Genomic DNA, 63,430 nt, shown 5'->3' with positions numbered 1-63,430 from the left:
ACTGAGTCAACATGTGTCATCTGAACACTTTGTGTGTCTGTCAGCAGGACAACTCAGAGACACGGGACAGATTCAATGATAAAACAACCTCTCTGGTGTTTTATGAAGGGACACATTAGAAGATGGCCACAGACACGAGGGACGTCAGCCTCGTGGACGTGTGAGCTCTCACAGCGCCCTCTAGTTTCTCCTTTTGCCGTTTTGGTACATTTGTCCAAAATAGATAAATTGAGGGTTTGATTGACGTGACATCTTTTATCTTCGGGTGAGAGATGAACACAACACTTTTCATCTCCGTCCTAAGTTCAACACATTGGCTGTAAACGCTGTGGACGAACACGATCATGTGACACGTCTGCTTGTCAGTGTTAATTCTTAGTATTTCTCTGAGTAGCTGCGGCGCCGCCCTGGAGCTGAGGAGACTCGTGGCTGAGACGCAGCAACACGTGTTCCTGCATCAGCACCAAACTAACCGGGAGTCGGGGCTTTCTGCTGGATGCTGCTGGTGTAGAATCGGGGAGATAATCTTGGGTAAGCCTCCTCCAGCAGTTTGTGGCCATCGGTGGTCTGAGGGCGATTATCAGGACGTGTGATCTCAGATGACTGGTCCCACTGGTCCCACTGGTAAACTCCACTCAACAATGAGCGCCTCTCAGCAGCACCAAAGAATAACACTCTTTCACTGCAGAAACACACAATTATCCTTTTCTCTCCTCGCTCCCTCAGACTCTCTCACTCCTTCCTTCCTTTCTTTCCTCGGTCAAGATGTTAATTCACTTAAAGTGCAACTTGACTCGCAGAAGAAATCCCCTCGTCCTCCTCATCAAAGCTCCTCTCCTGTATTTATAGACACTGATGGGAACTGAACAAATGGGACCTTTCTGCTGTTTGGGCCTTAAAGTCTGTTTTTATGATTCTTTGCACAAAGACACAAAACCTTGAACACAATATTCCACCAAATTGATTTAGAGCTGTTGAATTATTTTAACTTAAACACAGAATTCTTTATAAATTCTGATCAACAAACACTTGATCTTTGTCACCAGAGTAAAGACGTTTGTTTTTGAAACTGAGAAGAAACTCAATGCTAATGTTAGACGTTACTATTTGGTTTAAAGACACTATATGTTGCCACGTTAACGAACTCGTTTACACGTGGACGACCTAGTGGCAGCTCTTAGCTGACGTGAGGACGCAGATTTAAAACGAGGCCTTCAAAGATCCACCGAGTCCACCATGTTTGTCAGTTTTTACATTTTATGCTCAAATATAAAACAGGAAATGCAAAAAGAAACAAGTCACAGGCCAAATATATTTTGTCTCTTTTAGATTTTGGATTCTCAAAGAACAAATGATCCACTGAAGCTCGATTTGATAATAAAACACAAACAGGGAACTGGTGCGAGTTCTGGTCACGATAAGATATGATTAAAACTGAGGGGACTTTCCCAGCAACACACAGACACACACACACACACACACACACACACACACACACACACACACACACACACACACACACACACACACACACACACACACACACACACACAGACACACTCATAGATGGGAGAGCTGGGGGAGTTGGATATCAGCTGATCGTGTGTGAGTGTGTGTCGAGGAGAGTCTGAGATGGACGAGCAGGTCTTTCCCACACCCACTTTCTCTCTTTAGAATGTGTCACAAATGTCAACACACACACACACACACACACACACACACACACACACACACACACACACACACACACACACACACACACACACACAGACCCACACAGTGGAACGTGTGGGGTCAGGAGGTCACTGAAGAGGACGATGTCAACAGGCTCAACTGATCTGACTTTTCATCACAAGTTAAATCCTAGTTCCACGTTTCTGCTGCTGCTGAACGTCGTGAGCAAACCATGTCCTCGACCCCCGCTCGGTGGGAAGCTGGGACTGGTTCTCGTCAGACACGCCCACTGTGTACGTGTTTTCTCTGCTAGCCGACCCATCTTCATCCTCGTCTTCGTCTCTGGTTCGTCTTAAATTACGGATCATGTTCTTCATCGCCTTTGCCACCTGACGTCGAAGAAAACCGCCGCCTATCTTCATGTCAGCATGTGTGAGAGCTCTGCCAGACTTCCTGTCCAGCGTTAGTCTCACCTCAGGACGCTTCAACACTTAGATCACACACACAGACACACACACACACACGACACACAGACACACACACACACACACACACACACACACACAGCCAGTGTGAGAGATGGGAATGTTGAAATCCAGATTGTGGGACATACCTGTCATTGACTAAACCACCGACCATCACACCTTGAAATATAGAGCTCACACACAACACACACACACACACACACACACACACACACACACACACACACACACACACACACACACACACACACACACACACACACACTACAGACTCCTTAGGGTTCTCGTACATTGTTGAGTGTGTTGACGTGTTTGGAGATTAGAGGTTCAGGCCTCTTCATCACGTCACTGCTGGAAACAACTTCTTCTTCTTCTTCTTCTTCTTCTTCTTCTTCTTCTTCTGGAAATGCTGGTGCAAGTTGACTTTCAAACGTGAAAGAGACGTTCAGCATCTCGTCCTATGATCTAAACTCTATTCAACATCCTGCGGTTTGGAAACGTTACTTTGAGGAGGTTGGAGAGAAGAAGCAAAGAGACGTCCTGTCTTTATATTTTATATTTTAGATCTTGATTTAATAGTTAAAACACTAAAAAGAAGGAGATGTGTTATTCACTGTCATTTATTTCTAATTTAGAAAAATAAATCAGCTGCATCAGTCGTAACACACACACACACACACACACACACACACACACACACACACACACACACACACACACACACACACACACACACACACACACACGCTCCACCAACATCATGTCCAGCTGGGAAACGCAGGTCAGGTGACAGGAAGGAAGTGGAGTAGTGCGGCACCTGCAGGTTGGTAGTACGACGCTCCCGGAGGACGTGTCCGGAGGTTTCCTTCATCACAACAATGGACTCAAACAACGGGCATTCATACAGTCTGTGGGAGTGCATTAAACACGGTGATACGTTTCTGTTCACTCACACACACACAGTTGTTTAACAGGTGCAACCACACGCTCTTATTTTGAAATGTACTGATTCTTTGCAAGTGGACTTTTTAAACTAATTTCGGAGTCGGACAGTGAACAGAAGAGGAAGTGATCAGATTCATTTAGCTCGGCCGAGTCACAAGTCGATCTCCTAACATCAGCCCCATCTCCTCCAGCACACGTGTTGGACTCAGATTCTCTGTGTGTGTGTGTGTGTGTGTGTGTGTGTGTGTGTGTGTGTTGTGTGTGTGTGTGTGTGTGTCTGTGTGTGTCTGTGTGTGTGTGGGAACAAGGGGTTGGGCAGTGTGAGGTCTGAGGCGTCGTAGCGACAGACGGGTGGCGAGCTCCGTCCAACTGAGAATAATACACCACTTCCTCCCATTCTCTCTCTGCACACTCACACACACACTCACAAACACACACAGACACACACACACTCACAAACACACACACACAGACACACACACACTCACACACTCACACACACTCACACACACACTCACACAAACACACAGACACACACACACTCACACACACACTCACACACACACACACACACACACACACACACACACACAAGTCGTGTTCTCTTGTTCCAAAAGGATTTCCGACTCGGCTTGGCGCTCCCAAGTTATTACCCCCACACACACACACTGACATCCCTCTCTCGACAGTGTTTCCTCACCCTGCTTGTCCTCCGTGACCCCTGACACTAATAAACACACACACACACACACACACACACACACACACACACACACACACACACACACACACACACACACACACACACACACACTAGGATGTTCAGTGTAAATAAACGGACGATGCGTCTCCGATTCTGACATTGAACAAAAATGACGCCAAAGTATCTCGGACATGAACGCTGCCATTTTGCACGATGACGTCATTTAAAGCCAGAATCTGTGCAGAGGACGATGAAGAGGAGGAAGAGGAGGAAGAGGAGGAGGAAGAGGAGGAAGAGGAGGAAGAGGAGGAGCTCAGCCAATGAGAGGGTCTATCTGAAGCCATGAGCTGGATGAAGAATGATTTGTGTGTGTGTGTGTCAGATGTTCCCACAGCTTCTGACTGTGTGCACTGAAACCTAATCATCGTGTGAGAGGCCACACACACACACACACACACACACACACACACACACACACACACACACCACCACACCCACACACACACACACACACACACACACACACACACACACACACACTCTTCTATTTTGGTCTCTGTGTGTTTCTCTGCACACGATCGACAGACGACTGTGACGTGGGAACGTAGATGAACTTTCACTCCACTCGTCAGTTAACAACCTCAAAGTCAAAGAGAAGCAGTAAAATGAGTTCATTTCACTGAGGAACTCCTGTAACTGACCCACAGACCTTCTGAGGGACGAGGAGAGGAGGTCACGTGAGCAGAGAGATCTTCTAAAATACAAAACTTTAGCTTTACTGACAGTAAGTGTTAGCAGCGCTTCACAGTCATGTGACTGATGAGAACCAATCAGGAAGAGAACGTCTGCGCCATCGTTTACTAAAGTCTCAGTTTCTGTTCAGACTCAAACACAAACCCAGAGATTTAAAACTGAAACAAACCAGTTTACACAAGTCTCTGATCCAGAGGCTGGACAGAAGAAAGTCAAGTCTGAAACCTGCCGTCTTATATAAGGACTGTTTTTCACTGTAAGTGGCCTCATTCCCATGCACACACACACACACACACACACACACACACACACACACACACACACACACACACACACACACACACACACACACAGTATTATCAGGAGAGAGGGAGCAGCCCAGACTGTAAAACTCTACCATCTCAAATTTGTGTTTAAGTGGGCGGTGCCACAGTGTGTGTGTGTGTGTGTGTGTGTGTGTGTGTGTGTGTGTGTGTGTGTGTGTGTGTGTGTGTGTGTGTGTGTGTGTGTGTGTGTGTGTGTCAGTGACTCCCAGGCTCCGTGGGAAAGCTCCACCACCAGTTCACTCTGCAGCCGCCTCGCAGGCCACAGTCTCGGACTATTCACCAAACAAACTTTGCTGGAAAAACGAATTATTTGAAACACTTTATTTTGGAATCTGAATTTCTTTGTTTGCCGGTGAGAGAAAACTTTTATTTAATTTTTTAGGGAACATGTGAATATCATCACTTTGACAGAAGAAGTTTTGTTTTAGGGGAAGAAACTTCATCAACACCAGGAATAAAGCTAAACGTCCTGTCAGTCATTTCAACTCAACATTATTCCTCAACTTTCCTAAGAGACTCTTTAACTTTACCTCTGACTAAATATTTCCAACGTTATAAAAGAGTTTCATAGGAACTTGAAAAAAAGTAAAGTTTTAAAACTAAGACTACAGATTTCTGGACTTGCCCCCCCGTCCAGGCACCATGAAGCGGCCGTGTGAGGACAGCAGCTCAGAGGAGAGCGACGTGGAGGAGATGATCGATGTCGGCTGTGAGAACATTTATCCAGGGTGAGTTCAGTAACAACTACAAAACTACTCATCATTCTCATATAAGATGTTAAAGAAATGACATCAATTCTTTATGTTGTTCTTAAACTTCATTTTCTGGTTTTATTGAAGCAGAAAAATACTTTTAATCTGAATATTTTTCATGATCTAATTTCTAAATGTTCATATTTTAAGTGAAGGTTTGTAACAATAATACATGAAGAAGGTGATTTGATTAGTTTTTAAATAACATTAGTTTTCTTCAGTCAGACAAGTTTCTTTAAAAAGGTTTTAAAAAGTTAAAAGACAAAAAGACGACTTTTCCAAATGACATAATCAAAATTCACTAATCAATAATAATAAATTATTACTATTTAAATCTAATTTACTTACTAATTAAAACTCTCCAGTCTCCACTTCATTCTTTTCCATCAACACCAAACTCCTGTGGATTTATTAACAGTTGTATAAACTGAACATTAAACAGAAGCAAATAAAACTGTTTCATTCTATTATATATAAACTTCATAAACATCATACAAATGTTAAATGATATGAGATCAACTCAAAGTCTGAGTGAACCTGCTGACACAAATTCATTTATTCTTGAAGATATTCACCCAGTTAAGAGTTTTCTATAAAAAGATTTTCATCATTTGATCCATAAAATGTCTGAAAATAGTAAAAATATAAAATAATAAAGTAACATCATCGTAATCTTCGTCAGCAAAAACAGAAGAAAACTCTGGAATATTCAGTTTCATGTAAACAAGAAAAATAACTTCCTCACACCTGAGAAAAAGTATTTAGTTAAAATGACTCTGATGTTGAAATAGTTGCACGTTAACTTTAACATCTTCATAATGTCGGAGACAGAAAAGGATTAAAACAGGATTTGTGAATCTAAAGTTGTAAAAGTTTCCATTTGAACTTTATTAAAAAAGGTGAAGTGATGATATTCATCTTTATAGATTCATCTTTTTTTCTGAACTGTGTGTTTGAATCAACTTGATAAATTAATTCAGCTGAAAGGTAAAATCCAGATGTTACAGAAGGTGTCGTGATCTCAGAGGAGCCGTTCATCACATCTGTCTCAAAGAGTTTATTCATATCAAAAATAATCTTCAATCAATCAGAACAATTAAAATAAAATACACTTCTCATGTTTAAAAGTCCGTCTGGTGTTTATTCCTTCATGAAAAGTGTTGAAATAAACAAATCCTGCACTGAAAATATTCATTACAGTAAAAACATGCATATTATCATAGAAACTTAAATGAAACAGGTATAATAATAATAAAACTTTAATATTAGATTATTATACTGACATAAGAAAGTATAAATACCTAAGCTAACCTAATAAATAAAATTCTAATACACTCATTTTAACCGTTTTATATTCTTTAAGATCATAATGGACAATAATGCTCATATTTTATAAACTGTAAAATCTTAGTCCGAGGAGAAACTGCAGCTGTAGAATGAAAGTGTAGCAACACAAAGGACAGGAGGACATTTCTGTTCTTATCATATGAATGTTTAATGTGTCCTTGGTGCATTTACAGGGAAATAAATCCACAAGAGAAATCGTTCTAAAGCAACATCTGGATGAGACGTCTGGAGCAACGAGACAATTCAATGCTCTTTGCATTTCTCTTTGATTCAACTTTAAAGTCTCTGATAAATCAAAGTTATGTTTCCACAGACACATGAAGATGAGGATGATGAGATGTGGATCCCCGACCACCAGCACACAAGTGATGGCGAGGAAGAAACGCAGAGGGGTAAAGTCCATGATGATGGAGGAAGGAGCTTCGTGCCTCAGAGGTCGTTTGAGTTTGTAACGGTCTGTTTTCTGCGTCAGGTCATCGAGAAGCGACGCAGAGACAGAATCAACCACAGTCTGACGGAGCTACGACGACTCGTCCCCACAGCGTTCGAGAAGCAGGTGAGAAGAACGCTTTCTCTAGAAAACTCTGATCATCCACCTTGATCCTGATTCATTCACTTTCCCCTTTTCTTCCTCTTCCTGGTTTATTCTTCTTCCTCATGAGAATCAGGAAATAAAGGTTAAATAAAGCGGTTAATGATGTTCCACGAGTAGAGATTCATTAAAACACCAAATAACTTCCATCTTATCGCTTATTGGTCACAACAGTAATGTGAAAGATGTACGATCACCTCAGACCGTAAAACAAAGATGGACGACGCGTCTCCGCTGTCTCCGGAAACGGAGCTGAAACACCTGGGACACGAACGCTGCCACCTTGTGGTGATGAGCGAGCTGCAGGAAACGTCGTTCTCACGCTAACTGTTTTTCTCAGGGTTCGGCTAAACTGGAGAAAGCAGAAATCCTCCAGATGACCGTCGACCACCTGAAGATGATGCAGGCGACCGGAGGGAAAGGTAATCACACGTTGGCGTGAGGGACGGCTGGACGTCACTTAGCAGCTCCGGGACTCGTCACATGACCTGATCCTCCGTGTTGGTCGCTGATGAAACGTTAATGTTTCTTCAGCAGGTGAAAATGTTCCTTAGTTTCACCTTCTGTTTCTATAAATAAAGTTTTTACGTGTCTGCAGGTTACTTTGACGTCCACGCTCTGGCCCTGGACTTCCTGTCTCTCGGTTTCAGGGAGTGTGTGACGGAGGTTTCCCGCTACCTGTGCACCGTGGAGGCCCTGGACTCCGGCGACCCCCTGCGTTCCCGCCTCCTCTCCCACCTCACTTCCTGCGCCTCCCACTCTCCACAGCAGCCGTACCCCTTCCCTCACCCCCTCCACCCTCACCACTGGGCCGCTGCCGTCACCACCGCGGCAGGATTTCGACATCTTCCTGCCGCCGCGCCGTACGGGCTCCCTGTTTCCTCAGACGTCGGAGGAGGTGGAGCCCCCCAAAGGCTGGCGGAGTTATCGCAGCGCAGTGCGGCCTCCTCTTACTCCGCCCATGCAGACTCCACCACCTCCTCCTCTCCTTCCTCCTCCTCCTCCTCCTCCTCTTCGTCTCTTGTGCTCTCCCCTCTCTCCGCCTCGCTCCTCTCCCTCTCGGCCTCGTTTCCCATCGCCCTCCACGCAGGTTTCCCCGTCCTTCCTCCCTCCTCTTTCACCTCCACTCCTCCCTTCTCCTCCTCCTCCTCCTCCTCCTCCTCGTCCCAGACTCCTCTCAGCAGCAGTAGACCCTACAGGCCGTGGGGAACCGAGGTCGGAGCGTTCTGACCTCTGACCTCTGACCTCCTCACACTTTCACCCCCACTGTTTGGGCTGTGACTGTTTAACCTGTTAACATGTTGTTCACGTGTTCACCTGCTGATTCTATTAAAACTCTGACTGGTTGTTTCAAAAACTTTATTCTTCTTATTCAACCGTGTTTTTCTTCCCATTAGATTTACTCCACGTTTATTAAAATGTTTGCTGCCGTGAAAATAAAACTACATATTTATTATTGTAAAGTCTGGTGAGTTTCTGCACACACACACACACACACACACACACACACACACACACACACACACACACAGACAGACAGACAGACAGACAGACAGACAGACAGACAGACAGACAGACAGACAGACAGACAGACAGACAGACAGACAGACAGACAGACAGACAAAGACAGACACACACACACACACACACACACACACACACACACACACAGACACACACACTCTCTATACACCACACACACACACTCACACAAATGAGGGTCAGGAGCTGCACTTTAGTAAGAATAGATTTTTTATGGATTTCATGATTTGAAATGATAATAAATGACCCGAGTCTTTCTCCTGTGTCTCTTCTTCACGGTGACATCAAGACGACCATGTTCTTCGCACTGAAGATCTCGATCCAGTATCCGTCCGGGTCCTGGATGAAGGCCAAGTCCTTCACTTTACCTGTGGGAGAAATGAAGGAGTTTTAATAAACACAGACTGAGAACATACTGTCACCCTGCTCTGACCCACAGCGCCACCTGCTGGTGGAGACTCACATCAGCCAAAGACAAGTTGAAGACATCAGCAGGAATACTGAAGGATTTAATGTTGAAGAAAGAAAGAGATTCTCACACTGAGAGAAGTTAGAGTTTAATATCAAAGAGCGACCGTGTGAACCTGATTCATGACCAAAGAAGAAGAACTCACCCGACTCTGGCTTCTTCACAAACTTTACACACTGATCCTCAAACAGTTTACAGGCAGCAGAGACGTCAGGGACACAGATACCGATATGACCTGCAACCAGACACAGGGTGAGACACACAGAGACACACAGAGACAGACACACACAGAGAGAGACACAGAGACACACACAGAGAGAGACACACAGAGACACACACAGAGAGAGACACACACAGAGAGAGAGACACAGAGACACACACAGAGACACACACACACACACACTAACTCACCAAATCCTCGCGGTTGGTTGTTCCCGTTGTGATACGACAGTTTTCCATCCTTCTCCGATCCCCAGTTACTGAAAAACACACAGAGACGTTCATGATGAATGAAATAAAAGAACATGTCAGCTGAGAGACAGGAACAGGGATCAAAGGTCAAAGGATCAGTGACCTCATGGATTCGGTTCAAAAAGAAAAAGAAAGGTTTTAAAACATGAATATTATGAAAAACGAGGATCGTATAAAAGTCTAAAATGTTGATAGTGTGAAACCTTTGTCTGGGACAGTTTCTGTCTTCACGTGTGCGGAGACAGAAACCTTCGTCTGGGACAGTTTCTGTCTTCACGTGTGGGGACAGAAACCTTCGTCTGGGACAGTTTCTGTCTTCATTGTGTGGAGACAGAAACCTTCGTCTGGGACAGTTTCTGTCTTCACGTGTGGAGACAGAAACCTTCGTCTGGGACAGTTTCTGTCTTCACGTGTGTGGAGACAGAAACCTTCGTCTGGGACAGTTTCTGTCTTCACGTGTGTGGGGACAGAAACCTTCGTCTGGGACAGTTTCTGTCTTCACGTGTGTGGAGACAGAAACCTTCGTCTGGGACAGTTTCTGTCTTCACGTGTGGAGACGTCACATTGATGGAGTAGTTTTCTTAGGTTTTTTCTATTTGCATGTCTCTCGGCCGGTGTAGAGAAATGCATCATGAGGTCATTCTGAGATGTCCCCACACGTACTGTGTGAGCTCGATGGTGCCTCGACGAGAGAAGGTCCACGCTGTCCTCTCTCTGAGGTCATCAGGGATGTCCAGCTTGTCCTCGTAACCCAGGAAGTAGAGCGTGAAGCGCATCGAGGGGAAGTCGATTTTCTGCAAAAACCTGCAACGCCACAGGAATTAGAAAGATGTGTCAAAGGGTGTTGGGTTCACAGAGGAACGTGGAGGTGGACTCACGTCATCCCAAGGATCCGAGTGTAGAAGTCCAGAGACCTGAGCGGATCTTTGACCCTCAGCATCGTCTGTTGCATCATGTAGTCCTGCACACGTCACCACGGCAACGAGGCAGAGAGCTTTAGTAGTGTGTCACATTTCAACAGGGCAGGAATTCAAAGCTTCTTACAGACAAAAAAACATTTAGATAGAAAATAACAGGAGTCAATTTAAAAACAAACAGAAATATTAAAACACAATGTAGTTTTTACTGATCAACAGCGCCCCCTGCAGCCACACGTGGGGAAACATTCTCTGGTTTGAGGTTAAAAAGTGACATTGTGTTGCTCTAAGAAGTTTCAGAGGGATCATCAGTGGATCTGATCAAAGTCAAACAGGAAGAACTTCAAAGTTTCTTCTCCAGGTTTGATTTGAACAGATCAAACAACACGAGTGTGTCTGAGTCGAAATCCTGAATCTGAGGCTCAGCTCAGCAAACCTGCGACAGTGTGTGAAGTGTGTGCACAGGCGTGTGCACGTCTGGAGTCCAACAGGTCTGACTGCGTTAAGGACTCACACACATTCTGCAGACTCACACATTCAGACTCACACATTCTGCAGACACACACACATTCAGACTCACACACTTCAGACACACATTCTGCAGACTCACACATTCAGACTCACACACATTCTGCAGACAACACATTCAGACTCACACACATTCTGCACACACATTCAGACTCACACATTCTGCAGACCACATTCAGAGTCACACACATTCTGCAGACACACACATTCAGACTCACACACATTCTGCAGACTCACACATTCAGACTCACACATTCTGCAGACACACACACATTCAGACTCACACATTCAGACTCACACACATTCTGCAGACTCACACATTCAGACTCACACACATTCTGCAGACTCACAAAGCAAACTAAACAGTCACTATAACCAGCAACACAGAGCATATGAATCCTTTCAGAATAAAAGTAATGGGTTCACCTTGGTGATGGGGTCTCCCTCTTTGCAGGCAGCACCCACAGCCTCCTCTGACAAACCTGCGTCCTCCATGACTCACTGACTCTCACTGACTCTCACTGACTCTCCACCTCCACCTGAGCTGCTGCTCCGGATCTACTTCCTGAACTTTAAAATGGCTTCTTCGTTCATTTCATTCTGTTCATCAGTAAACATTCATATTATTCCATCACAGACGTGATTATCACTTTCATTATCAGTACATCTGAAAATGTTTTATCTTTAGTAACTGATCCATTGTTTTGTTGATTCTATAAAATGTCAGAAAACTGTGAAGAAGCCTCAACAACTCATTTCTGAGTCTCATTTTTTATTAATGTTTCTAAATAAAGAGTTTAACATCTTCTGTCTTAGACCATGAACGAGCCTTCAGGGGCCCGGCCAGGAAAACACCCACAACACAAACACCCACAACACAAACACACACAATCTAAGTAACTTGTTCAGGTACAAGAATGCAGCAGAAGCAGCAGCTGCAGGTCTGAACAGGAAACAGAGGTGTGTGTGTGAGTGTGAGTCTGTGAGTCTGTGTGTGTGAGAGTGTGTGAGTCTGTGTGTGTGAGAGAGTCTGTGTGTGAGTGTGAGTCTGTGAGAGAGTGGCATCACACCCTGATCCTGGATCAGACGTCTAACCTCCTCTGAAGTAAAAACATGTTACCCAACACTGACGTAAATAAAGATGGCCGACATGACAGCTCCTACAAGTGAAGCCAAAGCATCTCCATCGCCCCCTGGTGGCTGGCTTAAGTATCCTCCATGTTAGTAGATGGGAAATGTAGGAAAAAAGGAGATTTTTTTATTTCTTTGTTGTGAAAGTTTTTACTGAAACACAAAGTTTATTCTTTTAAAGAAAAAACATTACAATTTAGAACTAGATCAAAATGAAGTAGAATAATATAATAACATTTTCATATGTACAAGTTCAGTACAAACTAAAATCACAAAGCTTTTCACAAAACTTTCAAAAAATCTAAAATTCCACAGAGTCATTTAGAACCAGTTTTTAAAAACAGTTTGAAAAAGCGGAGTGAAAACATTAGCGTGTGACTCAGTGACCGTCGGGAGGAGGTGATGTCGTCATCTCCGCGCTGCCTTGCGACTCTCGAGCAGCTGAACCACCAGGCGGCTCTTCAGGGACGACACTTTGCTGCTGTAGTTCTGCTGCAGGACGGACGCCAGCTCGCCACGGAGGCGCCGCAGGCTCGGCAGGGAGCCGCAGTCCGGCACGTTCAGCAGCGTGTGGAAGAACTGCAGCCACAGGTCGCTGTGCGGGTTCCTGCAACACACACCAGGAAATCATTGTAAAATTGTTGTAAAATTAATTTCTGCTGGAAACACAAAAACACCTGCAGTAAACAAACACTCACCTTCTAAACACAGCGTTCGTCCTCCAGACGCCATCTTCCTTTGTGACCTGCATGTACGTCCCAAACAACAAGCAGTAAACCGTCCCTGCGATTCCAAAGAAGTCCGTCTGAAAACACAACAAAAGACAAAGTCAGACCTTTGAGATCAAACTGTCTGGATTCAAATTAACGTGTTTTCTGTCAGAGCGAAATAGATAAAACACCACTAATGTTAAAACTCTTACATTATGAGAAACATCGGACAAATTCGTACAGAATCGTTTCTAAAAGTCCAAGAGGTCCCGCTGCGTCTGTACCTGATAGTTCCACGGCTTCCCGCTGAGCATCTCTGTGCACTGGAAACCCGACGTCAAGCACTTGGCTGTGAAAGCAGTGCCTTCTGGGAAAAGCTCCATGTCAATGCTTTGTCCCAGGTCAATGAGAACGAGGCCGTGGTCCAAGCTCTCTGAATCGAAACACTTGTTCTCCAAGAACCTGAAGCACAGCATCATGGTGACACGTCAACAACATGTGACCACAGGAGGTGTGAGCGAGTGCACGTGTTGATGACGTGTGAGCGAGTGCACGTGTTGATGACGTGTGTGACATGTTGCTCAGAGGCTGGAGGTCAAAGTTACACAAAATGCAGCGTTTACATTTCATCAGAATGAATTAACAAAAAATGCCCAAAATAAAAATCATTTTAATTTACCACTAGAGAAAAGCAGCAGATCGTCACATTTAAGACGCAAAGGTTTGATAACTGAGATCATGACGATGAAAACACGAACTTATTTGATCGGTGAATGTAATCATGACTTCTGGAAAGTGACTTTGGACATGTTGGTGTCAGAGGTGGAATATTCATGAGCCGTAGAAAGGCGATACATGCGGAGCTGGATGGTTACCTCTCCCCCAACAGGAAGTTGTCCGGCTTGATGTCGGCGTGGATGACGTGGACGCTGTGCAGCCGCTCCACCATGTGCAGGATACAGATGGTGAAGTACATGACCAGAGGCTGAGGCATCACCTTATCGCTCAGGGCTTTGTACATGTTCACCGTGTTCTGAGGGTCACAGAGAAACACGTCTTATTCACGTTCACGTTCCAGTCAAACTAACGTCAGAGACGTGCTCACGTACCAGCAGGGTGCCGTAGTTGTGAAGCTCCCCGAGCAGCACACTCCCGTTGTGGAAGAGGTGAGCCGAGCTCATGCTGCTGTAGAGGTGTCGGACGCCGGGCTGCAGCCGAGCGTCCAGCTGAGTGTGGACGTAGAACTCCCAGGGATTGGCTGGTTTCTGAACCTGCGGCACGAAGAAGAAACAGAGGGGACGATTTCCAGATTCATCTCTTCTGACACTTTTACACCCTTTTTATTAAAGTAGGCGATTTGAATGTTTCATACGGTTAAAACATTAAATAAAACAACATGCTGTATTAGAGAAAACCAGTCTTGTCATTGTGGGACGCACAGTGTTTGTGTACTGGTGAGCTTCATTTATTATCCTACCAGAGTTAAGAGTCTTAACCTACAGCTGCTGCCGCTCTCACCTTTAGAATCATCCTCTCTGAGGTCATGGGGTCAGTCGCCTGGTAGACGGTGGCAAAGGCTCCTTCCCCGAGGACGCCGTCGACTCGCAGGGACGCCTTTCCTGTTGGAGACATGAACGTTTAGTGAGAGACTTTGTCATCAGCTCGGTCACGGTGCCCCGACCTGAAGAGTCACTGAAGGTTCCCACTGACCAGCAAGAAAGAATCATCATCACTACACCTGAATATCAAACTGCTTCTTCACCGGGAAGAAAAACCTTTCTGTCAATATTGACTCAGTTTCATAACGATCTGAGAGTATTTTAAACTTCTCGTGATAAACTAAAACGTCTCTAACTTAGAGTCTTGTGCTTTAGCTTCACTGTCTGTTGCTGAGTCAGTGGACCTTCAAAACACCCACAAGGTGTTTCCGTCCTTTAACAGCGAATCCTCATCAACCTCGTGGGTCACGATCGGACGACATCAGTCTATGATGTCACTCTGCTGCTGCTCGGAGCAAATACTTTCACTTTATAACCGCAGACAAGTATCGATAACTAGCATTTTACATATTAGTGATATTTCCTTCATTTACCACCGATCACAGTAACCATAGGATTTATGTGTGTAAGACATCAAACAGACGGAGGACGATGTATTTAAAAGGTCTGTGCCTGTAACAAGCAGCGACCCCATTCAGTCCTCATGCTAAGCTGCGAAGGGAGTTGATCTCTTACCCATGCTGATGGTCATCTTTGGGGTGATGTTGGGGATGTTGCAGGGCCAGGTGATGCAGCGGGGGTGAGAGGTGAGGGGCGGGGTCAGTGCAGACAGCAGACCAGAGATCAGTTCGCTATCCCAGGGATCCGACACCAGTGGGACGGCCACTGTCCCGGCTGTGTTCATGGAGACGTCAGCGCTGGCCGTCATTCCTCTGTCGGGACTCATGGGTTCATCTAAAGTGCTGAACCGCAGGGACTGCTGCTCCGGGCTCATGGGCACGTCGGCACAGAGCTGCAGCTGCTCTGGACTCATGGGGACGTCCAGGGTCCTGTTTGGAACAGTGTCTGCCGCCTTGGGTCGAAGGGGACTGAGGAAAGCGTCCAGATTTGGCTCCACTTTGACCTCGGGGCTTCTGATGGACGTCCAGTCCAGTTTGAGAGGACACTCTGGGCTCATGGGAACGTCGTGGGCTGGTTTCTCTACTCGCTCTGGACTGGAGGGTTTGTCTACATCTTCTTTAAAGATTTGAAATGGTTCACTTTTGGGTCCGACTGAGCTCTCGGGCTCCTGCGAGGCTGGTTTGGGAGGCTGCTCGGGGCTGGTGTACACCTCCCAGCCAGGCCCTGAGGTCCTGGGGAGGGAGGAGTCTGTCGGACACAACGTCTGGTCTCTGAAGGAGAGCGCGGTGGGAGGAGGAGGCTGCACCATGGTGATGGAGGAGGTGGTCAGGCAGTGATGGCTGCTGGCGAGCCCTTCGCCGACGATGGTGCCTTGTCTCACTGAGGAAGGGACCAGGCGACTGGATTCAGAGAGCTTGTCATCAGACGGACTCTGCTCTATAATGGGGCTGAGCAGGGAGAAGAGAATATAAATGTCACAGATACACAGAGCGGAGTCCGAGAGAACTTCATCAGATCATCGTCCTCCAGTGTTACAGACTGGTCACCTTAGTTTTTTGGGCTGGCGTCTGATAAAGGGATCATCACCAGCTTCGCTGCCATCACAGTTGTTCTCTGGAGAAAAGGAAAAATTAAGTGTTTTGGAATAAACCAAGTTCTTGACACCATGAAAAGTTTTGTTGTCGTTGAATATTCTGCTGCGTTTGGGATAAAAAGGTGATTTTAGGTTCAGGTACCTTGGTCCTCGAAAAAGTTGCTGCTGAACATGGTCTTGTGCGTGAAGGGGGTGGAGACACACTGGGCCTGCATGTCGAAGTCCGTGGTGCTGTTGGGACAAGCATCCAGAGAGTTGAGGGAGTTGTAGCGAGCTCCCCACATGGTGCTCTCGTCTGGCATCAGGTCCTGAGGAGTCTCCTGACCGCAAAACAGACGAGTGTCAAAAACACGGGAACCGTCGCCAATTAGGTCAATTAAAAAATTGTAAAAGTAGTTGGACATTAAGATTCATTCTTAACCTCAACACAACGTGATGTTTGATACTCACATTAGGTTTTTCTGTCTTAGACACTGCGATTTCAGCGAGCGCTCTGATTGGTTTGGGCTTCTCTGCCGCAGCGGGAGCAGCAGCACTGAACGGAACCACAGGCACAAAACCACAGGAAAATGATTCATGTAAATGTCAAACTTTATATGTATTTTTAATCACATTAAATATGTGTATTTAGTTTTGTCAGACAGGACGATGCTAGTGGATTCTTCATTAAAGCTGATAAAGGTCATATTTACCTGCCGTTTTCTTTGTCGTCCTGGAAGATGGTGAACGGGGCAGCGGACGGAGGATTCCTGAACGAGGAGTCGCCTCCTGCAAATCATCGAAAGACAGAAAATAAAATTACATGAATTGGGAAAGATTTGCAGCAAACCTTGAAAATGTGAGCCTCTTGTGAAGACAAGAACTCCGGCTTCACGCTCATGTGCAGTTTGTTTTGAACGTGCATAATCTTAATAATTTATTCGTGAATTTAGAACATATTTACCATTTCTTGAGTATCCACCATCGAACCCCCTCTCAGCAACGTGGAGCGCCGACGTGCCGTTGAACTGATCTTCTAAGAGAGTCGGAGCCTGGAACATGTCCATGATGACATCTGGACAACACCAAACCAGAGTCAATGTTAGCCGCTGTCATTTGAACATCTTCTAAGATTCCACATCACCGAATTTCAGTTCGGCGCTTTGGGACCAAGACACAGCTGCTGAGTTACACGTGTGAACGCAGCTCATGTTTCGAATCCAGACGAAGTTGTGAAACGAGGGCAGGAAGGAAATATGTAAGAAAATACTCAATCTGTGTATGTATGTAACTAAGCCTAAGAAAGAAACCCAGTGGTGTTCAGGCGATCGGGATGTGGAACCTCTGTGCTCACCCAGCGCTTCCCGTGTGTTGACCGTGGGCGACGGCAGCACCCTGGACGGTGTGGCCTGAACAAAGCCCAGTGACGTGTTAGGAGTGATGTGAGACAGGTTAGCTGTGCCCCCCTGTGACACTGAGAGACACAAAGAGCAGGAGGTTTAGAAACGTTCAGGAGAAGCAGCGGTCACGTTCCAGGGCTCATCTGTGAACCACAGGTCTTACTCACCGTTCAGTTTCTCCTCTGCTTCCTGTAGCTGACTGACGTCCCTGAGGAAATAGAACAATACGATTAAGGAAAGATCTGAAACACAGGATGGACACAGCTCAGGTGATGACACCGACCCAACAAGGCTTTTTATTGACATGTCACCAGCTGCAATTAAATTCAGTGACTCACAGGTGCGTGGCGTTGTGCTCCTGTGGTCGACCGCTCTGCCAGCGGTCCGGCAGAACGGAAGCATCACGGCTGAGGATGTCGGCGTCCACAGCGGAGAAAGGGGCGGGTCTGTGGAGCGACAGGTTTACCTGCTCATAGCTGACAGGCTGCAGAGCGAGAGGCGCCTGGTGTGCGGGCGCCGCCGCAGCCGCTGATGATGGTAAATGGATGCTCCTGTCAGCAAGGACAGAGGGATGATGGGATACGTCCGAGCTCAGAGTGTTTGTGTCAGCAGGCTGGGCGTGGTTCAGCCACAGAGGAGGTGCAGGCATGGCGGCGGCTGCAGCGGCGGCTTCTTGGGTGAACGTTGACTCAGCGTGTAATGACAAACCAAGAGAGCGTCTGCTGCTCAGATGGTTTGAGGGCCGAGGACGCCCAAAGGGATTCTGGGTAGGATGAGGGTTCGGATACGCGGCAGCTTCTACAACAGACAGCTGAGACGAAGAAACACAGAAAAGTAATGTTTTTATATGTTAAACACAAATCACACTGTACCATGACATTCATTGTGTGGTGGTGAATTCAGAGAAACATGGAATGTGGAGTCTGACCTTCTGTGACGGAGGCTGGCCGCTTAAACCACCACACGTTTCCAGATTCTGCACCACCTGCTCCAACATGGACTTGATGTTGCGGATTCCCTCCTCTTCCTCCCTCAGCATCTTCTCCACTTTAAAAAGCAAAAATAAAAACAGAAACAACAAAAGATCAGATTTGGACTTTTCAAGCCTTCTTCATGATCTGACGTCAAACTTACTGTTTTCTCTCCGCTGCTTTTCCTTCGTCTCCCGGATCTTGCGGAAGTATTTCTCTGCCCGAACCTCCTCAAATGATAATTCAGAGCCTTCGCAGGCGAGTTCATCCGTCATGTACTCCGACACGGTCTGAACGCCGGAGCCCTGACACGAGCGAGTCACCCCTGAATTCTCGGAGCGGGAGAGTCTGGAGGAGACGGCAGATTATCACATCTCATTGGTAAACAGGATGTGAGCAGTTTTACCAATGTTGCATTCTTTTAAAATGTTGGGTGTATAGAAAAATAAATCAGAAAGTTTTCATTTCTATATATGAAAATTGAATTACAAATATTGAATTGTACATTTTTCTTTTAATGACAAATGGAACATTTTATTAAATCTTTGTGCTTTGGACTGAAAGGTCAGCGGCTCACAGCAGAAGCATAAAATGATCTCACAGGAAACAAACGTAGAACTATAAGAATAGTTTTCACTTACGTCACAATGGTTTTAACTTCAGGTGGTTTGGCCGCCCAATCCACAGAGGCCTGTAACCGAGAGAGAAACAGTGATAACCCCCCTTCACCATTTATCACCTACATGGATGGATTATTGTCTCAATGCTGTATTTTTATGTTTTATTACTTTATTCCCTGGTGTTATTTGTAAACTGTAAAAAACGTTTATAATAACAGTGCGTACTAACAGACCTTGCTCTGGGTGACTGGTTCTCTGTGTGAGGTCATCTGGTTGGTTACATGGGAGGTCTGCAGAGGATTCACACCTCCTGCTTTACAAAACACAGTTAGTAGTTGACACAGCTGAACATTTTATAGATTTAAACCAAGACACAGGTGAAATAAACTCTTACCTGATCCCGGCGTCTGGCTTCTGGTTTGAAACTGCCTGCAGATCAGATTGAGGTTTAAGTCAGATATATAAGACAGTTAAAAGTCCAGGAGTGACTCCACCAGGGTTCTTAACACAGCTACACCCCCCAGCCTGTGCAGCTCTGTCTTTACATCCACAGTATGTGTTTCTCGTCACCTGTATTCATGGAGAACTGTGTCGACTGGCTGGGCCTGGTTCTCCACTGCTTTCTGGTACACGGCGTCCGCCTGTTCATTCAGACCCCTCTGCTCAAACTGCTGTGCCCAGGCCACGTAGAGCGCCGCGGCCCGGGTGCCGATGCCCTTACTGAAGACGTGACTATACAGCGCTATGGGGTCGGAATAGTAACTCGCCTGGAGACAGGGTCACAATGAAGAAATGCTCAGGAGAGACTTGAACAGTGTGAGCAACAAACCAACTCTGGTTGTGTGACGGTTGTCTGAGTGTGAGATGTCAATCAGACTTACACATTTAATGCAGTACTTCACATATCTGATGTCATTAGCATATTGCTCGACGTTCAAAAACCTCTGCACGAGACTGTCGAACACCACAGAGATCCCACTGTCCCCGTCTGCAGGAAGTCTCTGCTCCAGGTACTCCACAAACCTGGAACACACAACCATTCTCTGCATCGTTGAGAAAGACGACAACCAGCGCACACATTACAAACACAACATTAAAGTTGAGGCGTTAAAGGAACCTTTACATAATTAAGACCTTCCTGATGTATTTAAAACATAGTGGTAATATTTAAGACATTTACATGGTATCAAGTAGTGATAATAAAAGTAATACTATGAAATACTGCACATGATATTGAACATAATCTGATGGAAAAACACAGTAATATTGAACATGAATGTTAATATTGAACATGAATAACCAGAGTAGTATTACACACAGTGTTCGTATCATTTAAATGTTGTTGATACTTTATTATTGAACCTTAGCTCAGCCATGCTAACAACCCAACACTCACTTGTCCCACGGATCCAAAGGGTCGTCTCCCGTGTAAGAGCTCAGCCTGCTTTCAAAGCTCCTGGGGGGAGGAGGAGGAGGAGGAAGATTTAAAGAAGCGTGAATAACGTCCACATCTTCTGGTTTTATGACAATGAAATAAAACAGCGGCTGTGCTAGCAGCGCTGCTAGCATCCAGCTAGCTCCGGGTAACAGTCGTGTTTGGTGCAGACTTACTGTAAATATGAGGAGAAGTCCATCTCGCTTTATGCTTTTAAAACGTCCTTTTCCCCGCGAGTCGACTCCTGCTGTTGTGTTTTATTGTTTCACGTCACAAACTTCGACGGGAAACTTCCATCGTTGCGTTTGTTTTCTCCTCAGAACCGACGCTGCTCCGGCTACGTTTGAAAATTCGCGCTCAGCCAATAGCAAGGCGTTGTCTGAAAAGGCCACGCCCCCGTAATGTGACGAAACATCCGGAGTACAAAAAAACCCACAAAATAAAACATTCAAATTGTTATTTGTTATTAATGTTTTATATCCTTGTTCTTATTTGTCATGTTTTTGTCACGGCTACTTTGAAAGGTGCTTTATAAATACAATTTGCATTATTATTGTTATTAAGTATATACCTTAAATAGGCTCTATACTTTGTTCATGTCAAAACGTACAAAACAAGCCTGAAAACATCAAAATCTATTTCAGTTTACTCCAGCTGGGGGTTAGTGAATATAAATTAGTGGGTAAATATTTGCATATTTCTGTTTAATTAAATATTAACAAATAAAAATAGATATCACTAAACGTTTTTCAAGGGTGAAGTTTAATGTGAAAGGTTTCCGTCCCAATTCGTTTTTCCGGTTTCAGTTTTCAAAATAAGGACGCAACTCGTAGCGAAAACTAAAATTAAAATTTCACGGAAAATGTAACGTGGTGTAAATTTCCCACTTTGATTGTGTAGCGCAAAATCCAACGTGGATGTACTAATATGATTTAAAAGGGTCAGTTTGTTGACAGTTAAGATCAGAGACTGAGTGAGAACACCTGCAGGATGCGGCAGCACGAGGCTAACGCTAAGCTACCGGTAGCTCACGCTGAAACGGGTGTGCTTGTGTTGCTTGTGTTGTTGTGTTGTGTGTTGTGTGTTATCTGTGCAGGTTTGTTATCGTCACCCAGAGAAATAAACACAAACCAGCTGCTACGTGGAAAAGGACACGAACCGGAAGTGAGCGATGACAGTGAGCAGCCCGTGAGGGGCAGCGCGGGAAACCCCTCTCGTGCGGACGAACAAGCAGAGCTCGCGACGTTACGTAGTCGCCATTTTGTTTCCCCGGGAGTAAAGAAACCAAACGGAGCAGCGCCGGCGTCAATAGTCTCCATCACCCGCAGCACCGTCCCCACGGCCGAGCAGCGTCCTGCACCCAGGGCTACATGGTACGTTCTCACCGGGGAGGCCGCCGGGTCTCCGCCGTGTGTCTGCTCCTGGAGCCGGGCTCGTCCTCGGAGCCCACCGGCCGACCGGCCGCCGTTAGCAGCACAGCGGCGAGCCGGCATTTTGAAACGCGGGCCCGCGGGGACCAGAGAGCAGTTAAACGGATGTGGTTTGGGTTAGTGGTGGGGACTCGGGCGGGGGACGCTGGAGCCGGAGGTGGATCCGCTCTGTGACTTGTTGCGGGGCCGGTAGCTGCTCTCGCTTGGCCCCGCCACGCGTGTGCCTGAGCCTCGGGGCCTGCGGGCGGCCGAGCCGGGGTTAGCTAGCTGACACCAGGCTAACAGGCGTGGTGGATGTGTGGGACCAGCTTGTTATAGGGTCGGTACTCCTCCGTGACAGGGAGCGGGAGTGGATCTATGTTCGGTTCCGTCGAACCGCGTCGGGCCGTGAAGGGGCTGGGTTCACTTCGCTAGCATTAGCAGCATTAGCCCGGATAAGGTTTGTAAACTGAGACCGGGCTTGAACGATGGCGCCAAAACCCGCACGAAATGTGTTGTTTGGTTAGTAACTGGATCCAGACCGGGCTCGGCCTGTAGCTGGTACCGGGGGTAGAGAGCTGCTGTCCGGGCTCGGCCTGTAGCTGGTACCGGGGATAGAGAGCTGCTGTCCGGGCTCAGCCTGTAGCTGGTACCGGGATAGAGAGCTGCTGTCCGGGCTCAGCCTGTAGCTGGTACCGGGGATAGAGAGCTGCTGTCCGGGCTCGGCCTGTAGCTGGTACCGGGGATAGAGAGCTGCTGTCCGGGCTCAGCCTGTAGCTGGTACCGGGGATAGAGAGCTGCTGTCCGGGCTCAGCCTGTAGCTGGTACCGGGGATAGAGAGCTGCTGTCCGGGCTCAGCCTGTAGCTGGTACCCGGGATAGAGAGCTGCTGTCCGGGCTCGGCCTGTAGCTGGTACCGGGGATAGAGAGCTGCTGTCCGGGCTCAGCCTGTAGCTGGTACCGGGGATAGAGAGCTGCTGCCCGGGCTCGGCCTGTAGCTGGTACCGGGGATAGAGAGCTGCTGTCCGGGCTCAGCCTGTAGCTGGTACCGGGGATAGAGAGCTGCTGCCCGGGCTCAGCCTGTAGCTGGTACCGGGGATAGAGAGCTGCTGCCCGGGCTCAGCCTGTAGCTGGTACCGGGGATAGAGAGCTGCTGTCCGGGCTCAGCCTGTAGCTGGTACCGGGGATAGAGAGCTGTCCGGGCTCAGCCTGTAGCTGGTACCGGGGATAGAGAGCTGCTGTCCGGGCTCAGCCTGTAGCTGGTACCGGGGATAGAGAGCTGCTGTCCGGGCTCAGCCTGTAGCTGGTACCGGGGATAGAGAGCTGCTGTCCGGGCTCTGCTTTCTGGTGCACACGGTGGTTTGATCAATGATCCAGAGCTGGAACCACTGGTCTCAGGTGGCAGCTCCTCACTGGGAATGGGACCCGGTTACTTTCTCTGCTGCTGAACTGATTATTGTGTGGAAGCAGCTTCGGGGCTTTAGCAACACGAGGTTCCGGTAATAACGTAATGAGGTGTTTTCTCTGTAGGGATGAGCCCAGGATGACGTGATGCCTCCAAGTACTGAACTAGTGTTTGATTTGCTTTCATTAGCATCATGTGAACTTAAATGTCTTCAGTTGCTGTTCCAACCTTGAATACGTGTTCTTCTCTTTATCTGCACAGATGTCTGGAGACATGGCCACGGATCTTACTGGTGACATGGCCACGGATCTTACTGGTGACATGGCCACGGATCTTACTGGTGACATGGCCACGGATCTTACTGGTGACATGGCCACGGATCTTACTGGTGACATGGCCACGGATCTTACTGGTGACATGGCCTCGGATGTAACTGGTGACATGACCACCGATCTAACTGGTGACATGCCCACCGATCTAACTGGTGACATGCCCACCGATCTAACTGGAGACATGCCCACCGATCTAACTGGAGACATGCCCACCGATCTAACTGGAGACATGGCCACGGATCATGTAAATGGAAACGGCACAGAGGAACCAATGGACACTACAGCAGCCGCGGCCCACTCAGAACATTTCCAGGCGTTACTGGAAGCTGGTTTACCTCAGCAGGTCGCCGAGAAGTTAGATGAACTTTATGTAGCAGGTAAGCAGACGTTCCATGTTGTCTCTAGTCTTCACCTTCTACAGAGAAAGCCTGAGATCTGTGTTTTGAGATGTGCTTGAGTATTTCAGTTCTATGAGTTATTGGCTTTTGCATTTTCTTGAAAGGACAAGGATATTACATCTGTAAATTGTTGTCAACAAACCCCAGAGGTCCATTCTACCAACATGGCATGAATCCAAAGCTTGATTTATCTGCAGTGAGCAGTAGTTAGAGAAAACCACTTCGCTCTTCAGGGAGAAACAGTGGGTTTGTGCCACTGAAGATACTTTGTGAGGCCAGGAAGTCTAGAAAGAAAGAAGAAGGTTAGAATCATTGATACTGAGACAAACACCACGACCACCACACCTGCCCTTTTGCTATTGAATGCTCAAAACACTGGTGACCTGGAAAACAACTCTGTTCACTAATCAGATCCTCCGTGATCAGCTAATAACTCTAAATGAGGGCCTAGTTTTAAGTTGTGTAACTAATCATCAGTGCAGGTAAAATAACGTCATTAAATCACAAGAGGTGAATTTCTTTCACAACATCAATAAAATATCCTGTGATGCGCCTTAAGTACCTTCTTTGTTGCACATCAGTAGGTTTCTCAGCCCGAGTATTGACGTGCTGTGTGAGACTGGATTGAAAGGGTGTAGCTCTAAAGGGTTTAAGGATGGTAGCTGGAAGCCATCTGGTTCTGTGCAGACACAATAAAGCAGCTGTTGGGCTGCAGTCGGTGAATTGTTCTCTTTGAGCAGCAGCTGAAGAAGAAGCCACAGGGATGGGTTTTTATTTGACACGGGGGGGGAATGTCTGTTAAAAGTAAGAAAGTTTTAATATAATCAGTGTTTCTGGCACAGATCATTAATCCATTTCCCAACCTGCTCCATTCACCATGTAATGTTTGTTTTAACACCATATTTACAGTTTGTGTTTTGGTTGTGTGACTTTCAGGCCTGGTGGCACACAGTGACCTCGACGAACGGGCTATCGAAGCTTTGAAAGAATTCAACGAGGAGGGAGCGCTGCAAGTGCTGGTCCAGTTCAAAGAGAGCGACCTGTCACACGTGCAGGTAAGCTGTGAACCGCCTGTTAGGTGTGGTTCGACTCTGACACACAAAGGGCTCTTTGTTAAAGACCATAGTGGTGTTTCTGCCAACCTGTAGTATTCAACTAAACTGAGAACACACCTGTGCAGGGTCACTCAAATATTAAATTATTTAAAAGGTATTATTTTACAGTTAATACATTATTTTGCGTCTGGTATTTGATCTGTTCAATGAAAAACAGGGGGTTTAGATGGACCACACCTAAAGTACAACCCTGGTAATCAAAAGATGAATTGCATGAATTTATAGTATAAAATATCTAGTGAACACCACAGGTTTGTGGAATTTGCGTAAAATTGTCAAACTCTCCGACCCTGGTCTTCATTCTTCACGGCTTCGGCTTAAAATAAACAAAACTATATTTCAGTGAAATTGACCAGAGGTGCCCTCAGTTTTATTTTATGTGACCTCGCATGTGAGCTTTCCTCTTCATGTTGATTTTTAGAAAGCGTGAATATTAATAGTTTGTTTGTGACACAATTGTTTCCTCTTCCAGAACAAAAGTGCCTTTCTCTGTGGTGTAATGAAGACGTACAGACAGAGGGAGAAACAAGGGACAAAAGTTTCAGATTCCACTAAAGGACCCGATGAGGCTAAAATCAAAGAACTCCTGGACAGAACCAACTACACACTGGACGTCACAACAGGACAGAGAAAGTATGGGGGCCCCCCGCCTGAGTCTGTGTACTCAGGGGCCCAGCCCACAGTTGGAACAGAGGTACACTTCAGAGAATCTGAATACAAACCAAAGCTTTCTGTAAATATGACAGATCCTGACTGATGGCTGGGATGTCTGCTATTATTCTTTGTTTTTCTCTAAGATATTTGTCGGGAAGATTCCCCGTGACCTGTTTGAAGACGAGCTGGTTCCTCTCTTTGAGAAGGCCGGGTCTATCTGGGATCTCAGGCTAATGATGGACCCGCTGAGCGGCATGAACAGGGGCTATGCCTTCGTCACGTTCTGTAATAAAGACGCAGCCCAGGAGGCGGTGAAGCTGGTGAGTCTGTCAGGAACCAGAGCCGAGTCGCATGGTAGAAAGAATATTGACTCGTCATAGAGTCTGTTATCACTGACTGACGTGACTTTTTGTGTTTTTACAGTGTAATAACTACGAGATTCGCCCTGGAAAGCACATCGGGGTTTGTATATCTGTCGCCAACAACAGGCTCTTTGTTGGCTCCATTCCCAAGAGTAAAACAAAGGAGCAGATCGTCGAAGAATTCGCGAAAGTCACAGGTAAAAGAATAAATCCTGTTTTTAATACCTTTTGATTTCCTGTCACATCCCTGCAGCTGTTTTTGATTTCATTGGACAACTTGCGTTACTTAGTCTGATTTGTAAATACTGAATTTCTGTTTTTGTTTTCTGGACGTAACAGAGGGCCTCAGTGATGTCATACTGTACCATCAACCTGACGACAAAAAGAAGAACCGCGGCTTTTGCTTCCTGGAGTATGAAGACCACAAAACGGCGGCTCAGGCACGTCGCCGGCTTATGAGCGGGAAGGTGAAGGTGTGGGGCAACGTGGTGACAGTGGAGTGGGCTGATCCCATCGAAGACCCCGACCCAGAGGTCATGTCCAAGGTGAGATTCAGAAGTCGAAGTGGGAGAATTTCTTTGTCATTTAAACAATCTCTTCTGGTCGACTTATTGAATTCTGAGCAGTAGAGACTGACGTGAGGTGTGATCGTCTCCATGTCCATTTCACAGGTCAAGGTTTTATTTGTGAGAAATCTTTCCAACGGCGTGACAGAGGAGATCCTGGAAAAGTCCTTCAGTGCGTTTGGGAACCTGGAGCGAGTGAAGAAGCTCAAAGATTACGCTTTCATTCACTTTGAAGAGAGGGACGGAGCCGTGAAGGTACAGATCTCCTTCGGTTTTTTACTTGAACAGTTCTCACTTCCATCTTCGGCCTGAGTCTAAAGACGTCTGTACAAATGTCTCTTGTGTTTCTCAGGCATTGGAGGAATTGAACGGGAAGGACCTGGAGGGTGATGCCATTCAGATTGTTTTTGCTAAACCGCCAGATCAGAAGAGGAAGGAGCGTAAAGCCCAGAGACAAGCAGCCAAAACACAAATGTGAGAACCGTCTTTTATTTGGGGTCACTGCACTCTGATGTTGTTCTCGTCGTGTCTTTAGCTTTATTCTCATCCCTCGCTCTGTTTTAATCAGGTATGATGACTATTACTACTACCCTCCCCCTGCCCACATGCCGCCGCCTGCGAGAGGCCGGGGCAGAGGCGGCAACCGGGGTGGCTACTCTTACCCACCCGACTACTACGGTTACGATGACTACTATGACTATTATGGCTATGACTATCCCAACTATCGTGGCGGCTATGACGACCCCTATTACGGCTACGACGACTTCCAGGGCCCAAGCCGAGGGCGCGGTGGAAGCAGGGGCTCACGGGGGGGAGCCTCTCCATCCAGGGGACGTGGCGGCGCAGGCGCACCAAGGGGCAGGTCCAGCTTCTCCCAGCGTGGCGGGCCAGGACCAGGCCGTGGCGGGCGTGGCGCAAGAGGAGGAGTGCAGCCGAGAGGGCGAGGAGGGGTACGTGGTGCGCGGGGTGGCCGCGGTGGAAATGTAGGAGGAAAGCGCAAAGCTGATGGGTACAACCAGCCAGATTCCAAGCGTCGCCAAACCAATAATCAGAACTGGGGCTCTCAACCCATTGCTCAGCAACCGCTCCAAGGTGGTGATCATTCTGGTAACTATTCTGGTTACAAATCTGACAACCAGGAGTTTTATCAGGATTCTTTTGGGCAACAGTGGAAGTAAACCAGTAGGGCTTTGATAACAAAATACGTGTTTGTTTTTGTTGGTGTCTTTTTTTTATTTAGAGACTTGATCTGATTGGCCCTCAATCCCATACGGTTGCCTGCATTTTTTCCTCAAAATTGGTGACATCTGGCAAGATATCTTTTTGTACATATTTTAATAATCCGCTTGGACTCAAATAGTAGTCACACTCCCACCTGTTTCTGGCGAACTGGTTTTCTTTTAATTTTTATTTTTTTTAAGATGGTCGTTAAAAAGATTTTCCATAACAAAAGTTGAAAAAACAATTTTAAGATTCAATTCTGTGGTCGAGCTGTCTATTTGGCTTTAGCTTTATGTATGTTTTTAGACATTCTGGTAATCTTGTTCTAAGTAGCTAACAGCAACAAAGCATATGTCTCCTAAACATGTATTTAAAACAAATGAAAATACAATTTGTATTGTCACAAAGTAATGCGTGTCTTGTTATTGAAAAGAAGAAAAAAAAGGACCATCGTAGTCCTATTTTTTGGCTTTACATTTTGGCTTGTATCCTTTTGCTGTTTGTCTGCTTTAATAAACATACACGCACACGTGTACAAAACTTCAAATTGTGTTGCAAATTCATGTTTCGGCAAATTCTCTCTTCAAATTGCCTTCAAATTTTAAGGCTCCTTGTGGAAGGAAATGGACTCAAGGTTTGCCAGTGTTGGCCACATGCTACAGTGTCACCTTGCATGCCATCAAATTCCAAATCACCGACTTCTATAGTCAGCATCTCCGAGTGTTTCTGTATGTGTACTGACATACTTCATCCTTATGAGTTCCTCATGTCCAAAAACATATGTCTCACAAATTGGTGTCCTAAATTCAATGTCAATGCAGCGTAGAGAGTAGGCCCCGCCCCCTACAAGTCTGTCATCCTAGTGCCGTTTGTTACTGGTGGTGTGGGGGGTAAAGGCACAATTTGATTTATTAACTTCAAAGTGAAGCTTTTCCTTGTCCCAGAAGGATCTACCTAGCTGTTGAAGGCCTGGATACTAATCTTGCATGTTATATCTGGAGGTTTGATCTTGTGCTGCTGTGGTCGAGCGCTGCCATGCATGACTCGCTTGTAGTGTTTTTTTATGTTGCTTTTATAGATGGCTGCTCTTAACCCCCCCACCCCCTCCCTCTTCTTTGCCCGTGTCCTGCGTTTTCACCCGCTGCACCTCCAACACTTACTTTCCCAGCCGGGCCGACTCGTGCTTGTCGTCCTCTTTAAGGCATTGACATGTGCATGTTGCGTCAGAGGGCGTATGTGAATTCTAATGTTTGTAAATTCACGTTGGACTTGTTGCACAGTTCTCAGTGTGTGTGCGTGTGCGTGTGTGTGAGAGTGTGTGTGTGAGGGACACAGAACAGTAGATGCCTGTGTAGATTGTAATTCGATCCTGTTTTACATTCTCTAATTGCTTCCTTTTGTTACCTGACTAGCAGGTTAAAGGGGTCGAGGCCGGTCCTGACGCGTCACTATGAAGACTGACCAGCGTATGGCGTTGCGCGCTGCAGGCTGCCAGTGGACGGAATGGTAAGGTCACCTGACTCAGTGGTCCAGCCGTATTCCTGCTTTTTCTTTTTTTTCTTTTTAAGGAGCAGATCTCCTGAAACTGCCACGTTTTTGAAAATCAGAAGCAAAACATGGGCTGTTTTTTATCATTATTATTGTAAAAAATGTGTGACTCTTAAGTTTTAAAAGACCCAACCACCGTTACGACTGAGTGAGCTCACGATGGACAATTGGACAAAAAAGTCTCTGCACTTTTTTTGATTTTTTTTTAATGAAACTTGATGTTACTTTTTTTTCTTTTAGCTTTTAAACTTCATCTTTACGATGGACTAGACGTGATGATCTATGATTATCAGATAATCTGTGATTATCAGGTAGAGTTGAGGTGTGACGATCACCTGCCGTTTAAGGTCGGGCATTCCAGAAAACTGGTTCTTTTCTGAACTAAAGCCAGCGAGGGTTCGTTAACTTCCTCAGTTTCGAGGATGCGTCTCCTCCGTTTCTTTTTGTATTTGAGGAAACGGAGGCTGCCCCCCCCTTCCCCCCTTCCCCTCCAATTCATAGACTGTAAATAAAGATGGATGCCGTATCTCCACTTCCTCCCACTATCTAGAAACAAAGCCAAGTATCTTAGATACGAAGGCTTCCATCTTGCACATTTGGAGACTGTGCAGTAGTGTTAGTGGCGTGGATCTGTGGTGTCAACCAGTCAGGCTCAGCTGTCAATCATGATGTCTCAGAATGTTATTCAGACACAAACTCCAGAGAATATCAACACAATAGTTTCTGTACATTTCCTGTAGTTAGTGTTTGAGAAGCAGGTTGTCGGGTCCGACTCGTTCACACCAACAGGAACATCCAGGCGAGGGGCGGAGCCTGTAGAGCAGCAGGAGGCCGGACATGACGTATAAATTCAGTGTTTACAGCTCATCCACACCGGCGTCGGCCCTCGTCACCAAAAGCTCTGGAATCTCCTCGTCCTCATGTTCTTTACAGCCCCTCTGGCTCCATGTCCCAACTGCGAACGTGGGACGAGGTGGGCTTCACTATATTCAGCCACCAGCGGGGGGTTGAGACCGTTTGGCTTTTGGGAACCGTCATGTCGTCCATCTTTATTTACAGTCTATGCTCCTCTCCTCCTGAGATAAAGATGCACAGGCAACAACAACAAGCACTTAAAGAGTCTCAGTTCTCAGCTGCTCCTGAGATGAGCCTGAACAAGCATCGCTGTCCCTGAACGTGATGAGCAATGATGTCGCTGACGGACAGACCTTTTCTAGCTTTCTATTTTTCTTGTAAAATCTTAAATGCCTGGAAACCACAGTCATAGCTTTGTCCTCCACGATGGGGAAAATTGTCTTAATGTTGTTTTTGTTCACAAAGTGACGTCTGGGGTCGTCTGCACCAACATGTCGTGTTTTACACGAACAGGAAGGAGCAGTGAAGCTGACTTTTACTTATTGAGTCTTTGAGCCGGTCTGGAAGGGAAAAAAAAGTTTCCACGTCCTGCAAAGTTTTAATCCCAGAAGCATAACTCCATGTTTCACTCTGTACGTCACTGTAGACTGATGATGGTGCTATGAGCTGTACGTGGTCGTGACAAACATTTCCTGTAACTGGTGTTGAAGCATGTCTTCACTGTGACATGACGATGTTAAGACTTTAAAGGAGCAGATCCATCCTGACAACCTGAAACTGCTCAGACACTAAGAAACAGCATTTGAGCTCATTAATAATAATCTGCAAAGTGAATCTGTCAGAATAAACTGTCTGATGTTGTTTATGATAAAGTCATCGATAAAAATTGTTTCCTCCTCTCAAGTCTGACCCAAGCTTCATGTTTGTTCTATTGTTCTTTTATCTGATAACTTTAAACTAAACTAAAAACATTCAATTAAAAAAAAAAAACATTCAATTCAGTAAAATGTTAAGCTCCAAATATTAGCACAATAAGGTCAAGACCTTAAAATGTATAAAGACACCAACAGTTCCCACAATGAGCCGTTCTGACTGGAGAGAAAAACTCTAAGTGAAGAAACGTGTTGGTTGGATTTCTCCTTTAAACTCTTTAAACATCAGTTTGTTTTCTATTTCTTTGTGACTCCTGTTTTATTCTTCAGTTCAGAAAGAATTGTGCAGCTTGTTTAATTTTTTCTTCAAACCCAGTTTGTGAAAATCTTGCGGACTTTTGGAATTTAAGGGTCAAGAAATGTTTTTGTTTGTTTTGCTAACAAGTGTGTTTGCATTCTTGCAAATAAATTGTTTTATACTTGTACAGTGACGCGAGTTAAACCTATTTTTCTAATAAAGTTGATGACTTTGACCTTGGTTGTTTTTATTTTACAGCCCCTGTAATTCTTTAAGTAACTGTGTGATTCATGGGTTTAATCTGTGCAGCTCTAAAAGGTCAATGGTAAAATAGAGATAAATATATTTTAAAGAAAATTCTCTTTAAAGCCTTAATATGTATTTAATTACAATGGTACATGTATACTTCTTAATGCAAATATTACCTTTACTATTATCATTCTAGCCACAGCAGCCTGAGAGCTCAACAACTCAAAGGACGTGTTTAAAGATATTTAAAGAAAACTTTTCTCCAGGTGAATTATGTTGTGTGCTGATCCAATCAGATATAAACTTATAAGAGATGAATAGTGGGATTTATATGTTGCTTTTTATTGTCAGTTGATAACTAATAAGTCTTGAATTAAATGTAAACACTGCAGAAGTTAATTGTGTGAACTCTGTAGATATAAATCCAACTGAATCCTGAGTCAACGGAAATCAGAAGTGACGTCACTGGGATCTAGGGTTGCCTGGTCTGTCAGGAAAAATACACTTGTGGTGTTTAGAGTTGATTTGAGCAATTAAACAACAGCTATTATAGCTCATAAATATAGAGACACAAAGATAAAGAGGTCAAATGACTTAACTCAAGATTACACTTAAATAGATGAGTTGTTCCCTGAGTTGAATGTTTCAAAGTTTCCTTTTTTTATCACTTTGGACTTTTAGAAATCAAGATGCTAATGTTTCACTAGTTTCTGTCCAAGAACCAAATAACTAGTTTAAGAAAGTCACAGATGATCAGTTACTCGAAATAAAACTTAGTCAACTAAAGTAAAATGAATAAAGTTAAAACCAAGCATCAGAGTAGGAGACAAACTGTCATGACTTCATATAACAAAAGTATTTTTACAAAGGTTAAACTCAGATCCACGATGACAGTATCGAGTTAGAGGGACTGAAATTAAAAAGTTAAAATCTGAACATGGTGAGTTTTGTTCTTATTTTTATTTGACAGAACTTTACATTTCTAATCGTACATTTAATTCGCATTGTGCTTTAAACACTGCTCAAAGAAACTTTACAGCATTACAAAAAACTAAATATAAAATACACACAATAATAACACATTAAATATATATGTTACACATATTTGTTGTTTAAATTTATATGAAAATTGCTTCACTAATGAACACTGATTTGATCTTTTCAAACATTAAACGTCTTTTTAGAAGTTTCTCTCAGACCTGGCAACCCAGGAAGCGGAAGTTTCGGGACCGGAAGTGTCAGGGCTCAGAAACAAACATGAAGTCGGAAGTGTTGTTGTGTTGTTTTTAAATGAGGAGCTGAGGTCCAGCACCGGGACATGACGTGACGCGTTCACCGGGAACACGCGACTTACACCGGATACACACCGTCCACCGAGGGGAGGCTAACCGGGGCTAACCGGAGCTAACCGGAGCTAACCGGGGCTAACCGGAGCTAACCGGGGCTAACCGGGGACACGATGGCAGCTCCGCGGCTCCTGGAGGACGCGAGGAGAAGACTGACGGAGGCGGGACGTCACTACCCGCTCTTCTGCTTCCTGCTGGTGACGCTGCTCTGCGTCACCGTGCTGCTCAACAGGTGAGCGCGTCTGTGACGTCACTCCCCTGCGTCTGCCGCGAAGTGAAGCCAAAAGCGCCTCGATCGCCCTCCGGTGGCCGGCTGCGGTACAGCTCACCAGTCCGTGAGCTACTAACAAATTACTGAATTTGTTAGCGCAACATGTTTTTCATCTGATGGCACAGTAAATTAATCTCATATTTCTATATTATTTTAAATACTATTAGTTAATATTACTATTGTTAGCATAGCCACCCTAGCCCGCCTGAATAATCGATCACAGAGATCCGGGCCGAACAACAAAATAATACGCTTACACTCTTTGGCGTGTTTATTTTGGATTATTACAAACCAACATATAAAACTCGTGTGTGTCTGTGTGTGTGTGTGTGTCTGTGTGCAGCTACCTCCACATCCTGCTGGTGTTCTGGTCGTTCCTGGCCGGTGTCGTCACCTTCTACTGTTCCTTCGGTCCAGAGTCTCTTCTCCCGAACGTCCTGTTGTCCATCAAACCAAGAGTCCAAGTGAGTGAACCTCGTCTCGTTTCCTTCAAGAGTCCAGGAGTTTGTTTCCCAGATGTTTGTTTCCCAGATGTTTCCAGGAGTTTGTTTCCCAGATGTTTGTTTCCCAGATGTTTCCAGGAGTTTGTTTCCCAGATGTTTGTTTCCCAGATGTTTCCAGGAGTTTGTTTCCCAGATGTTTCCAGGAGTTTGTTTCCCAGATGTTTCCAGGAGTTTGTTTCCCAGATGTTTCCAGATGTTTTCACTGGTCTGATAAACTGGATGTGCTGGTTTCTTGCAGCAGCAGCAGCAGCAGGAGCTGTTTCCTCTGGGCCACAGCTGTGCCGTGTGCGGGAAGGTGAAGTGCAAACGTCACCGGTATGTTCACCGTATACACAACGTACATGTGTATATACATGTGTGTATATATATGTATATGTATATATGTACAGTATATAATATATCACAAGTGTTTGGATTCTACCTCAACATGTATTTAATAAACATTGTGCACGAGAGCCCAACTGATGGCAGATATAATCTATATGTAGTTATAATAATATATATGTACATGTTTCATTTAACTCGTTTTGAAGTGTTGTTTAGTTTTTCTGATTCTCTTCTGGAAACTTCTCTTTACTCTCAATGACTGTGATGTTCCTTCATATCTGTCGTACTTCACACATCTTACATTCATCACTGTGCTAAAGGGCCTGAACCACAGGAAGTGAGAGGTATCAGTTTGTACGTCAGCAGTCTGTGAAGGCTCGTATCACTCGGGCTCTAATCTTTGTTGTTTGCAGGCCGACGCTGCTCCTTGAAAACTATCAGCCGTGGTTGGACCTGAAGGTTCCGTCCCAGGTGGACGCCTCCGTAGCAGAGGTACGCACATCGAGGGCTCAGCGGTTTGAATCAGAGAAAAACACTTTATCTGTTGTTTCCATCGTCTTAAACCTTCATCCAGATTTTCATCGTTTGCTTCTGTGGAACTGGACTTAGCTTCTTTCTGTTGACGGGTGCCCTCTCTCTCGTCCTGTAGGTGTTCGAGTTGGTTCTGGAGAACTTCGTGTTCCCCTGGTACAGGTAGGAGGAAACCGCTCGGCTGTTGTTTACTGACAGAAAAACTCCGACGCTGTTTTAAAACTCGATCCTGTGGGTTTCAGGGACATCACAGACGACGAGGCGTGCGTCGACGAGCTGAGGATGACGTTTCGCTTCTTCGCCTCGGTGCTCGTCCGCCGAGCTCAGAAGGTGACGTTCAAACCCCGTCAGCAGAATTAGAGCAGTTTGAAGAGGAGACCGACTTTACACAGGAAGTTGTCTCCTAAAGAAAGAGATCTGTGTCTCTGGAGGAGACGTGTCCAGCTTCATTCACGTGTCTCCGGCTCACTGACGTGTCTCCGGCTCACTGACGTGTCTCAGTCTCACTGACGTGTCTCCGGCTCACTGACGTGTCCGCTCACTGACGTGTCCGCTCACTGACGTGTCTCAGGCTCACTGACGTGTCTCTGGCTCACTGACGTGTCTCAGTCTCAGCTGTTGCCGCGTCTCACTGACGTGTCTCCGGCTCACTGACGTGTCTCAGGCTCACTGACGTGTCTCCGGCTCACTGACGTGTCTCAGGCTCACTGACGTGTCGGCTCACTGACGTGTCTCAGGCTCACTGACGTGTCTCCGGCTCACTGACGTGTCTCAGGCTCACTGACGTGTCTCAGTCTCACTGACGTGTCTCCGGCTCACTGACGTGTCTCGCACTGACGTTCTCCGGCTCACTGACGTGTTCGCTCACGCGTGTCTCAGTCTCACTGGGTCCCGCTCACTGACTGTCGCCCACTGACGTGTCTCAGGCTCACTGACGTGTCTCCGGCTCACTGACGTGTCTCCGGCTCACTGACGTGTCTCAGTCTCACTGACGTGTCTCCGGCTCACTGACGTGTCTGTGTCTTTCCTCCGCAGGTTGACGTCACCGCTGTGTTTGCAGACAAAGTGATGAAAGCTGCAATGAAGCACATTGAAATTATTGCAAAAGCTCGAGGAAAAGGTACAAACAGAATTTGTCTTCACAGCAAACGTCTCCATGACTCTTGAGCAGTTTGTGGTGATTGACGTCCTGCACTGTGTTGGTTTGTCTGCAGTGCAGAATGTGGACAGTTTACAGCCGGCGGCTCTGGACGGATACGGCGCCGACCTTCACGTCGCTCTGCGCAGCCGAAAGGACGAGTTGATCTACTTGAGGAAACTGACTGAGATGCTGTTTCCCTACGTGATGCCGCCCAAAGCTACAGACTGCAGGTAGACACCGACCGGAGCATTTCAGGTCACATCGATCCAGACGTCCAGACGACCGTCCACACCGACACCTGAAAACACACAGGTCACATGACCAACACTGGTCATGTGACGTGTAAACAGGAAGTAGATGTCTCCTCTGCAGTTGGTTGCTTAGTAACAGAAACTCCTCTGAAGGAGGAACAGTGATGGTGAAGAGTCAGAGCAGCGATTTCTTTTCTCTGAGCGACGACGAGGTGGAACTGTTACTGACAGGAAGTGTTAGAAACAGGAAGTGTTACTGACAGGAAGTGTTAGCGACGCTTTGTGTTCACCGCTGGTCGTCGAGTCATGTGACTGATGAGAACCAATCAGGAAGAGAACGTGTCATCGTTTACTAAAGTCTCAGTTTCTGTTCAGACTCAAACACAAACCCAGAGTTTTAAACTGAAACGAGATCAGTTTACACAAGTCTCTGATTCAGAGGCTGGAAACTCCAGCAGGCGTAACCATAGCAACAACGTTATCGTAGTCGTGTGGGTGTGGCTTCAGCTCAGACTCAGTTCTCTTCTAGACTTGGTGGATAACTGAGACCTTTCCTGTTGAAGCTGAACCCAGCGTCTCTGCTCTGTCCTGGTTCAGGTCTCTGGCTCTGCTGCTGCGGGAGGTGATGTCCGGATCCGTCCTCTTACCGACCATGGACTTCATGGCCGACCATGTGAGTAGAACAGTGTGTGTGTGTGAAGAAGATGAGCTGCTTGGTAAAGATTCAGACACAGGGACACGACAGCTTGAGATGAATTATTATATTGACAGATTCTGAAAGAAACTTAAACTGAGTCATTTTAACGCAGCTTCCTCTTTGTTCCCAGGACACTGTGAACCTCATGGTGCTCATATTTGTTGATGACACTCCAGTGAGTAAAACCTCTAATACTAACGGTCATATATGAAATATTCAATCGACTCTACTGCCTAAAAGAAAAACCTTTAAATATATAATCCAAGACAAAGTAAATCATCTTCTGTGTCTCCAGCCTGAAGCCGCCTCCGAGCCTCCGTCAGACCTGGTTCCATTTTTACAGAAATACGCCGACGTCAGCAACAAGAAGGCGTCTGTGAGTATGAGCACGAGAACGAGACAGAAACCAGAAACATCCAATCACCCGTCTTTGTCTGAGTCCGAGTGTCTGAAGCGACCAGTAACCTCGTCCTTCAGGTGCTGAAGCTGGAGCTGAGGGAGATCCGGGATCAGCAGGACCTTCTCTTTCGTTTCATGAACTTCCTCAAGCAGGAAGGAGCCGTGCACGTGCTGCAGTTCTGCCTCGCCGTGGGTAAGAAAACCAGCCTCACACACACACGGGTGATATTTCTGTCCCAGAGCTCATGTGTTCCTGACGTTTCCTCCAGAGGAGTTCAACGATAAGATCCTGAGTCCGGAGCTGAGCGACTCGGAGCTGCAGCGGCTGCACGGCGAGGTGCTGCACATCTACGAGACGTACTGCCTGGACGAGAGCATCGACAAGATCAGCTTCGACCCGTTCATCGTGGAGGAGATCAGGAACAGTAAGAGCCCTCCGCTCTCCTCCTGTCACAGAAGCTCTTCGGCCGTCACAGTGCAGCTCTCAGCCGTTTCCCTTTGCTCTCAGTTGCCACAGGTCCGTACAGCGGCGTGGTGAAGCTGCAGACCATGCGCTGCCTGTTCGAGGCGTACGAACACGTCCTGTCGCTGCTGGAGAGAGTCTTCACCCCCATGTTCTGTCACAGCGACGAAGTAAGACCTTTGTTTCCACACGGACGGAGATCACAGCCATAGCTCCACTTTCAAAACAACAATTCACTATTTGATCAAATATATTTGAACACTGTGGTTTTATCACTTTCATCCAGACAGTCGGTTTTACACTGTGAATAAAACCGTATGATTCAGAATTACATTGGTGCACGTGGTTTGTAATTGGTCGTGTGTGTTCAGTACTTCAGGCACCTGCTGAGAGGAGCCGAGTCTCTGACCAGGAACTCCAGGATCAACAGGTCGGTGATTCATCATCATTTATCCACTTACAGGAACGAATGAATGATGCACAGGAAGTATCAAGTTTGACATGCAGCCATATCTTTACACACACACACACACACACACACACACACACACACACACACACACACACACACACACACCTCTGATAGAAACTCGTCCTCCAACATGTAGAATAGTTTTACTGAAACAAACTGACCTGAACTATCGATGTTTTACTTTTAAAGAAAGTTTGTGCGTCTCAGCGGAAACTTAAAGTCGTTATAGAATCAAAGATGTTGATCGTGGTTCAGAGCAGAAGATCCACAGGTGACAGGAAATCAAGAAGAGAAAACCTGGGAGGTTTCATCGACTCCTTGTTAGAAACTTCTCCAGTGTCCAGTTATTCCTTCAGTGATTCAGCAGATGAATATTCTTCTTCTCTCCTGTTTGAGCCTGATGACGTCAGAGAAACAGCAGGAACCTCAGTGGAGGTTCAGAGACGTGAAGAAATCCACCACTTTCTCTGTGTCTCTGCAGGAACCCGTCAAAACGAGGGGAGACGTTCGGCATCAGCAGAATCGGCAGCAAAATCAAAGGTGTGTTCAGGAGCACGACCATGGAGGGCGCCATCCTGCCGCCCAGCGCCATGAGCGACATGGACGACGACGTGGTGAGCGTCACATCCAACACGTTTCTCTTGATCAGAGTTTAGTCTGAAATACAGATGTGCTGTCAGTCGGGGGGGTAGAAGTTGTCATTAATACAATTAAACTGGGATCTATCTGTTTCTAATTCAAATCACTGACAGACACTAAAGTTCATTTCACCTCAGCAGGTTTGTTCATGAATTATTTGTTAGTTTGGTTAAACAGTGTTTTTTGTGCAGGTGGAGGAGGCGACCGTCGTGATGGAGGACGACTCCCCCGCCGAGCCGGCCAGCGCGGCGGGCGCCCTGAGGAACCTGTCGGCGTGGAGCATCACCATCCCCTACATCGACAGCTACGACGACGAGGCGAAGAGGGAGAGGATCCCCGTGTTCTGCATCGGCGTGGGCGCGACAGAAAGACAGGCGCGGGGCGGGAGGCGGGGCGGCGGGCGGGCGCGCGGGCGGGCGGCGCGGGCGGCGACGCAGACTCTCCACAGCGTCGTGTCAAACCTCCGGCTGTGATTCTGTTTCTTCTCTTACAGTCGGTCATGAAACTGAGAAGTGGTCGGTCTTCAGGAGATATCTGGAGTTTTACGTCCTGGAATCCAAACTGACTGAATTCCACGGTGAACTTTTCTTTTCAGTTTCACTCTGTTACTTTAGTGTCGTCAGTAAAAACCCACTCAGCGTTGATGAGTCTTTTTTCTTTCAGGCACATTTTCAGACGCACAGCTTCCGTCCAAACGAATCATCGGACCGAAGAATTATGAATTCCTCTCATCAAAGAGGGACGAATTTGAAGAATATTTGCAGGTATTTTAATCTGGAGAATAACAGGAAGTAATCCCACCCAGGACGGTTTGAACCACTAGGTGGCGTTAGGAGCCACGTTCCAGATATCAAAACAAACATTTAGTTTACAGGTGAAAATCACGTTAAATAGTGTGTGTGTGTGTGTGTGTGTGTGTGTGTGTGTGTGTGTGTGTGTGTGTGTGTGTGTGTGTGTGTGTGTGTGTGTGTGTGTGTGTGTGTGTGTGTGTGTGTGTGTGTGTGTGTGTGTGTGTGTGTCAGAGACTCCTGCAGCACCCGGAGCTCAGCAACAGTCAGCTGCTGGCGGACTTCCTGTCTCCTCACAGCATGGAGTCTCAGTTCCTCGACAGGATGCTGCCGGACGTCAACCTCGGTAAAAACTCCTTCAGGAAAATAAACCACTTTATAAAAGCTGCACTTTAACAAAAGAAAAATAATTCATCTTCCCACTCGGCTGTTTGTTCGTCTCATCTTTGTTTCACAGGGAAGATTTTCAAGTCCGTACCAGGGAAGCTGATTAAAGAGGTGAGATCGACTTCCTGTGAGATCTGCTCCCGAATCCAACCTCTGAAGGACGAACGTCTGAAACGAGGTGACGACCATGTTACAGATATTGAACCGTGTGAAACGTCTGTTTTTCCAGAGAGGACAGAACCTGGAGCCGTTCATCCAGAGTTTCTTCAACTCCTGCGAGTCGCCCAAACCCAAACCCAGCCGACCCGAGCTGACCATCCTCAGTCCGACCACGGAGAACAACAAGAAGGTACAACCACGACAACATCTCAGTGAGGAAACATCTCGCTGAGGAAACATCTCAGTGAGGAAGCATCTCAGTGAGGAAACATCTTGCTGAGGAAACATCTCAGTGAGGAAGCATCTCAGTGAGGAAACATCTCAGTGAGGAAACATCTCAGTGAGGAAGCATCTCAGTGAGGAAACATGTCTCTGAGGAAGCATCTCAGTGAGGAAGCATCTCGCTGAGGAAACATCTCAGTGAGGAAGCATCTCAGTGAGGAAACATCTCAGTGAGGAAGCATCTCAGTGAGGAAACATCTCAGTGAGGAAACATCTCAGTGAGGAAGCATCTCAGTGAGGAAGCATCTCAGTTAGGAAACATCTCAGTTAGGAAGCATCTCAGTGAGGAAACATCTCAGTGAGGAAGCATCTCAGTGAGGAAACATCTCGCTGAGGAAACATCTCAGTGAGGAAGCATCTCAGTGAGGGAAAGCATCTCAGTGAGGAAACATCTCAGTGAGGAAACATCTCAGTGAGGAAACATCTCACTGAGGAAACATCTCAGTGAGGAAGCATCTCAGTGAGGAAACATCTTGCTGAGGAAACGTCTCTCTGAGGAAACGTCTCTCTGAGGAAACGTCTCTCTGAGGAAACGTCTCTCTGAGGAAACATCTCTGAGTTCCTGCTTCCTGCTCCAGTCTCCTTCTTTCTCCTCTGATCTCGATTGAACTCGTTTTCTTTCCCGTCTGATTCTTCTCCTGCAGCTTTTCAACCACCTGTTCCAGAACAACGCGAACGTGTCGGACAGTTCAGAGAAGAGACCCAACCACGACTGCTTCCTGGAGCTGGTCAGCGTTCAGGGCATGTACGACTGCATGATGCACGTGGGTGAGTAACGAGCTCGACTGTTCGATTCCCACCCGACGACCGACGGGGACTAAACCCTCCGTGTGCTCGTCAGGTCGAGTGGTTTTCCACGTGCCCGACTGGCTGCACCACTTCCTGTCCGCCGGGAGAATCCTGCTGAAGAACACGTTCGAGGCCTACATGGATCAGTACATGCAGTTCAAGCTGGAGCAGCTTCTGCAGGAGCATCGGATGGTGTCGCTCATCACGCAGCTCCGAGGTGGGAAACCTGTCGGGGGGGAGTTAGTGTCACATTCAAAGTTCATTTCAAGTTGCTCGTGGTTTCTGCTGCAGGTCTGGAGGACGGGGGGGGGGAGATGCCTTCAGGGTCACTCAGACGTGTCAGCACTCTGATGTATTAAAGCTCTGCTCTTGTTTCCTGCTGCAGACGCTGTTTTCTGTGAGAGCAGCGAGGAACGAACCCCCGAGGACAAACAGCTCCGAGCCAAGCAGACGTTTGACGAGATGATGAAATACTTACCAGGTCGGTTTAGCTCCACTTCAAACTCTCCAGTTAAACAGATTCAACTTTGAACACCTCAGCTGATCGGATTCCAACCAGCGACCTCCGAGCGCCTCAGGGTTTCACTACATGTCAGAAATACACGTCTCCTTTGTGTTCACGTGTCGGGGACTTTCCTCCTGATGAATTTAAACATGATTATTAAATATTACAAACATCAATCCAGGGATTTATCAGTTTGACGCTCGTTCTCTACAAACATGTTCTGCTAAGACCTGAAACTAAATTCCTGTTTGTCCACAGACTTCGTGGGAAAGTGCATCGGAGACGAGGCGAAGTACGAAGGAATCCGTCTCTTGTTTGACAGTTTCCAGCAGCCGCTTCTCAACAAACAGGTAATTCAAGACCCGGCAGACAGGTGGCGCCAAAACAAGAGTCTTCATTATAATCATCATTACGATAAGTTCCAGGTTCAGAGTGAAGGAGCAACTCGAACCCAATAACTCGTCTTTCACACTTTGTCTCTGCTGTGTCCTCAGATGACGTACGTCCTGCTGGACATCGCCGTGCAGGAGCTGTTCCCTGAACTCAGCCAGGTAAACAGGAGACAGGGACAAGAGACAAAGACGTAAACAGGAGACAGGGACAAGAGACAAAGACATAAACAAGAGACAGGGACAAGAGACAAAGACGTAAACAAGAGACAGAGACAAGAGACAAAGACGTAAACAAGAGACAGGGACAAGAGACAAAGACAAACAAGAGACAAAGACATAAACAAGAGACAAAGACATAAACAAGAAAAGAACAACTCATTTCTCTGAAAGTCTTTTATTGTGAAGCAGAATAAACGTGATGTTTGTTAATATAAAGTTCTTATAAACACTTGATTTAGTTTAAATCAGTCGAGACGTTTCTGTTTGCTTCAGTTTGTTTTCACTGAACCGAGGACGACCTGTTGCTTTCAGGTGCAGCCACAGAATCGTCACTTTCCACTTTCAGCAGCTACGAACCACAAAGCTCGAGAAGTGGCGATGAACTTTCTATTTTTAGACGCGGTGCAGGTGCTGATGTCCCACAATGCATCAGTGTGACAGTTTGTCTCATTTCTGTCTCATGTTGTCTCCTCCTGCAGGGAGCGAGGGAATCGAGCAGCGTGTAAAAGGGGACGCTGCTGCGTCCACGTCCTGAACGACCAAAGTGCAATACTTCCACATTCCACTGTACACTAATAAAAACATCTATTTATTCACTGCAGCTGCAGATTCTTTATTTCACTGATTTTTACTCATCTCTGAAAAGTTTCTCTCCCCCCCGACTCGGAGCTGTGGTGCGTTCACTGACCTCCGCACTGAAGTTCCCTTGAGTGGCGGTGCGTTCACTTCACCTGGAAAAAACAGAAAAAATACAGTCAGTGACGAGGACTTTTCAAAATGTTAAAATCAGCTTAATTATCAACTTTCCTGAGGATGTGATGGTCGAGTTTGATTGAACAAGTATTTAGTGGACACAACAGGAAGCAGCCAGTTTATTTCCTGTCCGAGCAGCGAGGCATTGTCGCCCCCCTGGTTTCCATAGCAACGGTTCCTTTAGTCATTTGTGTGAACTGAACCTTCAAAGTCAACTGAAAACAAAGATGTTGACTCAGAAACGAAATATTGAATTCTCACTGAGTCAAGAGCTAAAATGTAAAAGATGTTGTTTCCCTCTGAGAAGTTTCCAGCAGCTTTTTTCTAACTGGGCTGTTTGGCAGCTGGCGACGCTGCGTCGGAGCCTCGGAGATGAAACATTAACAGGCAGCGAGCGTCGGTTTGAATCCTCACACAGAGGAGCCTTGTTCAGCCGCCGGCAAACTTCCACTGAGGCTGCTGAGCTGAATGAGGAAGAAGAATCCTTAACTAGTGTGAACACTCAGTCTTCAGTCACACGTCGGAGAGTCTCAGACTGTCCTCGCTGCTCCTCTTCGTCCCTCAGAGACAAACCTGAGGTCAAACTTTCACTTACATTCACGCTCTGTAGTTTCTTTCATTTGTTTCGTGTTCAAAGGAGAAATAAGTTGAAAGGATTCGACCTGTTTGACCTGTTGAGATTTGACGTGACGTGATATTTATCTTCTAAAATCATCTTTAACGCTCCAGAGATAACAGAACATTTCCCATAATGCAGATCTTTGACTTGTTTGAATGTAAAAGCAAAGTTGAACTTGTCACTGAAACCTTTTCAATAGTTTTTAAATAAAACACAAAACGACACGCTCTCTCCGGGTTGGAGGCGGGGTTTCCTGCTCACTCTGGAGGGACTACATTTCCCATCAGGCCGGTGAACGACTCCGGATCCACCAGGAAGATCTGGAGAAGGAGGCTGACAGACGTCTGGGAAACGACTCGACCGACTCCCTCTGCGACCCGAGCTCGGTGAGAGGAAGAGGAAGGAGTGGGACTGTTGTACCAGGAAGTAAAATGTTAAAGTTTATTACTCCTGCCACAGTACAAGTACACACAGTACATGATAAAACTTCTTTGAACGAGCAGCTTTGTCTTTTTCATTTCCTGTTTTTATCACTTTTTCACAGAAAAGTTCTTCATTAGCTAAAAGTCTCGACTTTTCTAGAATCCAACGTCAAAATTTACTTTAAGATTTTTTACACAAACGCAGAAAAACGATTTCTGTCGTCAAATCATTTTCTACAAAGATCTGTTGTTTCTGAGCAAAACCACAAACTGAAGCTCGTGGATCTGAATTCGTCGTCGTGGAAACACAGGAAGTCGTCCGACGGCTTCAAAGTCTTCAGACGTGTTAATAAACCGTCGCAGCTCAGATCTTAGTGTCCATCAGAGGTACTGCAGTCGGAGTGCGTGGCGAGGAAAGAAACGTGTGAAGGTGAGATATCGTTTCTTCTTCATGTTCAGTCTCACATGGCCCCACACACACTCCAGAGCAGCGACAGGGAAACCACCAGAGCAGCTCGTCCCTGCCCCCCCGACGCCGAGTTGTTGACCCTGATTCGTCCTTCGACCGGAGGATAAACTTTCTTTCTCTGCGCGATGAACCTGGAAACGACTGAAATGTCCAGATCTCCTGGAGGGAGACAAACAAAGAGACGGTGAGATTCAGTTTAAGACAAATGTGGAAATCAAACAGACGCCTCGGACTTTCCGCACGTCTCACCGCTGTTGTGCTTGACCAACTCCTTTGGGATCATGGCGTATCCGTCCCCGCCAATCACCATGTAGGACGGCAGCACCACCGTATAAACCGTCTCGTCCTCCACCGGTTCGTAGAAAGGGACGCGACACGCCGTGCAGAGGATGAGGAGGCTCGTCACGCGGCGTCCTGGAGGTCGGGAGAGGTCGAACTCTACGTGAAATCCTGACGGAAGAAACACAAACGCCATCAGTTCAGCTGACGACTAACCGGCTGGAGGATGAATGTTTAGGTGGAAGGTGTGGAGTACCGGACACTTGGAGGAACTCTCCGGTGGCCTCTCCGTATCGTTTCACTGAGTGTTCGAAAGCCTTCCTCAGCGTGGAGCCCCTCAGCTGCACCAGGTCGAAGGTCCCTCCGAACGGTAAGACGGAGATCAGGTCCTCCATGGTGATCAAACCTGTGGAAGACATTTAAAAATCTGCTTCTAGAATCTGTTTCTCAACGTGTCGTCCCAGTGAAACACGTCCATGGACACAGTGACGCACCTTCTCTGGTTTGTTCGTCCACAGACGCCCGGACGCCGCCTCCGTTGAAGATGCTGGCGCTGACGTGGTTCCACTGGACGTCGTCTGGGCGTCGGATGTTGTTGTCGACCTGCAGAGCATCATGAGTCATATGTCAGTTTATAGATTCTACCTGCTGCTCACGGAGGGTTTGTTCTAACATTTAACACACGACACACGTTTCTTTTCTCCTTGAATCTTTCTACTTCACGGAGGATGAAGTTGAAGACTCACCATGGCGTCGCAGATCAGGTTTCCCAGGTTACACTCCCGGAAACGACACTCCTCCGTTTCTCCGTTCAGGAGGACCAGAGTCTTTCCCACCACCTGAGCTGAGTAGTTCGCCAGATTCTTCTTCCATTGCTCCACATCAGCCAGAACTTCTGCGTCTGTGAAACCAGGTTCAGATCATAACTCACCGGGTTCTCATGTGACACAGGAGAAGGTCTGGTTTGTTTAGAAGGAGAGGAAGAAGAAGGAGAAGATGAAGAAGAAGAAGATGAAGAAGAAGGAGAAGATGAAGAAGAAGAAGGAGAAGAAGGAGAAGAAAGAAAAAGAAAAAGAAAAGAGAAGAAGAAGGAGAGAAGAAGAAGAAGAAGAAGAAGATGAAGAAGAAGGAGAAGATGAAGAAGAAGAAGAAGAAGAAGAAGAAGAAGAAGAAGAAGAAGAAGAAGAAGAAGAAGAAGAAGAAGAACCGTTCACACCTGATATTTGAGGTCAGACCAGACTAAAAGTGTGACGGTCTGAGTTTCACAGAATATTTAAACCTAAATGAACAAGTGATGCACGTCTCATGTTCCATGTCTGAAAAGAGGAAACGTCCCTGAACGAGTCAGATAAAGAATAATGGAGCTGATGAAGAAGATGAGTCAGATAGCTGTCGGCTCTTTACCCTGCGGGACGCTGCTGTCCAGCAGGATGGGGTTTCCTGTGGACCTCACTACGTTTCCAGCCTCGTCAAAGGTCACTTTCAGATAACCCAGGTATTTCCCAAAGGCGTAGGCCTGCACGACAGGAACCTGGCGCCCGTCGTCTGACTTCACCACGAAGGGATACGGACCTGCAGGGACTTCAGTGGAGGGAGGAGTCCCTGAGAAACAGAGAGGGTTTTAGATGAACGTTAAAGTGCTGCCACGAAGGTTTATCTGCTGGAATCTAACTAATGCAGCTTGATGTTTGCTGATATGTGAAGTGGAGAACAATCGAAAATAAACCTCAAGTACAGATTCATGAGAAATGCAGCAGAGCTTCAACATGTGTGGATGAAACTGTGCAAACCGCAGCGAGCAGAGCAATCACATCAGCAACGAGCGGCAGGAAGTGTAAAAATACACCACGCGTTAACATCGACATTTCAATTTGTATGAGCAGAAATAAAAAAAACCCAGAGATGTTGGACTTCCTCTATTTTAAACAGAGGAAATCATTAGCTTGCTTCTCCAGCTGGAACAGATCAGAGATAAAACCTTGTTGACTCAGAGTCTCAAACTTTCTACGCCTCCGTCTTCTGCAGAAACACTTTCTAATTTCCTGGCAGCTCTGAGGTCCAGGCACAAAGGAACCCTCATCATGTTTGTGTGACACAGTTTTTGATGGAGACCAGACTCGGGTCGGCTGTTTACTCTGAATCCAGACACGAGGACAGAGACTCGACGTTTCCTCCGAACCAGGAACAAGAGCAGAGACGCAGCCGAGTCAGAAGAAAGACGTTTAAAACAAGAAGATGATGTCCAGCAGGTTTTTAAGTTACCTACAAGAAGTCTGTGGCTACACCAGCGCCCCCACCAGGCTGGAATGCTCAGTATAAAAAACATACAAATCTGAGTATTCTTGCTCAATAACAGTAAAAACGTGAGTTCATCTTGATTCCTGAGTTACAAAGCAGCAGGTTCCTACGTCTCAGCCAATCAGGCTCGACTCTACAGCGTTAAATCCTCGCCGCTGAGCACAGGAAATGAAATCCAGAATCACGATGAGTGAAATGAGAACAGCTGATGAGGCTCAGATTCACCTCGCGTCAAACCGCATGCACGTTAATTAGCACGTTAGCTCGTTAGCGTGCATGAGGAAAACCTTCACTATTCTCAAACATCATGTGACTTCATATATTTACACAGAGACGGAAACATCAAACAGGAAATGATGTCACGAGTAGATCAAACGCTCGCTCACCCGTGTAGAGGAAGGTGTTGGTGTGTCCTCCGATGACCACGTCGACTCCGTGGACCCTCTTAGCGATGTCCTTGTCCTTGGTGAAACCAGAGTGACCCAGAGCGATGATCTTATTGACTCCCAGCGTGCGGAGCTTGTCCACATGCAGCCGCAGAGCGTCCACCTCGTCCTCGAACGACAGGTGAGGCCCTGGAGACGCAAACCAAACGTCATGATGGCTGTTCAACTAGATTTTAACACAAGATCAATTCTTTACTTCAGGTTCCAACAAATCACAGAGACTCTTCGGAGGAGTCGCGACAACTCGAGTGGAAAAACTGAAAAAAGACAAATACACTGAATGATAATCTTCTTCTTGTCCTGTGTCCTCGTCCTCGTCCACCTGTCGACTGATGTTTCTCCTGATGTTTATATGTTTTTATCTTTTCAACCTTTTTAACCTTTGACTTTTATCAAATCATTTCCTCTGAGCCGGTTTGTCTTTGAGGCGTCTTCCTTCCTGACTCTACATCAATTTCTCTACTCTCTGAACTCTGGGAACCCTCTGCCTGGTTTGGACGTTTTCCACAAACTTCAGCTGAGAAGTTTCTGGAAACATCTGATTCTGATGAGGGATTTGTCTGTGGAGCCACTAAAACATGTAAACTACTGACAGAAACAGACCAACACATTAACCACAGACAGAAACAGACCAACACGTGAACTACTGACAGAAACCTTCCACTCACCAGGTTTGGACAGAGCTGACGTCTCCTGTGACGTGTATCCCACCACGCCGACCTTCTGCCCCCCCACCGTCAGGATCTTATAGGGAAGGTAGGACTTCCCAAAGGTCGGGGCCAGGGTCTGGTCTGGTCTGATGTTGGCACTGAGAACTGGACACTGGATTTCCTCCATGAACGGTTTCATGAGTCCTTCCACTCCGTTGTCAAACTCGTGATTCCCCAAGGCCTGAGGAACGCCGTCAGACACGGAGACATTCAAACAGCTGCTCCAACTCAATCTGGACGTTTACTTCAGCTTTAAACGTCCTTGTTTGGTAAAGTAACACTGGTTCCTGTAGATTTATCTCAGGCACAGATTAATGTTGCTCTACGAGTCGTGAGCAGCTCGACCAGTGAATCTCTCTTCCTCTAACTCTGAATCTTCAGAGTTAGAGGAAGGGTTAGGGTTAGTCCCCCCACACTGACTTAACGCTCTGTGGACGAGCAGGTTCACTTTCACATGATCGTCTGAAGCACACATTTCAAACATCTGAAACATAAACAAAGGATGAGCTCAGTGTCTGAGTCATGATGAAAACCTGCTGAGGATCATCAGCCGTCACAGGGTGGAGCTGGAGCACCAACACAAGCTGTAGTCCTGTTACATCTAGTACTGTTATTAACCTCACCAGTGGATTTGTTCATTTTAGTGATATTACATTATTATTATTTGAGATTTTTCTTTCTCCATTTTCTTCTACTTTACAGTTTTACACCATTTATCTGAAACCTGCAGTTTCTTTACAAATCAACTTTGTTAGTTTATAAAACAGGAAACATTTCTATAGATTCAACTTTACAACGGTCTCCCGCCCAGTTTAAAGTTTCTCTGTTAGAAAGTTAGTTTCTGTGTTAGAAAGTTAAAGTTTCTCTGTTTCTGTGTTAGAAGGTCAAAGTCTCCCTGTCAGAAGGTCTGAGTTTCTGTGTTAGAAAGTTAGAGTTTCTCTGTTAAATGGTTAAAGTCCCTCGGTCTCCCACCCAGTTTAAAGTTTCTCTGTTAGAAAGTTAAAGTTAAAGTCTCCCTGTCAGAAGCTCCTCGCCTCCCTGATGGTCAACCCTCACCATGGCATCATATCCCAGTGAGTTCATGAAGTGCGCCGCCTCTGCTCCCTTGTAGAAGTTGAACCACACGGTTCCCTGGAACTGGTCTCCGGCGTCCAGCAGCAGCACGTTGCTCTCGGATGCTCGGACCCTGCGGATCTCCGTGGCTCTCCGGGCCACGCCGGCCAAACACCGGCTGCGGTTGACGCATTTCTCCTCCACGCGGGCGTGCACGTCGTTGGTGTGGAGGAGAACCAGGTCCCAGGCCGCCGAGGAGGACACGGTGCAGCCCAGCAGCAGCAGCAGGAGGCGGCTGAGGCGGAGCCGCGGCGGAGCGCGGCGCTCCGGGCGCAGCGCTTCCATCGCTCCGCTGCGCGTAAAGACCGTGGAGGAGGAACCGGAGACGGAGGCTGAGGTCGGGCTCGTTTCTGTTCACATGACCGGCATCGATCCGTTTTCTGACCGGGTTCTATGTTGAGAATGAAGGCGGCTCGGTGACACTCGGTACCGGGCAGACTGAGAGAGACTCCCCGTCAGGAGGCGTCTTCAGAGGGCGGAGGATGTGGTTCTTATGATCCGCCTCCTGCCTCATCTCTCCCGCTTCAGACTCCTTCTTACCGCGGGAAGACACATCCACCATCTTCATCTTCATCTCTATCATCTTCTCCATCATCTCCATCATCATCATCATCATCATCATCTTCATCTCCATCTTCTCCATCTTCATCCTCATCTTCTCCATCATCACCATCTTCATCTTCTTCAGCCTCTCTCACACTTTCCCTAGCAAACCTTCTCCCTGCAGCAGTGACCTTTGACCTCATCCCATCTCACCACATCTTATCAGAGGAAAGTCCTCCTGACCCTGATGTATTCATCACTCAACCTAAACTTCAACTGCAGATGAGAAGATTCCAGATAGTTCCTATCTAATCTAAGTACTTGTTTATAAAGCACATTTAAAAACTACTGCCTCTGTAAAAGTGTCACACAAAACAAGACGCTGTGAAATACAACAACTCAACACAAATCAGTCCCACTGCAGATTGTCTTTGTTCTATCAGATTCTGAAGCTTCCTGCCTCCTGGACCCTGGAAACTTTACAAACTTACAAACTTTACAAAGTCCTTCAGCAGCCTTTGTGACCCACGATCGTAAACACTGTGAATTTGTCACTTCAAGCCGCTCAGCTTTAAAACGCCTGGAGCTACTCTTCTCTTGAGTTATTCCAAACCCAGCTTCAGGACAGATGTTGGAACCTGCAGCTGTGTAGCTGTGAGGAGGTTCACCAACATGTAACCTGACTTCGTCCTGTCTCTTCAGGACTTTCTAAACTGTCACAATTAAGTCCCAGTTTGATTTCACAATAATAAAAACTTTGTTTTCCACTGCTCATGTGAGTCATTCTGTGGCGTGTTTAACCACACAGCAGCACAACGCCCCCCCCATCCCATCCACACACAGACACACACAGACACACACATCCCATTATGGAAACTGCTGGTTTCAAACCACACGGCCCAGAGACATGAAGTGTGGTGCAGTGACGTCACCCGTCGCTGCAGAAGGAGCTTTAACTCTTTACCGGTGCAGATCTACTGGTCACAGCCACCTGAGGGTGAATCACATCCAGGTGAAAAGCAACAAACTCATAATATCCCAAAATATTTCAAACCAACTGACCAGAACTCAAACAGTCACTTCCGAAGCTATAACCAATAAAGATCTGACTGCAAACGATGTCGTCACAATGGCAGCTTTTGTATATCTTGGCTTCTTTCTTTATACCGGACACTTTATTTATAGTTTATGGCTCCACCACATTGTGGGTGAGGTCCATTTAGAACTTTTGTTTTCAATAACTTTCCATGATCGGTGAAGAAACCCTGACGCTTTCTTTAGAGAATAAAACCCTCAGACACAAACACATCTCGTGTTAAAGAGCTTGTTGATGGTTTGTTTTGAGGTTTTAACTGTAATCCGGACCTGAGAGGCTGCACTGGTTCGACGTCTGTCAGTTTCTATAGCTACATTCTTCCTGCTGAGGCTCAGCTGAGTTCACACACACTGTTAGAGGTGGAACTAATGCAGTTGTTTAAGGAGCATGACAAAGTTATGACTGTTTTTTAAGGGCAGTAAATGTTTGAAGTTCTGAAGTGACGGCAGAAAGGGTTTAAAGGAGGCGACTGTAATTTACATTTCCACAAAGCACATAAAACCAAACTCAGAATCTCTCGTCCAGACGTGTTGCTCTGCCTCTAATTGTCCGACTCGCCTCCTGCTGACACATCGCTCCGCCTCAGGGAAGATTCAACCACACGTGGCTGCTGCTGCTTTCAGGTCATTTCCTCTGAGCCGTGAACCAGGAGACACGGCTCTGAAGAGCAGCGTCTCACTAGAGGGCAGCAAACTGCAGGAGATGAATGGAGACAGGAGACAGATGCAAGCTTCTCTCCAGAGAGTGGCCGGCTGCAGCAGCAGAACGTAGCAGGCGGTGAGCACCACCACACCCCCCTCAGAGGTCCCATGGAATCCTGTCCCTCCGTTGGTCACAGCTGCAAAAGGACCATAAAGAGAGAGAAACGAAACAACAGCTGTACAAACCACATGGTCCCTTCACTCGTAGCCTTGGAGGCTGGAGGCTTCCTCCTGCTTTTACCTGCTTGTCCCCATTTTGTATCCGTCTGTGCTTCTTCTTTATGAATGTCTTTCCATTGACTAATCAAGTTCAGCACAATTTAACACTGTCCACCCACAGATGCTTGAGTGGTGAAGGTCACTGCCTCCCATGAGGGGAGCTGACTTTGCATCCTATGACGAGCTTCAGGCGTCAACATATTCAGTAATCAATGAAAACCCCCCTTCAGAGCGCCGACCTTCCAACGATGGCGGTGATAATGAGGATCAGTCGGCAGCTGGATCAGCTGACGTGACGCTCAGACTGAACCCTGCCGATATGGCGTCCGCTCAATTTACATCTGAGCGAGTCCTCTGGTCCCTGAGGACACTAATCCCTTTGCAGGGGAGGTCAGAGGTCATGGTCAACGGCTAACAGGAAGTCAGCATCTTCCTCAAGGGCGTCAGCAGGGTGGACGCAGGAACAGATTCCCACAGGGACGCAGAGGCTTTTCATGACTTTCCTGTGACTTCCTTTAAGAAGCTGAACTACTTTTTATCTCTTTGTGTGATTGCAGATTTTTGAAGGCTAAGCACAAAGGTTTCAATAAAACAATAAAACCTGCTGTAAACACCAACAACAGGAAACTGCAGCGTCCGACTTCTGTCCGTTTCAATGACTCTCACCTTTGGAGCGGATTCGATTACGGGGGCGGATCCAGGAATGTTTCTCTCTTTCTTTAACGCTGAGCGCCGTGAGCCCTGGTGGGGGTCTTTTGTGTTGTTTGTTGGTTCGACAGAAAAACAACAGAAACAACGATGGTCACTTTTCACTTTTGCAATAATTGTCTGTTTTAGCAAATGTACAGTATCGTGACAAGGTCCAAGGCACTAAAAGCTAAATGATTAATATGAAGCCATGAATGTTTCACAGGCTAATGGATGATTGAATAACTACATGCAGGAGCTGACTCAGATATTTTGGTGGAAGACAAAAACAAGGTTGTGACCGAATATGTAATATGTTCCCTGACCTGAGAAGACCCAGAAGACTTCCTGTGAAGCAGGATCTCCACCTGCCACCACACGGCCTCCCACGGGTTGCGATGTGCGTCACGATCCCCTCGATCCGGCCGTCAGTGCAAGTGGGAGACGAGCCTCCCACAGTCAACACCGAGTGGGGGAGTTCTGATGATGAGGCGTGATCCTGTCTGAAGGGCAGCGCGGTTCAATCTGTCTTCTCATCCGCAGCCGAATCCTCAGACGAAGAAAATCAAACCGAGATGTGAGGAAACCCCAGGAGGCGTCTCTCTCCCAAACAAGACGTCACAAGCCGCGTGAGGGGTTCGAACACACGTTGATGTACGTGATCAGATCAGAGAGGGAGATTTAAAGTACAACAGAAATATTAAGAGCAAGTTTGTTCTCGTTCTCCTTTCTCCTCTCGATTCTCAGATTTGTTCCTTCGGCTGAAGATGATAGAATCAGTGAATAGTATGAAAATATATTTCACACAATAAAGTGTGTTTCTGTTACATCCTCTACACCCAAAGATCCACAACACGAGCTGATGCCTCAGACGCTGATTCGTCATCAGATGAGAGACGAAGGTCTAATGCAAATAGTTCCAAAGATATCAGTCATCTATCAAAAATACATATACAGTTGTATGATTGTTAAATTCCCTCTGTCCCTCTGTAAGTGTGGTTGAAACCTATTTTATAGTTGAAGAGTAACTTTTGCAGCCCTGTCTACAGACTTTATGACCTGAGCTGTTTTATGGTCTGAACTGTTGATGACCTGAACTCTGTCAGACCCTGTTGCCACTTATTTACCCTCCAAGGAACGGAATGTATGTCTGCTTATCTCCTTAGGAAACACATGTAAATCAGCTGTTTGTGTTTAGACTCCTCTCTCTCCTGCGCCTACAGAACCAGTCTGAACTGGTTCTGAGAGACAGCCTTAGTCCTCCTATATAAGATCCTTGTATTTGAGTGTCCTCCATCTTCACTCTGAGATCCCTGTGACTCTCTGTGTTGATCCTTTCTGCAGAAAGCCCCTATTAAAATACACGTGGATAACTTTGGTGTTTCCAGCCTCTTGTATTTCCAGATTTCCATCACACCTCCAACACTTCTCTCTAAAACATTCCCATGTATAATTCACTGTGACCTCCGTTCTCTGTCACTGCTGCCATCGTGACTGCAAAGCACCAATCAGGGTGTCAATCAAGCTGCCGGCCACATGTTGAGCTGTGGGCTGTAATCATCACGTCGCACTAATTGCTGGAGAGACGATGTGACCTTTGTCCCGAGGAGGAGAAAGTTCTCTGGATCTGGAGTGAAACACAAGGACAAGTGTGTCTGTGGCAGTGGAATGAAACACAAACACTGATCTGCAGGAAACAGCCTTGAAACGACCGAAGGAGAAGAGTCGTTCTTCTGGAGTTTACTGAGATGACATGATGGGGAATAAACGTATTTACCTGCTTGTCAAAAGTTTGATGAAACCACTCGTACATACAGAATAATCTGTAGAATAATAAGTTGCTTCCTTCCTGAAATGAAAGGTCATAGAACATTTGGTTTTCTATGAGGTCTGTAAGAGGCTGTTTTTAGGCCCCTCTGTATGATTGTATGTTTGTGGGGGGTGAAGTAAAGTCTTTATTGTATTATCAATAACTTCTTGCTTATTAAAATGCTGTATAACGGTGTAATGAGCAGAATGGAGGAGTAAACAGAACAGTGGAAGCTGAGGGTCATGAGGAATACACCCTGTTCAGTCATGTTTCAGTCAGAACCACTTGTGGCTGCAGGGGGCGCTGCTGCAGTGTCGCTGTCACATGACAACATGCACATTGTGTTTCACTCTATATCCTTGATTTGTTTTTTTAAATCTTCCATATGAGGATCATAAATAAAGAGAATTAAAACATCCGTCCTCAGATCGGAAGTCTCTGCAGTTCGACACGGTTTTGGAAACTCGTCATTTCAGACGTGAAGACATTTTGACGGTGAGAGAACGTGACTCACTCACATCGTGTCCCAGATGGTCCTGAAGTCCGAAGCAGGGCTTTATGTGATGCTCGCCCACTTCTCTGACCTTGAGGCCGGACCTCCAATGACAACAGGAGCTGCAGCAGGAGGAGGAGAAACGATTCTTCTCTGTGAAGAAGAGAAACAGTCGAGGGACTGAGGCGATGAAAGTCTGGAGGTGGAAAAGGAGGTAAACACATTCCCTGGATACAAGCGTCTGAATTCAACACCTCGTCTCTGATCGGCAAATCTCTTATTATCATGCAAATGTCTCACAATAGTTTGTTGTGAAGAGCTGATCTTCAGTCAGACAACAAAAGCCAGATGGTCAAGATGAGTGAAGCGGCTTCGAGACGACTCCATACAACAGCAGCTTATGAAAGGAAATATCTCCCAGCATGCACAGAGACTCAGGGGCACTTCAGCCATGACATGATTAATAACCCTGCACTTAAAATAGGCTTCAAAAATGATTATAGCAGACGGCTGGGGGAAGTGCAGCTCTGACACAGAACCGCTTTAATTACAGAGCTCAAAGAACGGATCTGTGTTGGTGGAGCCGACAGCTACAGGCCGAAGGGCTGCGGGGGGGCGGTCCGGATCCAGTCGGGTTCTGATCCAGTCGGGTTCTGATCCAGTCGGGTTCTGATCCAGTCGGGTTCCGATCCAGACGATTTCTGATCCATGATCCAGTCGGGTTCTGATCCATGATCCAGTCCAAATTTCTTTAGTTTGTTGAATATTTTGGAGTGAATATTTGACTATTTTAAAATCGTTAGTAAATCAGCAGATTCTATTGATGCTTGGAAAGAGGCGGTGTCAATCAAACATGTGACATGTGACCTGCTCTGTGTCCAGTGATGAGTGAACAAGCTGTCACTCACTGAACCAGAACTCAGACAGTCTGTGTCTGTGCTCTGGGTCTGTTTCACTGCAGGTCTGTGTGCTCGTCTGTGGCTCTGCTACATGATCTCTTCACACACACGATTCATGATCATGTGTGTGAAGAGCAAAGGATGGAAATACATAGGAAACATCTCAAATGGTAGAACTTTAATTTAATAAAATATCTCCTGAGTGAAAAAATGAAAATTAGGAACTGACCTTCATGTAAAACTCTACATAGAGATTCTCCTCCATGTTTTATAAACATGTGGAGCTGCAGTCACACGGCGTCTACATGTCACATGACCTGTTCCCACTGAGTCCAGTGGGAACAGGTCATGTGACTGTAAACATTCACATCTACAGGTGACGGCTCTGAGATCAGATAGAAACCAGCCGTGTCCTTATCGTCTGCATCCATCTGGACGCTGGAGGAGATTATGTTTGATGCTGCCGAGTTGTGACCGTTACAAATATCTCCTCGCACACAATGTGTTTATCAGGTTGCCTAGCAACATCTCTGCGGGGCAGGCACCAAATAAAAATGCTTCTTCTTGATCTGAAATCAAATATCTGTCTTCAGGCTGGAGTCGATTCTGTCCAGTGTGGATTTCAGTGACTCTGCAGGTGCAATAAACAGTCACATCATGTGTTTGTGTTTTACTGGAGTCAACAGGTGTGTGTGTGTGTGTGTGTGTGTGTGTGTGTGTGTGTGTGGTAGTGATGTGAAACATGAGTCTTTTTAATAGTACAGAAGGAAACAGGGATTCTCGTTCTCATGTACTAACCACTTCCATGTGTGAGAATGTCAGCGACGTTGAGCGAGTTCATGTTCTTGTGTATTTAAAGTCTGTTGAGGAGAACGATCATATTTTTCTGTAGAGTTTGTTTAGCTCGAACTATGAAGAACAGTCGTCTCAACACATGTTCCCTGTCACTGACTGTCACACTGCGATAAATGTCAACTTCATAAATATTCATGTGAACATTAACATGCAGTGCGACACTCAGAACAGTCTATTAGACACAGACTGCTGCTCTGTCGCACGCACACACACACACACACACACACACACACACACACACACACACACACACACACACACACAAGTCAGTGGGTCCATAAGCACCTCTGATAATATCTTGTTGACCAGTCACAGCCTCTGGTTTCAGTTTCTCAGATGTGAAGATTCACAGCTTTTCCTGGTTTATAGTTTTTAACAGTTAATAAAATAACCAGTTCGTCTCCTGACATTTTACAGATCTGTCAATTAGGAAAATAATTAGCAGATTACTTGATAATGGAAATGATCAGAAGTTGCAGCCGTTTTGTAGCTGAAACATGACACAAATACCCTGCACCCATTGGACGGTACTAGCTGTCAATCACACTGTGGTATCCCCCTTTATGGTCTGTTTGTCACTAAATGAACATCAGATGTATTGAAGAAGACTTGAAACTAGAGACTGAGATATAAACTTACTGACGTTATACAGAGAGAAGCAGAGTCATTTTCTATAGACTTCTATAGAAACTACCAGAGGAGTCGCCCCCTGGTGGTCACTACACAGAAGACAGGGTTCAGACACTTCTGCATTGGCTTCGCTTTCTACAAACATTATATCTAAACAGAACATTTTATGGTTTAAAATCACCGGTGACCGGTTCAGTGGTTTTTCTGAAATCCAAACACTCAGAGGTTACAGATCAACAGCAGAGTCAGAAATCCTCCAAACAGACTTCATGATAAGTCCAGTTAAATCCAGTGGAGTGTGTGGTCCCCTGAGGATGAACCCTGGGGTCACACGTCATGATGAAGGTTAAGGTGGACACAAAGCCACAGCTCTTTCCTTCCACACCGCTCTGCCACATGAAAAACCACATGCTAATGCTTTTCTCCACTTTTCAAAGCCCAGTGTGAACTTCAGAAGACTTTCTCTTTCCCCTCTCTCTGAGCATCGGGCCGGGGGACGACCTGCAGAGGAGGCCAGAGATTCAGCTCAGATTTCATAGTTCAGGCGCTCGTCAGAAGAGCTGGCGCTGCCCTGACGCCGGCCGCCGACGCTGCCAGAATACTAAGAGGCTTCCTGCCGGAGCGGAGGGGCTGTGGCGTGCACGGCGTGCGACACACGACTCAACCTCATTAAACCACACTATCAGATCCAGTGTGAGTCTGCACGTTTAAAGACAATCATTTGGATTTGAATGTGGTTGAAATCAATAAAAATGATTTATGGGTGCATCACAATGTAACATAAATACAGGATATAAACTTTTATATCAATTCGACATCAGGAACAACAACTTGTAATAACACACAGTCTGAGGAGTTCTAACTTCCAGTGGCGCCTCCTCCTCACTCGCCCTCTGAGACTTCCTGTCTCGTTGGGTGCTGACAGTGCTGGAACTCCTCCAGGAGAGGAAACGTGACAGTCCGACGCTCGTCAGGATCGACACCGACGCCACACGCTCTGATTGACAGCGTCTTCCTGGCCGCTGACTGTACGCAGGTCTTCTCCCTCCGCGGCAGATTAGTGGGTATTTGTGCCAATCAGCCCCAGCTGAGCTCGTCCCCGCCTCGCCGCCGCCAGGCTGCGACGGGCTGGATGACGCTCCGCGGCACACGGCTGCCCAGACAGACGCACTGCAGGTAAACAAGATGCTGTCGAGGGCATCAATGGAATAACAGGACGACTGCTGACATGATCGGGTGCGTTGACTCTGGACTTGATGTTTCTCTTCAATGCTCTGAATTAGAGCTCAACAACTCAGCAGCCCACAGACAGGTCCCTGTGACCTCCACTGTGACCTCCACTGTGACCTCCACTGTGACCTCCAGACTCCTATCAGCTCATCTTTGAGTCCGAGTGAAGGTTTGTGAAATCCCCACTGGGTAATACTGATATCTCACATTCACAAGAGCATGAGGTCACCGTGACCTTGACCATCAAAATCGTATCAGCTCATCTTTGAGTCCAAGTGAAGGTTTGCACCAAAGTCCATGAAATTCCCTCGAGACATTCAGTTTCCTCCCAGTTAATCCCTGAAGCACCAGGTTACAGTGTTGGTGAGTCTCAATTTGAATCATGTGTTTCAACTTCCAGTGAAACACATGATTCAGGAAGCTTCTTGTCCGAACCTCGAGCTGAAGGAGAGAAACACTACAACAGCCGTGTTTTATTGGAGCTCACACAAACTCACCCTGAAACAAGAACGCACACTCAAGCTGCCTGTTGCCGTGGAGACGGACTCGTGTTCCGTCTCTCGCCTCTGCAGTTTGGATTGAAAGGACACGCAACATGCTAAGTTATTCAGGGTGAGGAGACTGAAGCCGTCATGGACTCTCCCGACTCGTCAGGATGCTGCTGCAGCAGAGCTCGTTGCAGCGTCGCGTCCACATCAGCACTTATAGTTTCTCAGGTTGGCTCCAGAAATCAACTTTAAATTAAACAGGTCATTTGTATTTATATATGCACGAAGGGGATATTTGCAAACACCAGTTAGTCATAAAATCCTGGATGATGAGAAAAAATCTAATCACACAAACGTAATGGAGCATAAAGCTTGAACCAGTACATTAAGTCTGGTCAAGCTGGTTGGACTCATCGCTTTACGCTCACTTTTCTGTTCAGAGTCAAATTAGCTCAACGCTGATTTATGTTCGTCACGTTTCTACCAAAATGTCCCAGGAACTTTTCCCAATGAAGTCTAAGGTTCCTGCAGTCGTGGTGCTGCGTTTCCACTGAGGACCTGACGTGTTCCTGACAAGGTTCCCGGCTCCTGTGGTGGAACGGCAGCTCTTGATAGAAACAACACGACTGAAGGACGTCGTGGAGGACGACAGCAGCTTTCCTCTCAGCGCGCTGCGTTTAAAGAGTCCTCCACCTGCAGCACCAGACTTGACCACCGGGCTCCTCAAACCTGTTAAAAGTCAAGTTCTGAACCAATCATCCACGTCAAAGAGGAAATAAACATTCTCCTGGTCTCATAAATGACCGTTTTGCACACATGTACGTCTTCTCTCCATTTCCCCTCTTCCCCTCCTCTCTTGCTGAGGAAGCTCTGCTAACGATTCCATCCCTCATTAGTTATGCTACACACATGAAGCAGCTCTGCCGTGATGAGGCACAACATGCACGAGGACCACCGAGCAGCAGGGGGCGGAGCACGCACCACGATTCATGTGCCACACAGAACAGAAAGCAGATCCCGAGCTGGAGCTGACATGGAACTAATGCAAACTATCAGTCATGGTTCTTCTGGAGCTCTGGAGCGGAGGAGATACGTGCCGTCAAAGACGATCTGCAGCTCACGGTTGATTGTTTCTTCTGGTGGGTGACGAACACGTGAGATGCTTTATTGGGCTCTTAGTGAGAGATTCATGTCCAAGTGCAATACATCTGATTAGCACCACCTCGAAACACAAGATTAACCATAAATGTAAGAGATTAATCCAACAACCGATCCATGACCGGGTTATTTACTGAGACTGGGGCCATTTACACATTTGAACCAGGGCCTCAGGTGTTTGCCTTGTTCATTTTTAAATGTATTATTTTAGGATAATATCTACTACTGTAACATGTCAGAGTCCATGTGAGGAAACAGCAGGACAATGTGTGGAAGCTTCCCAGAGAGCGAGTGGACGTGTTGATGAGGTTTCTAACACGTGACGGACGTGAAGCTGGAAGAACACAAAGATCTCAGGATGAAGAAGATGAAGATGAAGATGAAGACGTCAACTTGGAAAGACGAGGAGGTTCCAGAGCTTCTTCGAGAGTTTGCTGACAAAAGAGTTAAGACTTTAATTGCAGAAACTGGAAAGCCATCGACACACAAAGTTTTTAACCTCAGCTGTTTTATGTTGAATGGCACCAGCCGCTCAGACCTCACTACACAGGAAACCTAAGACTGTGACCACGGGGCTTTGAAGACACTCAAAGGTATTTACACTTCCTGATTCCAGATATAACCGAGGCAGCGCTGCAACCATCTCAGTCCCGACGGTCTTTGAGTAAATCCTGCCGGAGCTCTTCTTCCTGTGGAGCTACAATAAAAGAAAGAAAACCTTTAAAAATCTAGAATGTCACTCAGTAGAGTTCAAACCTCCACCAAGGCCCAAGAGTCCCTTTAACCCAAGAGTCATACATATCAGTCCTGGAACCGGGTTTTTATAAAGATCCATGAATTGTTCTCTGGGGAATCAGCAATATGTCAATCATACAAATTCCTGGATCCGCCCCAAACTGTAATTGGCTCCTTCGTGACCCACGTTTCATCCTTTTCCAGAGTTTTGTTGAAATGCTTCAGTAGTTTTTGCATAATCCTGCTGACAACAAACCAACGAGCCAACAGAAAGGTGCGGGAACATAACCTCCATGGTGAAGATGAATGAATTCTCCTTATTTCAAAAGCTGTTAATCACAAATGTCACTTATTGGACAGTTTCCCCTGAACGGAGACAGGAAAACAAAAAGGGTTTAGAAAACACACCTGAGACGATTGTGTGGTTCAGACAAACACTGACAGACAACATTTGTGTGCTAATGGGGTTACACCGCCGGACGCACCGGCCGACTCGCCGGGAAAAACGACTCAATTAGCCGACAGCTTGTAGGAAGGGAAATGTCAAAGTCTGATGGATTCTGTAACGAGCTTGAAAAAAGCTCAAAGACAAAGACACATTCATCATAATCCAGGAGTTGATTTCCAAAATGTCCAGGACGTGTTTGTTCTGTGTCGGAGCTGTGACAGCTACAGGGCGTTGCTTCTTCTAACAGGTGCAGGTGAGCACATGCTGCAGGAGGAAGGATCAACGGAGCAGAGCAGCAGACAGAAGAACCGGCCTCAGGCTGCACTTTAAAAACCAACAGAAACTGCACTGGTTCTTATGCTCATCAGCAAACAGCTTGTTTTACACTTTAAAAGAACCAGGGACACAGATTGGATGTGTCAACAGATAAGAACACAACAACCTTCTTCTAGTGGGAATTTACCGCTTTGCCTCGAACGCCGGAGGAGATTTTATGTAATAATTTTGGACAATTTTGGACAATTATCAGAACAATTGTGGTGAAAACACAACCTTGTTTTTCACAGATGAAGTGAGCAGTTCGTCCTGAAGAAATCCTTCCCAGGTTGTGAGAGACAGAAACACACAGCAGAGCAGCGCTGAACGTTTCCCTTAATTATACATTTACAACAAACAAATCTGCTCCGATTATGAAATGATTAAGAGACTTTCTGCTGTAAATCTCTTTCCCCCCGAGTCTGACAAACAAAACCAACAATCAGGACAGAAACCAACAGAACAAACATATGGTGTTGTCACAGCTTCATTAGTTCAGCAGTCCCACTTAACACCTGTTTTTATTCTCCATGTTTAATTTATGTGTCTGCAAACATTGTTGTTGCTCCGCGAGCCTCCAGGGTCACTGCAGACAATGTCAGGGAATACTAACAGCATGCAAATCAGTTTAATTCAACATTATTCATTCCTCTTTCCCTCAAGCCACAGTTTGATTGCACAGTCCTGTGTCGGTCTGGTGAGGAGCAGCCGAGGAGCAGCCGAGGAGCAGCCGAGGAGCAGCCGAGGAGCGGCGGTCGGGTCCTGGTGTTCGGTGCTGCAGGTGCTTTCAATGCAACAGCTCTCCACTCGGGCTCAGTGGTCATTTAGAGAGCGTTTGACTTTATAAGAAAGATGCATGAAGGAAACCCCCGACATTTAAACTGCTCAACAAATATCATGACCTTTGCCAACTACCATCGTGATAACGTTTCAAGAGAGTCGGATATTTAGTGCGTGAAAATCTTTACCTGATAAGTGGAGAGAAAAAGGAGATGTAGAGAATCTGAGACAGGTTGAGAATAAAGAGCTGAAGGTGACTCGCAGGCTTCACCAGGTTGTAAAGGAAACGTCTCCTGAGCAGAACATCATTATGAATATGTTCCACTCACAGCTCTGTCGCTGCTCTTTAATCTTCACCGGCTTCACGTGGAGCAGAAAACCCCCGACAAGCGACACGTTGGCTCAGAATGTTTACAGGGAAACTTAA

At 46.4% G+C, this 63,430-nt stretch overlaps 6 protein-coding genes across 16 annotated transcripts; 3 read left to right on the top strand and 3 right to left on the bottom strand.

Moving 5' to 3' along the window:
- Positions 1-5,043: 5,043 nt before the first annotated feature.
- Positions 5,044-9,040, top strand: hey2 (hes-related family bHLH transcription factor with YRPW motif 2). The gene is made up of 6 exons (XM_035143376.2): positions 5,044-5,238; positions 5,524-5,614; positions 7,299-7,377; positions 7,458-7,541; positions 7,918-7,999; positions 8,176-9,040. Exons 2-6 carry the CDS (start codon positions 5,529-5,531, stop codon positions 8,805-8,807), a joined length of 963 nt encoding a protein of 320 aa, XP_034999267.2. The 5' UTR covers positions 5,044-5,238; positions 5,524-5,528; the 3' UTR covers positions 8,808-9,040.
- A 271-nt stretch (positions 9,041-9,311) lies between these two features.
- LOC118099507 (lactoylglutathione lyase) lies at positions 9,312-12,064 on the bottom strand. Its single transcript, XM_035144163.2, has 6 exons — positions 11,931-12,064; positions 10,938-11,020; positions 10,723-10,863; positions 10,000-10,067; positions 9,734-9,823; positions 9,312-9,487 (listed from the first exon to the last, which is right to left on the bottom strand). Exons 1-6 carry the CDS (start codon positions 11,997-11,999, stop codon positions 9,393-9,395), a joined length of 546 nt encoding a protein of 181 aa, XP_035000054.1. The 5' UTR covers positions 12,000-12,064; the 3' UTR covers positions 9,312-9,392.
- Positions 12,065-12,765: 701 nt separating this feature from the next.
- On the bottom strand, positions 12,766-22,040 carry bub1 (BUB1 mitotic checkpoint serine/threonine kinase). 3 transcript variants are annotated; one of them, XM_035143733.2, is made up of 24 exons: positions 21,140-22,040; positions 20,925-20,984; positions 20,410-20,551; positions 20,099-20,295; positions 19,923-19,957; positions 19,762-19,841; positions 19,550-19,599; positions 19,072-19,256; positions 18,866-18,984; positions 18,276-18,748; positions 18,105-18,145; positions 17,892-18,011; positions 17,502-17,612; positions 17,251-17,326; positions 17,009-17,093; positions 16,701-16,878; positions 16,512-16,578; positions 15,580-16,412; positions 14,864-14,964; positions 14,455-14,616; positions 14,221-14,378; positions 13,630-13,807; positions 13,334-13,440; positions 12,766-13,242 (listed from the first exon to the last, which is right to left on the bottom strand). In XM_035143733.2, exons 1-24 carry the CDS (start codon positions 21,160-21,162, stop codon positions 13,044-13,046), a joined length of 3,780 nt encoding a protein of 1,259 aa, XP_034999624.2. In that variant the 5' UTR covers positions 21,163-22,040; the 3' UTR covers positions 12,766-13,043. The 3 variants fall into 3 exon arrangements, with proteins under 3 accessions (XP_034999624.2, XP_034999625.2, XP_034999626.2); XM_035143734.2 differs by having other exon boundaries at positions 19,762-19,838; XM_035143735.2 differs by lacking the exon at positions 17,892-18,011.
- Positions 22,041-22,193: 153 nt separating this feature from the next.
- Positions 22,194-32,232, top strand: LOC118099288 (heterogeneous nuclear ribonucleoprotein Q). Of its 5 annotated transcripts, none has more exons than XM_035143738.2 (11): positions 22,194-22,336; positions 24,038-24,485; positions 25,443-25,561; positions 26,094-26,315; positions 26,419-26,595; positions 26,699-26,834; positions 26,977-27,182; positions 27,309-27,458; positions 27,556-27,677; positions 27,772-28,310; positions 29,840-32,232. In XM_035143738.2, exons 1-11 carry the CDS (start codon positions 22,334-22,336, stop codon positions 29,842-29,844), a joined length of 2,127 nt encoding a protein of 708 aa, XP_034999629.2. In that variant the 5' UTR covers positions 22,194-22,333; the 3' UTR covers positions 29,845-32,232. The 5 variants fall into 5 exon arrangements, with proteins under 5 accessions (XP_034999629.2, XP_034999628.2, XP_047193983.1 ...); XM_035143737.2 differs by having other exon boundaries at positions 29,837-32,232; XM_047338027.1 differs by lacking the exon at positions 29,840-32,232 and having other exon boundaries at positions 24,038-24,289; positions 24,338-24,485; positions 27,772-28,971.
- A 1,221-nt stretch (positions 32,233-33,453) lies between these two features.
- On the top strand, positions 33,454-42,875 carry snx14 (sorting nexin 14). 2 transcript variants are annotated; one of them, XM_047338040.1, is made up of 27 exons: positions 33,454-33,824; positions 34,207-34,327; positions 34,608-34,681; positions 35,107-35,185; positions 35,343-35,386; positions 35,467-35,554; positions 36,260-36,344; positions 36,439-36,595; positions 37,214-37,289; positions 37,444-37,488; positions 37,609-37,689; positions 37,791-37,905; positions 37,982-38,137; positions 38,221-38,345; positions 38,547-38,605; positions 39,129-39,261; positions 39,478-39,667; positions 39,780-39,863; positions 39,950-40,050; positions 40,309-40,420; positions 40,532-40,572; positions 40,691-40,810; positions 41,547-41,670; positions 41,744-41,908; positions 42,077-42,172; positions 42,455-42,546; positions 42,691-42,875. In XM_047338040.1, the coding sequence occupies exons 1-27, from the start codon at positions 33,706-33,708 to the stop codon at positions 42,781-42,783; spliced, it is 2,775 nt and encodes a 924-aa protein (XP_047193996.1). In that variant the 5' UTR covers positions 33,454-33,705; the 3' UTR covers positions 42,784-42,875. The 2 variants fall into 2 exon arrangements, with proteins under 2 accessions (XP_047193996.1, XP_047193995.1); XM_047338039.1 differs by having other exon boundaries at positions 34,605-34,681.
- A 1,731-nt stretch (positions 42,876-44,606) lies between these two features.
- Positions 44,607-55,896, bottom strand: nt5e (5'-nucleotidase, ecto (CD73)). 4 transcript variants are annotated; one of them, XM_047338036.1, is made up of 12 exons: positions 55,766-55,896; positions 55,487-55,661; positions 53,142-53,712; positions 49,860-52,393; positions 48,762-48,984; positions 48,034-48,222; positions 46,754-46,951; positions 46,096-46,250; positions 45,844-45,952; positions 45,606-45,755; positions 45,320-45,520; positions 44,607-45,229 (listed from the first exon to the last, which is right to left on the bottom strand). In XM_047338036.1, exons 4-12 carry the CDS (start codon positions 50,199-50,201, stop codon positions 45,063-45,065), a joined length of 1,734 nt encoding a protein of 577 aa, XP_047193992.1. In that variant the 5' UTR covers positions 50,202-52,393; positions 53,142-53,712; positions 55,487-55,661; positions 55,766-55,896; the 3' UTR covers positions 44,607-45,062. The 4 variants fall into 4 exon arrangements, with proteins under 4 accessions (XP_047193992.1, XP_047193993.1, XP_034999739.2 ...); XM_047338037.1 differs by having other exon boundaries at positions 55,487-55,618; positions 55,766-55,870; XM_035143848.2 differs by lacking the exons at positions 53,142-53,712; positions 55,766-55,896 and having other exon boundaries at positions 55,491-55,660.
- Positions 55,897-63,430: the final 7,534 nt, after the last annotated feature.

Source organism: Hippoglossus stenolepis, chromosome 20 (assembly GCF_022539355.2).
Source record: "Hippoglossus stenolepis isolate QCI-W04-F060 chromosome 20, HSTE1.2, whole genome shotgun sequence".
Classification (NCBI taxonomy): Eukaryota; Metazoa; Chordata; class Actinopteri; order Pleuronectiformes; family Pleuronectidae; genus Hippoglossus; species Hippoglossus stenolepis.
This window is presented reverse-complemented; position numbering and strand designations above follow the sequence as displayed.

Bases quoted from the DNA above. Each gene is read 5' to 3' on its own strand.
- hey2 (XM_035143376.2), top strand. From the start codon at position 5,529: ATGAAGCGGCCGTGTGAGGACAGCAGCTCAGAGGAGAGCGACGTGGAG. The intron at 7,378-7,457 runs GTAAAGTCCATG...TTTCTGCGTCAG, and splicing joins CGAGGAAGAAACGCAGAGGG to GTCATCGAGAAGCGACGCAG. The intron at 8,000-8,175 runs GTAATCACACGT...ACGTGTCTGCAG, and splicing joins GCAGGCGACCGGAGGGAAAG to GTTACTTTGACGTCCACGCT.
- LOC118099507 (XM_035144163.2), bottom strand. From the start codon at position 11,999: ATGGAGGACGCAGGTTTGTCAGAGGAGGCTGTGGGTGCTGCCTGCAAA. The intron at 11,021-11,930 runs GTGAACCCATTA...TGACGTGTGCAG, and splicing joins AGGGAGACCCCATCACCAAG to GACTACATGATGCAACAGAC. The intron at 10,068-10,722 runs GTACGTGTGGGG...TGTGTTTTTCAG, and splicing joins GGCACCATCGAGCTCACACA to TAACTGGGGATCGGAGAAGG.
- bub1 (XM_035143733.2), bottom strand. From the start codon at position 21,162: ATGGACTTCTCCTCATATTTACA. The intron at 17,327-17,501 runs GTAAATATGTTC...GATGATTTGCAG, and splicing joins TGGTGGATACTCAAGAAATG to GAGGCGACTCCTCGTTCAGG. The intron at 13,441-13,629 runs GTACAGACGCAG...TTGTGTTTTCAG, and splicing joins GGAAGCCGTGGAACTATCAG to ACGGACTTCTTTGGAATCGC.
- LOC118099288 (XM_035143736.2), top strand. The intron at 25,562-26,093 runs GTAAGCTGTGAA...TTCCTCTTCCAG, and splicing joins GCGACCTGTCACACGTGCAG to AACAAAAGTGCCTTTCTCTG. The intron at 26,316-26,418 runs GTACACTTCAGA...TTTTTCTCTAAG, and splicing joins AGCCCACAGTTGGAACAGAG to ATATTTGTCGGGAAGATTCC.
- snx14 (XM_047338039.1), top strand. From the start codon at position 33,706: ATGGCAGCTCCGCGGCTCCTGGAGGACGCGAGGAGAAGACTGACGGAG. The intron at 34,682-35,106 runs GTATGTTCACCG...TGTTGTTTGCAG, and splicing joins GTGAAGTGCAAACGTCACCG to GCCGACGCTGCTCCTTGAAA. The intron at 39,864-39,949 runs GTGAACTTTTCT...TTTTTCTTTCAG, and splicing joins CAAACTGACTGAATTCCACG to GCACATTTTCAGACGCACAG.
- nt5e (XM_047338036.1), bottom strand. From the start codon at position 50,201: ATGGAAGCGCTGCGCCCGGAGCGCCGCGCTCCGCCGCGGCTCCGCCTC. The intron at 48,985-49,859 runs GTGAGGGTTGAC...GGCGTTCCTCAG, and splicing joins CACTGGGATATGATGCCATG to GCCTTGGGGAATCACGAGTT. The intron at 45,953-46,095 runs GTGAGTCTTCAA...GATGCTCTGCAG, and splicing joins ACCTGATCTGCGACGCCATG to GTCGACAACAACATCCGACG.